The 56,520-nt window shown below is 33.2% G+C and overlaps 2 protein-coding genes and 2 long non-coding RNA genes across 4 annotated transcripts; all 4 read left to right on the top strand.

The window, feature by feature from the left end:
- Window positions 1-3,455: 3,455 nt before the first annotated feature.
- LOC136976020 (uncharacterized) lies at window positions 3,456-3,812 on the top strand. The gene is made up of 3 exons (XR_010880862.1): window positions 3,456-3,485; window positions 3,555-3,613; window positions 3,697-3,812. It is a non-coding gene; the product is annotated as an uncharacterized lncRNA (long non-coding RNA).
- Window positions 3,813-5,509: 1,697 nt separating this feature from the next.
- On the top strand, window positions 5,510-10,281 carry LOC136976019 (nicotinamide N-methyltransferase-like). The gene is made up of 4 exons (XM_067271217.1): window positions 5,510-5,565; window positions 7,874-8,051; window positions 8,782-8,989; window positions 9,760-10,281. Exons 2-4 carry the CDS (start codon window positions 7,904-7,906, stop codon window positions 10,190-10,192), a joined length of 789 nt encoding a protein of 262 aa, XP_067127318.1. The 5' UTR covers window positions 5,510-5,565; window positions 7,874-7,903; the 3' UTR covers window positions 10,193-10,281.
- A 15,915-nt stretch (window positions 10,282-26,196) lies between these two features.
- Window positions 26,197-41,251, top strand: LOC136976018 (nicotinamide N-methyltransferase-like). Its single transcript, XM_067271216.1, has 4 exons — window positions 26,197-26,279; window positions 38,740-38,917; window positions 39,652-39,859; window positions 40,630-41,251. The coding sequence occupies exons 2-4, from the start codon at window positions 38,770-38,772 to the stop codon at window positions 41,060-41,062; spliced, it is 789 nt and encodes a 262-aa protein (XP_067127317.1). The 5' UTR covers window positions 26,197-26,279; window positions 38,740-38,769; the 3' UTR covers window positions 41,063-41,251.
- A 5,828-nt stretch (window positions 41,252-47,079) lies between these two features.
- On the top strand, window positions 47,080-47,534 carry LOC136976017 (uncharacterized). The gene is made up of 2 exons (XR_010880861.1): window positions 47,080-47,231; window positions 47,317-47,534. It is a non-coding gene; the product is annotated as an uncharacterized lncRNA (long non-coding RNA).
- Window positions 47,535-56,520: the final 8,986 nt, after the last annotated feature.

Here is a 56,520-nt window from a genome sequence, read left to right as displayed (position 1 = left end):
GGTAACATTAACCAGAAAATGTTAAAAATTTTGAAAGATTCATAGAGCATTTTTACTTCTAATATTGTTACGAGGCTTTTATTACAATCTTCAAAAATTTTCCATAAAGCATCTTTCATGGCGAAAAAGGCTATGAAAGATGCTTTATGTAAAATTTTTCATCTTAACGGCAAAAATTGCATGTGCTTTGGAGGACCATCTTGCAGCACAATTTGTTTTTTGATGTTACATTTTCTTTTGTAGTTGCTTTCGTTAAAATGCTCCACCTCTTTATGAAAAAAATGAAAATACTTTTTAAATAAAATTAAAAGAAAGTTGAGTGTTTTTGGACAAGCTCCGCAGCTGAATTTCCTACTAAATTTAGACTATGAGCCCTACAAAGAATATAAAGTTTAGATTTATTATGGCTATTAATCTTCTCTTGTAAACCGCTGTAGATCCCGGACATACTGACTGCATTGTCCGCGACAGTTTTGAATATCTAGATCATATTTCGTTAAAATCGAAGTGATATTTTCTAAGTGACTAACATCGTGTACAGAACTTACTACAGTAATGAGTATAAAAGATTGGTTTTGGACTGTTGTTAGTGGGGGCCCCAATCGATTTCTCTTTTTGTCCATACGATAAAGAGCCACTGTACCAACGAAAATTTATACATACTTACTTATCTCGTATGTTGCAGAAGATCATGCTAAAGCAACGTTGAAAATGGCCTCTTATAGAACCCACAAAGTTTTGGAGGAATGTTTGGATTTCCTAGAGAGCAAATCACCCTATATAATTTTTTTATTTTTATGAATAAAGAGATATTAATTCGTGCAACAAATACTTTCTTATCGACGAGTATAAATCATAAATTATTTATTAACTAGCTTTTTACACCCGGCGTTGTCCGGGTTTATAAAGCTACCTGTCGCAGTAATTGTTTCACCTGGCGTTATTAATTGTAAATTTAAAAAATATGGTATAACTCATTAATTGTAAATTTGAAAAATGTGGCACTCTGATAATGTTCTTAAAATGAGTTATGTAGTATAACTCATTTTAAGAACGTTATCAGAATGCCTATAAACTACGTGGGGAAATATGTCCTCGTAAATAGTGAATTTTATGGAAAAAATATTACAATAAAGAAAGTGCTATTCAGAAATGAAAAACTCAGTTGTTAGATGTGGAAAACCAAATACTTACACAGTTTTTACAGTGTAAGTCTTTTGACTGGATGTTTGTGATTGCTACCTGTGGCAGTAACGATACAGTGCGTCTATATTTGTTTTTATTAATTATATCCTTCTTTGTATAAATTATACTGTTTCTTATTTTTATAAAAAATCTTTGCCACAGATGGCTGTACATGTACAGCCAACAAATCTAATGTAAACAAAAAGTAATTAATGTATAGAAATCCAATTAATATTTTGAAGTGGTATGTACGACATTATCTAAGTTAGGAGTATGTTAACGTAACTGTCAAGTTTCGTAGCAATTGGTCGAACGGCTTAAGTGTGCATAGCGAACAAACAAAGAAAGAAACATTCTCATTTATATATACAATGGTGCCTCGTACTCCAAACTTAATAAATTAATTATATGGAATAAACTCACTAACAGTTTATTTTATTTTGCTTAATGTCTTATTTTCGTTTGAACTTTATTTTTTATGCATTTAGTTACATTATGCGAGAGGAAGTCATTTCAAGCAATCCGGCAACAATTAAAATGTAATATCGTATAAATGATCTTTGACTATAATAATTACAATGGAACTCGTTGAATAGTTCCCGTTATCTCTGTTTTTCTGTACATACTGTATATTGTCTAACTTATTTCATCTTGGAACTAATGACATATAACTAACACTATTTTTTTTCGCTTCCGTTAGTCCTCAAGCTATCGCTTTATCGTGTCGATCATCAAAAAATCACGGTCCTAATCAACATTTTCTCACATTGGTAGTGGGTTTTTTACGTTGAAACGGTGATAAACTCCGCGGAACTAATGGCTGATAATTTTGAATAAAGTGAAGACATCGAAGCTGCTTGCATTTACCTTCCTCTCGTAGTCCCTCCTAGATTGCGTGTTTCCTCTTGAAGAATTCAGCTGTCCTATACTGTAATTATCATAGTGAAAAGATTGGCCGTAAGTCGAAGTTTCGAAACGCCATGGAGTCACGATTTAACCACTGTTTGAACCGCTACAATAAGGAATTTATTCATCGCTACTTTTTATAATTGGCTGTTGATGAAACATATTTCTGCAAAACTATCAAAATTCGAGTGAATGTCATAGGTGTTGATCATTTCGATCGACGTTTGTTTCTTTTATAACATTGTGCGCCCCAAATTGTTGTAATTAATATTAATAAACCAAACGATCGCCGTAATTAATCGGCTAGTTTTTGCTACTATTAATAAATAATTACATACTAAGTAATTTGGTATTAGAGGTAGACGTTAGGCGCCATTTCTTATCTACATTAATAATTGTAATAAATTAATATTTATTAAATTGTTATAATGTGATAGCGCCTAACCAACGAGTTAAAATATACTACATAGAGTGGCTGTGACCTTAGATACAACACTCTTGGTGGCAATGACAGGCACTACTGTTTTTAAGTCAAAACATTGAAGTCTTTACCACGTGTTGGGCAGGATTGTCACTTTAGAATCTATTTTTCTCATCTAAATCTAGATTGTTTCGTCTGGAATTTAGCTATTTTCTAGATTTTATTTAACTATTATAAGAAGGTCAGATCAGAGTTTAAACCGGTAAGTGTAGTGTAGTACGTAACTCTGAACATACCGATATTTTTATAATCTAAGTACGAGCTAGGTCTTGAAGGGTTTTACTCTAATCCTTATAATTGTCTATTTATAGTGTATTCAGGTCAGTCTAATCCGTATCATACTCTGTACGTTGTTGATTTTTTCGGACAGCGTTTTTCTTCTGCAGAATATAAGTAGTGTTCTTATGTTTTTATTATAATTATAAATCCTTCTAAAAGGTAATATGAAGTTAATAATTGTGGGAAATGGAAGAAGTGTTGCTTTAAAAATAGACAAAGAAAACATGCCAGTAAGTGAAAGAGACCGATATGTACAAACTGCACCATTAGGATATGTACAAATTGTGCACTATATCCATTATTCTGAATAACAAAAGTATATTAAAATCGACCTACAAGCACGTATTTTTGGCATTTATTTTAATATATAACATATGCTATTGTTATAAGAGACTCTGTACTGTTATACTAAGTACAGTTCAACAAATATGCGCTACAGTTATTGGAGTTTCATTAATTTCACTAATCTTAGATAATTAACTCAAATTATTGTTGTTATCTTTTAAAAATTAACTACACATGTGCTATTTTATGTAAGTTTAAAAAATTCTTAATAAATTCTGTACGTGTTAAAATTAATTCATAAAACACATCCGTATCCCTCACCCTCATTTCTTCATCGCTCTTCTCGTAGGTAAGTAAAATTCTTACATATTTTATTTAATTTTTAATATTTTATAAAGTTTTTCTTCGATATTTTCAGCGAATTTAAGCTTAATTCGGATATACGAAGCAAAAGAAGAGTTAATCAATTAACAAAAAGTAAATTCAAATTTCATACAATTTTCATCAAATTTTAAGAATATAAATTATAGAATTTTAAATATTTATTTTTGTGATAACAGAGAGATGTTGGAGTTAAAATAGAGCACGAAAGACGAGACGGACGGAATCGTCGAACTGGAATCAGAGTTGATGCTGGGAAAACTTGGAAAACTAAAGACGGAAGAGGAACATTGCAAGCAGGGGTGGCCATTCTCGTGACTTTGGAAGAGAGGGAGGTAGAAGATTTCGTAGACCAGATTATGGAATGGGGGGTTAAATTCAATTGGAAATTTTTACAATAATTCTCTACATTCCTAATTTACTGCTAAATAACGTTTACGATACAGAAACGTCCTTATTATATCCAAATATTATAATGCACTTAATTTAAAATAAATGCATTTTCTGTTAATTTATATTCCTAAATAAAGTATAATTTTTAATTTTATTGAATTAATAAATATTTAAGAGCAAATTAGAAATTCGTGTAATAATTTTATTAAAATTAATTATCCTTTTTTTTATATTCTAACTGAACTGATGCGAGAGGGTCTATGCTGTGTTGATAAAATTTGAAACAGTATCCATGTTCCTGATTCTAACGATTTATTTTAAAAATATCATATTATATAGTAAATAAAACTGAATATTATATCTTTTTTTATTAATTGACTGATGTAATATTGAAAGCGTAATATACGAATTTCTTTTAACCCGAAATGATCTATTCCGCTTTTTATAAATTTCCCAATTTTAGTTCTCATGGTGAATGCTTATCTTTTTAAACGATCGACTTTCCTAATTCTATTTACCACCACGAAATTAATTTTTTTTTAAATTTAGTTTGATATTCACGAACTGTGTTATTACAGTCACAGCATGAACTTTATGCACTTTTACATTCGATGATGTTATGTGTACATAACAAAAAAACTATTGGAATCGTGTCAAATTTGAGCCTCTGAGTTTTATGCAAATTTCCACGTTTTGAGACCTCCTTAACCCAAAAATTAAAAAAACATTTCGTGGATGTTGGCATCTAATCATTAAATTCTGATGCAAAAAGGTAGGGAAATTGAAAGTCATGTGTCATATCTCGAGTGGGTGAGACTTAATGAAAATGTTATACATTAGTAACGTTTACAATTTATTGTTTTATGAAACCGATCTTTATCCTTAAAATTAAGCTTTTGCCATTCGGTAATAATTAAAATTATAAAACTTTTTATAGCGAAATTTCGTAACAGATGGAGCCACACACGATTTTATTTATTAACTTTACTGAAAATTCGCGTATTCGCTTTCTAGCTGTGTTAAAAGGACTTTGACTAATCAAGTTGATTCCTTTTCGAATTTGAATGACGAATTATGGATGTGACTACTTACTTTTGAACAGGTCGTTTTAGATCACATAGGCATTGTTCTTCAAATTTTACTTGCCATAAACCGACATAATGGATATTATGGTGTTGTTCTAAGTATTTGCGTAGTTTCACACGCAACTGTTGGTAAATTTGCATCCGCAGGTAACTCAAAAAACCACGTTTAGTGTTACCAGTTGCCATTATTTTCACCCAACTACTTACTTTTGATTACAGCTGTATAACTGTACACATTTTATCATAATGCACTAAATATGAATAAATCAGCAAATTTTAACATCTTCAATATTAATATTAGCATAATATATAATTTTTCGTGGCCAGATTTTTAAAATTGTTATTCGTCTATTATAAATCTCAGTACTTAGCACTCAGAACATTTTTTATCTGTCTGTCCTCCCTCGCTACGCCTCTTTAAATTTGATAAGATGAAGATAAGTAGATAATTCTTAAACTTTCATTTTAAAATCGAAAACTGATAATATAATAATATTTCTACATTGCTTGCGAAATCTGTTGACTTGAAATTCAATCTAGAAACGTTTGTTAACACTTCTCGAGTCTGTGGTAAGTTGAAAACTTTCAATAATGTAAAATTAGAAATAGTTTTCTGATATAAATCTATTAAATATCAATTCAAAATATGTCAGTATGCGCCTTTGTTTTATATATTGATAATTTAAAATTAATTTATATTTCGAGGTAGCTGGTAACTTTTTGAACCTTACATAAAGACATAATTCTTATTTGTACTTCTTTTGGGCATATACTTTATTTGATCTTTGTGTACAACTAAAGTCATAAATTACGTAATTTCTACATCGTTGCTGATACACGAAAACCGCGTACGCGCCACTTTTATATCACAGTTTTATATCATAGTTGTACTGATCCTTGGAGTATTTATGTTCTGCAAAAATCTCGGGAAGATTTCACCAATAGAACTGAATGTTACTTATAATAAGCTCAAAAATAATTGAAAAGTTCGCATTTCCGAGAAAACGATTAACTATATACTTTATTTAATAACCTTCAAAACTTCGCGACACACCTACGATTTTTTGCGGCACTTCGGTTGAAAATCACCTCTCTAATATGAACGAGCAATTATTTATTGTGACATTGTCACCATATCGGGCTGCAATTTTAGTCATATTTTCAATTTATTTAATTTAAAATATATACTCTCCACTCCAAATTAGTAGTGTCTTCCCCTGTAGACCCTTGGTAGGATTAGAATCGTAACGCTCATCTGTGTAATTTCTGTTTGGACAAGTTCATTTACAGTTAATCAGAACCGCCTGCCGCTGCACCACATAAAGGACGGAACATAGTATATTACTTACAATAAAACTCCAACGACCTATATATATTATTGTACAATACAATACTCCAATGCAACAATTAACTTGACATCATACCTCAGACCTAGTTAATTACCGCTTTCTCTGTTGTTTAAATAATTATACCAATATTTCAATTCTACCAGTCTTACTACCATCTATATATATAATCGAGACGAGTTAATAATAATAATAATAATCATCATCATCATCATAAGCGCAGAGCCCAAACGGTTAGGAGTTGAAAGTTGAAATTTGGTACACAGTTAGGGTACGTCACGAAAACGCACACTAAGAAGGGATTTTTCGAAATTCTTCTCCACGGGGGAGGGGGACAGGATTAAGTCTTAACACTTCCATCAACAATGGAAGTGTTAAGTAACAATGGAGAACAAGAAAAAGCGACGTGCAAGATTCACGGGCGCTGGAGGAAAAAAAAAAAAAAGACTAATATGTTAGAACATATTTGATTTTCAAATTTAAACAGATTGATTCGGTTTTTCCCGACCCTTCTTCTTTAGAACATTCGATGAAAATCGAACGATATTACAATATTCGATTTTCAAATTCGACCTTTCATTAGAAATATTTAGTTTGTTGATGAAATTACTCTTTTTCTTCTGTGACTATTACGTAATAATCTTAATCTTCGCTATCATTACATTTGCCCGAGCAACGCCGGGCCAATCTGCTAGTTTATTAATATTCCCATCTTTTTATTTATTTTAATTAATTTCTATATGTTCCTATATCTGTCTTTCGAACGAGTCGCTCGCTATATTTATTATTCTAACAACAGGAATACTAATTTCATCTTCCTCGTTATTACAAGGTTTCGCAATCGCGGCATCTTTTTAACTCGCGACAGGTTGCTTCCACATATACATTTGGATTAAAATTCAGTTTTAAAACGTAAATCTAGTGGAAAACCTCACGTCTTTTTTCTTCCAAATGTCCATATTAAATCAGAGATCAAGACTAAAACACAGCAATTTTTATTCATTTTTTAAAAATATCTGTTGCATTAAAAATCTCTTTTTAAATTAGATTTTTATCAATCTTTCGAAAGATTTTTTTTAAAATAAACAATATACATTTGTATTTATAGAACTGCAATTGCACTTAAAATTAAATCTATATACCACATTTTTCTTTTCTAAATTTATTGCCATATGTTTGAATTTATATTTTTATTTATTGTATTTTATTCTGGCACCGGATTATGTTAGAATTTCATACATTTTAAAAATATTTTCAAATAAATTTTAAATATAAATTAATTTTTATATGTTAAATTTCGTACGTTCAAAATAGATTTGAATTTGATTTGAACTTACGAAAAGACAAATTCCTTCGCTACACAATCGACTTAAATCATTAAAGTAGATACTATCATAATTGCATAAATCAATTTAATATTTTTTTTTATAGTTATCCCGTTTGTTATTATATTTATATATAGGTCAATATTACTTTTTACTCGTTATTGTTATAATGATATTCATTTAATGATGCGTTACTCCGTAATTTAGACTCGCTTGTGTACATTATCAACAGCAGTAATGGAAATTGGCTCTGAAGACAAATATGCTTTTTCCAAATTGTACAAAGATCGAAATTTCACCGACAATTATCGAAGTAATGTTATCAATAAAATGGTAGAGATAGAAGAATTTGTTTCATTTTGTCTGCATCAAATATTTCGCGACGGTAAGTTTTAATTCTAATAGCAATTTATATTGGAAAATATTTAGTTTATTCTTTAATAAAGTTACTTAATTTTATTAGACAAAGAAAAAAATCACAAAATTACGAAATTTCTATTATTAAACAAATAAATTGACATAACATAGCTACAGAGCTAAAAACGAATAATAACATGTATTTATGTTTAATTGATTATTTTGTATAGAAAATAAATTATGTTTTAATTACACATTACACAGGCTTGCTTATTGCTCTACTAATTATCTTACAGAAAATATTATTAAAATGTTTCTTGTGGAATAACTCTATTCTGTAATTCTGTAATAATTGCGTATAAATACAAAATAATAATGAAAATTTTATTGTAAATAAAATACTAATCACAGGTTTAGACAAATTGCGCTCTGATGAACTGTTTACTTGCCCAGCATTTTAATTTTATTGTTCAAATATAATAATAAAAATTACATTAAATTTCTAATTACATTACGTTAAATAAATAATATACATTTTAATGATATATTTATATGAAAATTCACGCAGGAAAATTTAAAGAAATTTGTATTGAAACGTGTAAAACCAATTATTGCACTTTGAGGATATTTTTTGTGTTTTTATTTTAAAGATAATCTTGAGTTGAAGTTTGCTATTCTAAAGAAACAATACAAAAAATTCATTTAGTGTTTTGACTCATTTCGAGAACTAAAGTAAATATTCCTTTTCACTCTAACAGAAGCCTTTCGAGGCGAGAGAATTCTGGACGTAGGATGTGGCCCGACTGTTCACAGAATGGCAGCACCGAGCGAATACTTCTCGGAAATTGTTTTGTCCGATTATACCGAGCACAACCGCCAAGCTGTTCGAGAATGGTTAAAAAACGAATCGTCGGCGAAGGATTGGGACAGTTTGATGCAAATGGAAGCGTTACTTGAGGGATATGGGTATATTTTATGAAATTATATTAATTACGTATAGAATTTATTAAGTACAGTAAAACTTCCCTAAGTCGAAGGGCCAAGGGCGGGAAAAATTTTATAGTTACAGATGAGTCAACTTAGAGAATAACAGAATAAAAAGAAGTTGATTCTGAATAGATTTGTATTTTTACCTTTCTTGCATTATATAAAATATCTTTGCTAAATCTTTGCTAGTATTTTTCTTTTTATACAGTCCGCGTAACGTCTTTCAGCAAAATGTTCAATATAACTGATGGAATCGAACAGTTTTACAGGTAGATCTTGTCGAGATAAAGCGAGAGGACCTCTCGCGTTGGACTAGAACGTTGTCTGCAAATTGTATTGAAGAGTAAACAACTAAATGTTTGTACATTTCATGGAAATCCGAAAATTAGGATCACTGTGGATAGAATAAATATTAAAATTCGAGTCGAGAATGTTAAAATTAACATAAATCGGTGTCGGGTAGCCACGAAAACCTTCGAGTTGGAAAATATTCGAGTTAAATCCCTTTGCAATATCATTGAGACCCACCGAGTGCTTCTGTTTCTTCGAGTTAAAGAAATATTTGAGTTAGAGAAGTTTTACTACATATAAAATATCAATTACATCATAATAGTGTTGATGTTTTACTTTTTTGTGATAATAAAGTAATTTACATTATAACGTTTGCATACTTAATTTAATAAGTTATATGTTTATTCACAATATTTATTATAATTCGCTTATTTAATTTTTAATTATTTATTTAACAGAAACCTTGAAGAAGGAATAAATGAAATTAAACTTCGATTGAGACAAAAAATAAAAGAAGTAATTCCTTGCGACGTCTTGAAACAAGACATCATTTCCTCGGACGTCGGAAAGTTTGACGTGTTGTTTACCTCTTTATGCTTAGAAGGGGCATGCTCGACATTAGAAGATTATAAAACCGCCGTTAAAAACTTCAGAAATTACATTTTGCCAAATGGAGGATTTGTAATGGTTTCTGCATTGGAATGTCATAATTATTACGTTGGAGATAATGAAAAACTTCCATGTCTTTTTGTAACTCAAGAGTTTGTAAATGAAACATTGAAGGAAGCGGGATTCGTTAAAAAACATTGCTTTTTTGTAGAAAACAATGAACAACTTCCAGTTGCTAAATTTAGTGGCTACTTAGTATCATCGGCTATTAAATCAGTTTGAAGAATTTTATATGTTGTTTTACATTAAATTACTTTATTATAATTACAGTCGAATTCAACTTTGAACTGTCGGATACATTACATGAATGTACCGTACATGCATCGGTTTCGATATGAATAATATAATGTATTTGATTCTACATTATGTTTAAAGATAAAACTCGAGAAGCATAAAATAAAATATTTGTATTAAGAGCGATATTAATTAATATTATATCACAAAGTTTTGTATAATATACTTTACAAATCACGACATATAAGACAAGTATGAAATTAATAAGCCTATTCCGTTAATAATTGTATTGTCTTTAAAGAATATGAGATGAATATCTTATAAAATTGGAGATTAAAATAAAGTAAAGCGTATTTTAAAAATTAGAATTAAGTTACTATTATTCTACTTAAGAACTTCTACTATTTCGTTCCTGGTAATTCTAGTTATGTTTTTAGAATAATATTTTGTATTTTTCCTAATGGTTTTGAACCGCTTTCGAAATTGTCCCAATTATCGAATCTAGAATATTAATTTTGCCCTCCGAAATGGGGGTTGAGCGTCGGGTTTACACTCCTACCTTGTAAAAACATCTTGTAACGACACAAATAGGAAATTCACCGGAGGGCTCTAAAATGGATGACTTAAGGAACGGAAAGAATAGTGAGATAGAACGGCGAAAACGATTTTTATGGATAGAAGAAACAGAGGTAAAAGGGAAAATAGGAGGGAAAGGACAATGAAAAATGTCTTAACAATAGGTACTTGGAATGTTAGAACTTTATTTAAGACTGGCCAATTTCAAGGTCTTCAGAGAGAACTAGAAAGGTATAATATAGTAATTGCTGCTATTCAAGAAATACGTTGGAAAGAGGGAGTATATTAGAGGGAGATAAATACTTAATAATTCATAGTGGCTGTGTAAATGGCCAATTGGGAACTGGATTTATGATTAAAAAAGAGCTGCATTATTCTATTCTAAATTATCAATGCATGAATGAAAGGATAACCACCATATGTGTAAAGGGAAAATTTTTTAACATCACAATGATTAGTGTGCATGCACCGACAGAGGAGAAGAGGGAAGAGATAAAAAATGAATTTTACAGTCAGTTAGAGGATGTCCTAGAGAGAGTACCAAAACAAGATGTTACACTAATACTGGGGGATTGGAATGCTAAGGTAGGAAGAGAAGAAGTGTATCAAGGAGTCGTCGGAAGAAATAGCATTCGTAAAAATAGTAATAACAATGGTAAACGAGTAGTGGACCTAGCTTCAGGACATAATATGGTGGTTGCAACAACAGTGTTTCCTCATAAAAGAATACATTTAGGTACATGGATTTCACCGGATGGTAATACTGTAAACCAAATAGACCATATACTTATCGATAGAAGGCATGCTACTGATATTACAGATGCAAGATCTTACAGATTGTAGTACAGATCACTACTTGGTGAGGGCAAACTATAGACAAAAAATATCAATCAAGCCAGTCCGTTGATCATGCCCGAACCCACCACCGACTACCGATGCTCGGTGGTTTTATTCACTCGTTTACCGGAGGGTATTATAGAGCTGCAATTTGAAAAATTGTACTTTCAAATTCCCACTGTCGTCCGTTTGCCTCTGTCCTTCCAAAATCTCGAGAACGGAGTTAGATAGATGAAAGCCGAGAAGAAACGAGGAAATTGTAATAGAAAGACTAGATTAACTATGTACGATTTATACTTCAAGTTACGTTATTTCGATTCAAAAAGCTTTCCCCGAACAGAGATAGATACATAACCGGCGCGATTCTATTGTAACAGGAAAAGTATAAGATATGGAGGCAAAACACTACTACACACCACACAGGCGCGTGCTATGTGCTACCTGTCGCAGTAAAAGCATAATGGCGCATCTATTCCGCGTTATATTATAATTCGCGTAGTAATTCAGTGAATATAATATATTTTTTAAAATTATATCCTTATTTTGTAAGAATTATATTTAGTTAATTATTTTGTTATATTTTTGCCAATAGATAGCGCTACGTGTAATTCAAAAAATCCAATGTAAATAAAAATTAATTGATTCATAGAAAGTAATCGATATTTTGAGGTGGGATGTAGAACATGATCTAAGTTAGAAGAATTTGAACGTAACTGCCGAGTTTCGTAGCAATTGGTGGAACGGCCGAGTACAAATAAAAAATCAAAGATTCTTATTTATGAATAGAGTTTATGTAATACGATCCGCTATGCAGTCAGTCAGTCAAATAATCTTTATTCTCTGGCACCGCTGAGCACAGCCAGGCAGAAATACAAAAGGTACATAGTATATACATGCCGTTAGTCATACAAGGGATACAATAAAATGGCAGAGAAAAGGAAAATAAAATAAAATAAAATAAAATAAATAAAATAAATAACATAAATGAATTAAAAAAAAAAGAATAAAAATTTTAGTTATAGTGCACTTTTAAAAATAAAAGTGCACTATAACTAAAATTAAAAAAAAAATAAAAGTGCACTATAACTAAAATAAAATTACTGTACATCAAAGTCTAAATGCTGTAATAGCAGAGCAAGGCATGTAAAAACATTGCCTTGCTCTGCTATACAGGATTAAGCGACACAAAAGCGACTTTTGCGATGCACACGTCTTTTTCAGTAGGAATATCCACCACGAAGAGTTTCTTTTCTCATGCCAAAAATTTCTAATCGTGTGGCCAATTCTTCATGCGTTATTTGTTCTTATTCAGTTAGTGTAACCGCTTCACAATATAAAATACTTAGCTCTAAGTCGTCACAAACACACAGAAAAAACAAGCCATATATTTTCGTTATAATAGACTATATTGGAATAAGGGATCGAAGCCCGTGATGCGAGGGAACGAATGGTTCTAGTTGAATATAGTAAAACCTGCTAATCTGACCACCTGTGTAATGTGACCACTTTGAGCAGGCTTCTAAAATGGTCAGATTAGCAGTTTTACTGTTTATAAAAAATTTAACAGAAATATTCGAATGGCAATGTACTGTTATAATCAGATGACAAAAATATTAATAACAAGTTAACACAGACGTATACAATTTATTAGAACTATAAGAATAATACACCTTTCATTTTACTATCGTTTTTTTGAAACCTATTAATAATATTAAATTTTGACCTATATTACCTAAATAAAGAGTAATAGAAGCCGAATAGTAATAAATGTTCGAATTTAAAATCCTACTCACCAGTTGGTGTCACAAACTGTGATTATTGGTTTCGGAAGATCTTTCACATGCACAAATTCGACCGAAGCTTCTAAATTGGTCGGATATGTGAAATATAATAACAGGAATTGAGTTAATTGGAAGAAAAATCCAAATAAAGCTCCGAAGAAAATAAACAACTTAAATATTTTCCTTTTGATATTTGGTTCTGTGACAATTTGAGGGATTCCCGTCATGAGGACATTCTCTAACATTCTTCTAAGATATCGACGCATATCTTTACTGCTTGGATTTTTTATATATTCTATCATATTTGTCTCTCAACTGACGAAAAAACATTACTTTCAATTTGAATACCAAAAAGTGCTAAAAATACGAAAACAAAACTCATTTTTAACCTTTCCTAGGTTAAAAATGAATAATTTCCAGCAGAGTTGTTATACAATTCGAGTCTATAAATATTACTTTTTCGTTGTTCCTACGATGTCTGCTAGAGGGTAATGAAAACACTAATTTTTAATCGGATTGAAAAGAGAATAAGCTGAATTAGTAATGAAATGTAGGCGGTAAATAGTGCAGCTACTTTCAATATCTAAAACTTCATCGGTTAATTTAATAACATTGTGCAGAGTTCGGTTGTGTATTAAAAATATTTAAATCGATTATCTATAAAATTGTGTCTAAGTGAAAATAAATTAAATTGCGGAATACTAACATTAACCATTAATGTTAACTGTTTATATTAAAACTAGGAGCCCGGGACGCCCCCTAGTGGGCGTTCATTACAAATTTTATGATTAATAACACTAAATAATGATTTTTAATTAACATTCTGTAAATACTTTAAAATAGTTTAATTTGTTTATTTACCTTCGCTGGTAACATTCGCTAGGGCGCCCTTTTTTTTTTTTTTTTTTTTTTTTTTTTTTTTTAACTCTTTCCGCCCTGTGGGCACTAAGAGGGCCTCTTTAGAAAGCCCATTATGGGTTCGGCCAGGCCCACAATGGGGCGACCGGGTGGTGAGGGACGGGGCCCTAGTGGGTGTTAATTTAAATAATAATTTATATTGTTAATTTAAATGTTTTAAATATAATACACGATAGGGGCGCCTCTAGTGCCCGTTTTTGGCATACCGTTACACGGACGGACGGTCGGACAGGCACGCGTTCAATGCGTTATATATATAGATATTAGCTTAACTATTTCACTTATCGTTTTATCGTAGCGGTTCAAATCTATCCGGTTTTTTCGTTATTCGCCCCCTAGTGAACATTACAGGCATTCCGTGACAGTAATAAATTCCTATTACAAATATACTGAATTATTTATATTGTTATATTGACCAAATAATAATGTATTGGCCAAATGAATAATAATAATTTATATTGTTAATTTAAATAATAATTAAAATTGTTAATTTAATTTGAATGTTTGAAATATGACACACGATAGGGGCGCCTCTAGTGTCGGTTATCAAACGGTTACGGGAGGGACGGACGGACGGAAGGAAGGACGGACACCTGTTGAATGGGTTATATATATAGATGTGGAACTTTCAATTTTAATATTGGCCTATTCTACTGCATTTAATATTTAGTAGCTTTAAATAATTATACTTCTGTAAGTTTTAATATATCACTGTCTTTTTACCAGTGGTTTAGTTCATAAACTCAACCGACGACAGACTTTTCACATACTAGCCAATGTTTATTTAAGAATTAAAATTCCAGTACAGTATGCATTTTGACAACTCAGTTCGGTTTTAATTTACAACTTTTCTAAATCGACACATAACACATCGAGACTTAATAATCAGTACTGCTTACAATATGTTATAAAACATAATCTGCAGCCACAAACTTAATAATATAACTACACTTTATATACAATTTTTAAACAGTTATGTTTATATTTTATCATTATTATCAATGCCGTTATCAACCAATCTGTATAAAACAATTTTCATCGGTTATCCTTTTCAGCAACTGTCCTCCTCCCGTAAACATACAAATTGTAACAACACACCAAAGCTGTTGTCCACTCTTTACTCTTTCTGTAATATTTTAGTTTGTAAACATCAAGCCACCTTATTTAACCAGCACTATTTTTAATAAAACCTATTTAGTGCCTACATTCCTCTATTTCCAACCTTTATCACATCTCTTTATCACATTTTTTCCTATTCTATTCTCACACACTTTAAGCACTAGTCTTCTTTGGTTTCGTTCCCTGATATGGCGATTTCAGCCCATCTTCTCTTCTTTTGAACAGTTTATATGAAGGTGTTAGACTATTGGGCTTGTTTCTCTCACGGAGAGTATAATATACTAATGGGCCTATCGACTATCTATATTAATTTAAGCAATAGCGCCCTTTTCCTATTTCCACTACATATATTTTTAAAATAATCATGCCAATTTATATTCCTTAAATTATTATTTATTTTTGAGTCCTTACACATAATTATTTCCAAATGTTCCATCAATTCCCATTTATACATATTTTGTTCCGTTTTTGCCAAGACTATGTCTTGTTTATAAAATCGTACTCCCTGCTGTCTTATCAGCTTAGAGGTATGAAGGAGTATATATCAGGAGTTGAAATTCGGCAGAGAGTATTAGATGCCCAAATCACGCGCGCATAAAAAAATACCAGACTCGTAGGTAGTCAGGGAACCGAGAACCGAAACACAATAAAATACAAAATGGCGACACTCTCTAGAAACAGGCAGTAATGCGAGATTTGCGCACTCCGGTTGGTTGGTTAGTCGGAAATACGAATATTGGGAAATTAAATTTCGACAAACGAATCTTTGAAAAAAACCATTTACTTGTCCCGTGTTATTCCCCACATGTTTCTGGTCGCCACGTGCTAACCTCCGCCGATCCACCGGAAATATCTCGTTTTGTCATCGGAACTTTTTGAAACTAGATGGTGCATCGTTATGATTTTATAATTTTATATTAAATCTACCGAAATATGATTATTTTTACATTTTACATTTATTAATATACATACATTTCGTTTGTGCAAAATAAAAAAAAAACAATAATTGCGAACGATACAATAGCTACCATTATTTTTTTCAAAAAAAATGGGAATTTTCGCATTGACAAAAATTCAACCCGGGGCGTCACGCAACGGGGAGAAATTTCAATATTGGATAGGTTAATTTCAATGAAAATGCGTGGTGGAAGACCTCATGGTGGTGGCCGTGGCCGGCGAAGTTTGAATGATCGCGCTCAAAACCAGCGATACCAAAGATGATTGGAGAATGTGAACGAGACCCGCCGTAAGCGTCGAAGTGATCCCGCTTAGTAGTGAGTCTCCGAGACATAGTCTTGTCCCAAATACGGCCTTGGCGATTTACTTGTTTAAAATTTTAACGCTATTTAAACGAGAGGTGTAGTCGTAAATTAAAAAATGCCAAAGCGCTAACGGCACTGTACAAAGGCTTGGCAAATGCATACTGGAGTTTTAATTTTTAAATAAGCATTAGCTACTATGTGAAAAGTCTGTCGTCGGTTGAGTTTATGAACTAAACCACTGGTAAAAAGACAGTGATATATTAAAACTTACAGAAATATAATTATTTAAAGCTACTAAATATTAAATACAGTAGAATAGGCCAATATTAAAATTGAAATTTCCATATTTTAATATAAACAGTTAACCTCTTAACAGTGGAACAGTCAGCCGTAGCACTTCCACTTAGTTGTGGAGCTAAAGCGTGGGAAATTTTTTAAGAATTTTCCCACGCGTTTTTCTCGTTTCCGTTTAGGAAAAAAAATTTTAAACAGTTACGTCTAGTAAAGAAAAAATCGTTCTTTATTGTCATATAATATTTTTATATATGAATTTTTTTCGCGGTAATTTTTTGCAAAATTTTTTAAAAAAAATTTATAATAAATTCTTTTTTGATTTTCCATCCGTTACGATTTTTCCAAAAGTTTTGAATTTATTTTCAATTTTATATAATTTTTTAAAGTTTTAGGCATTTAAGTAATGACGATTTTTTCCAACTTGCGAATCAAATTCAAGAAAATGTAATTGACAGTTAACGAATTTCATCCACAACAATAGATGACGTAAAGGTTGTTACGTTTACAACTACGACGACTGGCGGCCTTTCCCCCCAGACTGAAATGTGGGTGAAGGTCGTCTCGTGTTCTACATTCTGTAGAAGTGACGTAATCATTGTAAATAAAAGAAAATTTCAGTATATCTTTTATTTAAAATTTTAAAATTCGTTGTTCAAATTTACACCGAAATATTAAAGCGGATTAAAATATTAGCATTTTGTAAATAAACTTACTTGACATATAATAAATTTGAATAAATTAATTTTTAAGAAACAACAAAAAATGTAGAAATATTTTTATATTCATCTTCACATTTATAACATATGTTATCGTCATTGACCGATATTTAATTTTAAAAACAATTTTCATCATTGGCATGCATCAGAAATAAAAGCATAACTTCCCTAAAACACACTTCACTGAGAGGGTCCGCTTCACTCTGAAAAAGCAGACAGTTTTATGTCAGAAATCCAATGTGTGACCTACTTTCTCTAACATAGTAAAACAAACTAAGTTACAGTACAACAATACACATAAACACAAATAAATTAGTAGCCCAATAATACATACCTTCATTTATATCCATATGTAATATCCAAAGGTCAGTTCTCGCAAATTGTCGAAAAAATAAATTATTTTCAACTTTCTTTCTGAATTTAGAACTAATTCACAGTAAACTTTACGCCTTTAAATATCCATTGCAATCAACGCAAAATGTATGAATCCACGTAATAAAAAATTATCGCAGTGAACTTCGAAAAAACGAGAAACACAGAAGCATTAAACCGCACTTCACGAACTGATCATATACAATAGACAAAACGAAAATGCTCTTGTCCAATGTCATCAGGTGACAAAAAGTTTCTAAATAAACGCTAAAAGTTTTAAAGAATTCTTCCACAAAAACCGATGAATTTAATTAATACACAATAACTAAATCTGTTTAATAAAGATTAATAATTTTCCATTATAATTATGCAAATTAGATATAAAAAAGATCATTGCGCAAATTCTCCCGCGAACCATGGATGACTCTTACGTCATCCTGGATTGAAGTTTTCCTGAAAAATACTAAAAATTTTATATAATTATTTTACTAATCCAGTCAAATTTAAATAATATAAAATGTCTAGATCTGTTTAATAAAGATTAGTAATGTACTATCACTAATATGCAAATTAGATATGACAAAGATCAATGTGGGAAAACTCCCGCCAAAATAAAAATAGCTTTCGGTCACGTGATCACCAAGAAATACGAAGAAATATGTCAAAAAGTTTAATGTTTGTGTACAAATTAATAAATTTTAACTAATGTCCTCGTTTAAAATTTAATGTTTCTGTAAAAATTAGTAAACTGTAACAAATTTCATCAAAGACAACAGAATAATTTTCAGCTTATAAAAACTTTACAATAAATGATTATTTCTTCGAAAGAAGTCGATATGCACGAATAAATAATAAATATGTAATAATGCTTTTATCCATTTTAAGTGGATATTGTAAAAATTAAGCTATTTAATTTGTTTGGCTTTTATAATTTAGTTTCCGAATATTTTACTGTGAAATTCCATTCAGTAAACAGAAACAAAGACAAGCTATTAATTATAAACAGGACAATAGAATAATTTTTACGTGAATTGAGTGTAAATACAGAAAAAAACGAATTATATCAAAGATGGGACGAATAAGCTGACATCCCTCGAACAGAGCTCATATACTCATTGTCATTTTCAGCCTGGTTCCCACTTCGACTGTTTTATCTTGGGAAAAAGTTAATTTTTCAAAATAAAAGTACTTTGTTCTTAGTGAAGAAAAATAAAAGTATCGAAATATAATATTCAGAATTAAAAATATTGATGTATGTCCATATTAGAAATGTATATTTTATTCCGATATTAGAAATAATATCACGAGAAAAACATTAGATATATGAAATACGGCCATAAACAATTTCTTTCTGTCAAATAAATTAAGGATTAAACAGGTTTATTTAGAAAAATTCAATCGCGAATAACTGACTTTAAATATACAGAGGATACAGTATGCTTGTTATGTGATAGTATCTGCGTTTACAAATTAACAGAATTTTCCTTTTTTTTACACATTATTATGCTATAATCTAGGAAACTATGTTTAATAATAAGACATACTACAGAAAGGGTAAGAAAGGAACGTCAGTCATTGTAACTAATGTATTATTGAAAGTTTCATTCATATAGATAATTAATTTTATCAAGATACATTTCTCCAAAAGAAAATTATCGATATTTATCGTAAATATAAGTAAATTTTATTATAATTTAGATAAAAACTCATTTTTTCCCCACGCATGGCTTCTTTCCCCTCCCTCTTACTCCTATACTTGGAACATTCCATTTCATAATTTGATGTAATAATAACGTTTAAAATGATTCTAAATAAAATATTGACACTTAAAGTAGGTTAATATAGGCCTATATTGTCACGAGTCTCAGGTGTATTCATAAAAATGTAATAATCTATACAATAATACTTTCTCACATGCTCCATGTGTTAAAGTTTGCAGCTGTAATTGAAGGTAATATATAAAGAAACAAAATGTTTATATTATCAATAGTTATAAAAGATATCTTATTTTCACGTAGAAAAACAAAATAAGACAGAAGAAACAGACAATCACACGATATCTCTATCCAGGACATTCTATAATTGATTTCAAATTTCTAATGTCGACATACATGAATATTTTTGTGTGTGTGAATATTATATTTCGATACTTTTATGTTTCTTCACTAAGAACATCTTAAAACATTAACTTTTTACCAACAAAAAACAGTCGAAGTAGAAACAGGCTGAAAATAACAACGAATTATAAGCTCTGTTCTGGGGATGTAAGCTTGTTTCTCCCATCTTTGATATAATTCGATTTTTTTCTGTATTTACACTCAACTTACGTATAAATTATTGTATTGTGCTGTTTATACTTAATAACCTAACTTTGTTTCTGTTTACTAAATTGAATTTCACAGTAAAATACTCGGAAACTCTAAATTATAAAAGCCACACAGATTAAATGGCTTAATTTTTACAATATCAACTTAAAATGGATAAAAGCATTATTAAATAATTATTATTTATTCGTGTATATCGACTTCTTTCGAAGAAATACTCATTTATTGTACGGTTTATGTAAGCTGAAAAATTAAATTTTAAACATATTTCTTGGTGAACACGTGACCGAAAGCTATTTTTATCTTGGCGGAAGATTTCCTAGTGACCTATCTCATATCTAATTTGCATATTTGTAATAATATTTGTGATAATCTTTATTAAACAGATCTAGACATTTTATATTATTTAAATTTGACTGGATTAATTAAATAATTATATAAAATTGTCAGTGTTTAGTGGGAAAGCTTCAATCGCATTGACATCGTAAGTTTTTCCATGACGTATAGTTGGCGGGAGAATTTGCGCAGCGATCTTTTTTATATCTAATTTGCATAATTATAGTGGTAAATTATTAACCTTTATTAAACAGATTTAGTTATTGTGTATTAATTAAATTCATCGAATTTCATGAAATAATTTTTTAAAACTTTTAGCATTTATTCTAAAACTTTTCGTCATGTGATAAAATTTTTACAGGAGCATCACTATATTAATCAATTGGCGGGAAAATTTAATAGCGTGCGGTTTGGTGTTTCTGTGTTTCTCGTTTTTTCGAAGTTCACTGCGATAAATTTTTATTACGTGGATTCATAGATTTTGCGTTGTTTTTAACGGATAAAAGGTGGAAATTTTACTCTGAATATAGAACTTGTTTTTCAGAATATGCTACTTTACAGAAAGAAAAGTTGAAAATAATTTATTTTTTGACAATTTGCGAGAACTGATCTTTGTTTGGATGTAAATGAAGGCATGTATTATAGGTTTACTAATTTATTTGTGCATATAATTATGTAGTTCTAGTTTGAAACATTTATGGTTTTTAGTGTTTATAAGCGTGTTATTTAGACATGTCTACCAATTTAGTGCTAAAACGTAGAACTACGTCAAAGAAGAATACAAACTTTAATTAGCAAGTAGTCCCTTTATTAGCAAACTAATTTGTTGGTAGATTTTTTTACATTTAAAGTGTAATTACATGAAACTAAATGGATGTGAACATAGAAAGTAGAATATGGCAAGACTAATAGATAAAACTATTATTACATATTACTCGATCAGAAAAATTTATACTTGAAGAATTTTGTTTTGATAATTATTGCCTAGGGTTTATGTCGAAAATATTTTTCAGTTATATTTGTAATTACAGTTAATTCGAATAGTAATGGCGCTTAAATATTTATAGGATTAATTGAAGTTTTCGAATTTTGTTTGAGGAAACTGAGGAAGGCAAGAGTATCTACAGTTGTATAATGAACTGAATTTAAGTAAATTAGGTGACTTTGTATGTTTCGATGTAGTTTTTTATAATATTACGATATACGAACTTTCGATTTTGTAAATTGTATTATACTAAAAAATAAAGTTTTTCGTTATTCTCCTACTTAATGATGTATTTATAATGTTTCTGAACTAAATAATACTTATTAAATTGAAATCCGAGCTTTACAAAGTACTATGAATATTAGAGAAGACCGTTTTACTATAAACTACTACGTTTTACTACAGCTTACTCCAATGTTGATTCTACGAAAAGTAGGTCAGACAAGGACCGTTAGACTAATGACGTAGGCTGTTTACTTTTTCCGGTCGCATCGGTGCACTCCCGATAGCGTCATTTACAGAAGTCACACCTACTTTTTTCTGACGCGAGCCAATTAGGAATATTAATTTTTTTAACCAATCAGATGACGGCGGGAGATTTAAATTCGATTTATGTCGATAGATGGCCGTCTAAAATTTCATATTTATTTTAATTTTCTTTCTTTTATTGTAATTTCTCGAGAACTAAAGGATATTCCAAAACAAAGTTGGAGAACCCAACTACTCGTGAAAATTCTACGACTTCACGAAATGGTCCAGGTATTTTATAAGAATTTTTTAACGACTATAGTCGTCCTTCACCACTGCCACTCGATCGCCTTGGACGACTATTCTCGTTCTTCACTGTTAAGAGGTTATTTTCTTCGATGCTTTATTTGGATTTTTCTTCCAATTAACTCAATTCCTATTATCATATTTTACATATCCGACGAATTTAGAAGCTTCGGTCGAATTTGTGCATGTGCAGTGGTGATATTCAGCGGGTTCGCACAGGTTCGCCCGAACTCGTTGTTAAAATTTTCAGTTTCCCGAACCTTGTTAAACACATGGAACATTTCTCAGTTGGTTTGTTTTTTTTTTTTTAAATATATTAAAATATACGTATTATACTCTGTAATACTACTAAACTAGGGCCTTATACCCCGTTTGCACCGAGCATTTCAATCTAGATTGCGAGCAAGGTCGGGGACTATGTCTTGGCGCGATCTCTCTCAACCGTTTCAATCTCGACCGAAACGAGGTTTAATCGCGATCGATTTAAGAGAGTTCTTGAAAGTAGATCCAGTCATGAGAGAGATCCCAGAATGCCACGCGCGTGAGATAATACAAGATGGCTGTGCAACACGTGTCGGGCTATGGACAGCGAAAGAAAAAGGATAATGTATCTCGAGAGATGATAACATCTGTCTATAACGAGGAATGCCATTCCGCGGCAAAGAATTTCTCTGTCTAAAAGCAAAAAAAAAGGTCGACGGCATTAAAATACCATTGTCACCTGGTCTTCACCCAGGGCTCGTTACGTTCCAAATACGCCACTGATTGTTAGATATATCGCAAGAAAAGGTATTGTATTGGGTGTACTATAGATTACCACCTATGGAATTTCGAGACTTTGATTACATATTTGAACTCGGGGGACAGAGAAGAGTTCAACGGTACCCTATTTTTGGACCGGAGACGAAAAATAAAAAAGTTATCATACTTTTTAAGTTACCATACTTTTTTAATGCTTTCACGAAGACGGCACCATAGTTGCTAGTACTGCCATCTTGCGGTAAAGTCTGCAAACCGTGACGCCCGACTACGGTCATCTCCAGGAGGGTTAAACACGCGATACGAGAGCGGAGCGACGCGACTTCCGATCATCGCACGATCGCCATTTCGGTTAATGTTACTTATGGCAGCGAACATGGCGGCCGTTCCCACTGTTCGTGCTCTTGACTGACCTCCCGAAGGGGAGCCGCCGGCAAGCCGCCATGTGCTAAACGTCACTAGTTATTGATTCACGGTAGTTCATGAACAAAGTAAAAAAAGGGGGGAAAACGTCTACTAAAGGCAATTTTAACGGCAAGCGACGCGACTCCCGATTGCGATAGCGAAGCCGACTTAGCGGAGAGAGCGACGCGACTCCCTATCATCGCGCGATCGCTGGAAAAAAGTATGATAACTTTATTATTTTTCGTCTCCGATCCAAAAGTAGGGTATCGTTGAACTCGTCTCGGTCTCTTAAGTTCAGATATATACTCAAAGACCCGAAATTCCATAGGTGGTAATCTTTAGTATCCCCATTGTATTTATTTCTAGCTAAAACTTCCATTTCGTTTGTCGGTGATTGTCAGGGAAAAATTTTCTGCTAGCGAACCCCTTGTTAAATATTTCGAATATCACCACTGAATGTGGCCATACTCCATCATAAGAAGTATACAATTCCAATTAACTCAATTCCTGTTATTATATTTCACATATCCGACCAATTTAGAAGCTTCGGTCGAATTTGTGCATGTGAAAGATCTTCCGAAACCAATAATCACAGTTTGTGACACCAACTGGTGAGTAGGATTTTAAATTCGAACATTTATTACTATTCGGCTTCTATTACTCTTTATTTAGGTAATATAGGTCAAAATTTAATATTATTAATAGGTTTCAAAAAAACGATAGTAAAATGAAAGGTGTATTATTCTTATAGTTCTAATAAATAGAGCTAAGTATTTTATATTGTGAAGCGGTTACACTAACTGAATAAGAACAAATAACGCATGAAGAATTGGCCATACGATTAAAAATTTTTGGCATGAGAAAAGAAACTTTTCGTGGTGGATATTCCTACTGAAAAAGACGTGTGCATCGCAAAAGTCGCTTTTGTGTCGTCTTATTCTTGTATCGCGGATCAATCGTCTCTAACGGTTTTTTCAATGGATTTTAATGTTTTTCGTAATGGAATTTTGCACCTGTGTTTTGTTTCCCGCAACTGCTTTCACTTTTCATTGTTGGGTGGTTGATTGTAATAACTGTCACTCGTGGATGATTGTTGTAGCGGTCTTTTTGATCTTTTAGAATATTTAACATTATTTACTACGTTTTTAAAATTGTTTTAGTCTGATTTTTGGGTTTTGGTTGAAGTACAATTAATTGGTTATTACTTGTATCCTTTACATTTATTTAGTTTATTTAGTTTTTCGTTTGCACTTGCCTTTTGAGTCCCTTTGTTTTCACATTGGCTCGGCATGCTGGACTGTGGCCCCCTAGGGTTTGCCAGCAAGCTGTTAGGGTGCTGAATGACCTCAAAGATCGCATTGCTTTCAACACTAATGGAAGACTAAGTAATGATATAAATGCAAGGTGTATTATTGAGCAGTTCCATTGTGTTATTGATGTAGCCTGTTCTTGTGAGACCTTCGACTTGTCAGGCGTGTTTGATGGTAAGATTGGGTTCTTAGTCACCAAAGAGGATTTAGTGGCGGCGCTGGCTTCTTAGTCGACCAGATCAGAGGTCTCTTTTAAGGGGCTTGCAGAGGAGGTTTGCGAGTTTTAGGTGCGTTTTTCCTGCGGATGGGCAAGTGTGTGGTTCCAGACAGCCCTTTAGTTACGGTGATGCTGTCAGGCATTCGGGTGGGCAGCCAAAGTCCATCATGCCTCCTAGTAGGCCCTGCCACATGGTCCTTGTTTACTGGGAGTCAGATTCATGTGACTCCAAGGCTATGGCAGGCTGCTCACTAGCAGCATTAGCCCACATCAGCTCAAGATCGATGTGCAACGTATCCACAGGCTTTAAAAAGGTGGTATCGACCTTAGTTGTAAAGGGTCGTAGAAATCTTCTCATTAAAGAAGAACGAATCAACTTACAATGGACACGATGTAGCATTGCAGATTTTGTGCCACCAAACCAATGCTTTAAATGTCTCAAATTTGGACATTTTGCAAACGATTGCAAGTCCGAATCTAAAGTAGCGCAGCCAGTATGGCGATAATAATTCGTATAAAGATTGCAAAAAGAAGTCCGAGATACCAACTTGCGCTAACTGTGTCAGAGAGAAGCAGCGTAATGATAGGCACAATGCTTTAGGTTAAGTAGTGTCCCATTCAAATAAGCATGAAAGCTCAAGCTACCTCAAAGCTTGATTATGAATTATAACAGATGTTCAGATATCGGTTGCCAGGCTCAAAAATGCACTTTATGCAGGCCAACTTACAAAGGACCATTGCTGCCAATTTACAACTCTATCAAGAACTGGAGAATTACGATATAGGTTTGGTTCAAAAGCCTTACAGCTTATTAATATTAGCATAATATATAATTTTTCGTGGCCAGATTTTTAAAATTGTTATTCATCTATTATAAATCTCAGTACTTAGCACTCAGAACATTTTTTATCTGTCTGTCCTCCCTCGCTACGCCTCTTTAAATTTGATAAGATGAAGATAAGTAGATAATTCTTAAACTTTCATTTTAAAATCGAAAACTGATAATATAATAATATTTCTACATTGCTTGCGTAATCTGTTGACTTGAAATTCAATCTAGAAACGTTTGTTAACACTTCTCGAGTCTGTGGTAAGTTGAAAACTTTCAATAATGTAAAATTAGAAATAGTTTTCTGATATAAATCTATTAAATATCAATTCGAAATATGTCAGTATGCGCCTTTGTTTTATATATTGATAATTTAAAATTAATTTATATTTCGAGGTAGCTGGTAACTTTTTGAACCTTATATAAAGACATAATTCTTATTTGTACTTATTTTGGGCATATACTTTATTTGATCTTTGTATACAACTAAAGTCATAAATTACGTAATTTATACATCGTTGTTGATACACGTAACCGCGTAAGTGCCGCGCCACTTTTAGTTAAATAAGTTTTATATCATAGTCGTAGTGATCCTTGGAGTATTTATGTTCTGCAAAAATCTCGGGAAGAATTCACCAGTAGAACTGAATGTTACTTATAAGCTCAAAAATAATTGAAAAGTTCGCATTCCCGAGAAAAGCCCGTAAACGATTAAATATTATTTTGTTATTAAGTTTAGTCAGTACTAAATATAGTAATTACACGAGTACAACTTATATTAAACCTTCACACAGAAAAATCTTATACGTTGTTATATGTAATATTATCATCCTTTTGTTGCTACTATAGAGTTTGATTTTTATGCCTACGGGCCGTCCATAAATTACGTAAGGGCGATTTCGGCCATTCTAGACCCCCACCCACTCTTGTGTAAGAAACCGTATTATTTTCTTTGATCCCCCCTTTCTTTTCCTATCTTACGTAATATTTAGGCATGATTTAAAAAAAGAAGATTTTAATAAAAATTTTTTTACGAAACCCTAAAATTCTTAGGTTCAAAATATATAATTATTAATTAGTTAATGAATTTGTACTATTATTTATAAAGACTTTATGTGAACAAATTTAAAAATATAAAAATTTAATAAATTCGAATGAACAATTTATTTTAAGAACTTTATTTTTTAATTATCAACAATCTTTTTGTTACTATTATCATTAATCAACGTCATAATATTCATTTTTATATTAATTTTAATTTTCACAAAAGGACGCAAAATACTTTGACAGATCGATTAGCTACTGCACGAGTAAACAGAAACGTCATACAAAATAAAACAAGAGAGAGAAACCAGCACACTGCCTTTCTCCCACGATAAAAAATGTGTAGAGCGTGAGTCTGCTAGCGTTATTATTCTATCACGTCACACGAGATGGCATTGGTACAACGAGCGTTCTTAATAGAAACTGCCAAATTGAAGCCAAATTCAAAACTCCACCACTAAACGAGATCAAAAAATAAAAATAAGAATATTACGTAAGACGAGATCTATTACCCCCTACCCCGAGTAAGAAATCGTAAGAAATCCTTGACCCCCACCCACCCCAAAATACCTTACGTAATTTATGAACGGCTCCTTACGAGGTTTTCATGTATGAAATTTCAATCTTAACATTGTTTACAAATATACAAATGACGAGAAACCTAACGGTTACAGACATAATTATTATTCATTGACAAACAACTCGATTTTCTGTGAGCGGAACTCTGGTTTACATTACAACATTTTACATTCTGTTGGTTTACACAATACGTGACAAAACTATAATTATGCAAATTTTTTAAAAAGAAACCTTTATAATATATTGTCACTAACGTATTTATCTTTAACTTTTCCTTCCATCTCGCAATGAAACACTTTCATTGATCACACGAGAGCGTGAGCCGTAACATTCGTCCAAGATTACAATGTATCATTTTGTATTTGTTTTATGCGCATTCACGTTCTTACGATACAAAATTATAAATTTTTTACATTACTTAACCACTATTATTTTTATTAATACCATCGAACATAATTATTTATTCAGTATTAACCAAATTTGATTTAAATTATCGTATGTCCAAAATTAAATTTCTTTAATTATCGTGTCGTTCCATTTTTTTTGTGAATATATGCCCTGTGAGTACTAAGAGGTTGCTTCTAATTAGTTTATTATATATTCGGCCAGGTGCAAATTTTCGACCCGTCCAGATTAGATCCCGAGTCACCCAGACTGTCGTCCAATCACTTAATACCACTTGTCCAATCTACCTCTTGTTTCATTAGTATATTTTCTAGGAGTTTTCGTTTTAATGAATGTTTCGCATTCCAATATTGCAATCGTGGTGCTATCTATATTATACGGTGGCTATAGTAGGTTCTTTTAGACCGTTAGTGGGACTCCATATACTTCAGGCGTATAGAATCGCGTATATAAGAGTATATTCAATCGGGTATTCAGGGTTCGCAGCGCCAATGGGACAGCGTGGTCCTAATTAAGTGCTTGATTTCAGATACGAGAAGACAAAAAATGGAACAAAATGTTACGTAGAAAAAATTTAATTGCAAACTCCAACTGTGAAAGTTTAAGACTGGCGTTATATATTTATACGAATTGATAGTATTGTACGATCAAGAGTGTGTAGTTGGAGAATTCCTTGCCGACGAGGAATAAAGTTGGACGGACTTGTATACAACAACGTGCAAGAAGTTCGTATCACTCAAACTCAATTGAAAGGAGTTTTAAATCTTATCAAAAATTTAATTGAATCAAAAAACTCAATTCAAAGGAAATATAATGTAATATTCTTGCGAGCATGTTGATCATTACGTAGTATGAAATATTTACATCGTAACGTAAAACTAAAATTAAAAGTTGAAACCACAGGCTATTAGAAAAGGAGTCACTATTTATTCACTTTTACTATTCCGAAGTACAATTGCTGACGTCAACATTTCTTCGTAGGCTACTTGGCCGTCAAAGTTAAAAACATTTTCTTAAGAACAATGGAAAAATATTCAACTAAAAACAACTTGATGTTTTTAATTTGTCTATAACGTTACTGGTAGCACCATAGATGCCTTCTTTCGCTTTTTATCCATAACACGTGGGGATTATAGAACTTTATATTTAGTATAAGCAAGCGCTAGTAAATATCGCTTTTCAGCTGGCTTCTGGTGACGAATCTTTGTAGAATATCGCCAAATTGTAATTTTTAACTTTCACTTAATTACAACGGGCATATTCTACTTTTGTGTTAGTACATAATCTTAAACAGGCAACTGAGAGTACGTTCGTACAGAGTCAAACGAATGTTTGTGTCCGTGTGGAAAAGAAAACTAATACTGTAGTGTTATTTACTATACAACAGTGATAACTATATATAAAATATATAATCGCTTTAATAGGAGGATGTGTCTCTTATATTTCTGATTGGTGATATGTGCTCCACATGACAAAGTTTTGTTATTGCAACTATATTACCTGTAGAATTATTAATGTGCTGAAAAACAGAATATTGTGGGCAATCTAGACGAATTGTTCTAAAAGAAACACGTTTATGTTCTTTAAAATGTGTTATCAGTTTTCTATCCGTCTCGATTTCTAAATTTAATGCTAAAAATTATTCCAGACCTGTTTATTAAAGCTCACTTATTTTTTTTTATTATTGACAGAATTAGTGTAACTATAATTTTTACCTATAAAAAAATTTAATTTTCTTAGTAATTTTTCGTGTAATTAATATATAAAGAAAAAATAGGCTATTTCTCTTATCTTTCAAAATAAGTCTTTAATACAATGTTTTTCGACCTTTTTTATCTCACGGACACTTTTTTTTATCTCGAACCCATAATAAAATTTATACAGAAAAAATAACGTGATTTAAAGTTCTGTTTGTAAACATTCTATGGCCATAATACTTGCCACTCAACCTAATTTTTTATCTATATTTTTTAAATTGAATAAAACAGTATCGTCGTTCATTAACATAGCAGCAAGTCAGAACAATAATTATTTAAATTAATAATGGAAATTTACATAAGAAAAGAAATTAACGTTAAGTTTTAATTTGCATTTAAAAGTGGCATGATAATTGCCTTTAGAAACCTACCCAAAGTCTTGCTATTGCTAAGTTAAAATAATTTGAACTAAATATGATCAATTATAGATACATTTTTGATTTACAGAAAATTTCATTTTAAATGAAATAACCCGGTGTTATGGACATATAATTTTGCTTAGGAATATGTTTTTTTTTTTTTTCTACATTATGTATACCAGTGGCGTACTGTCATTGGAAGCTGTGGAAGCGGCGCTTCCACCTTTCAATGACCTTCCCATGTAGTTTCTAAAATATAAATTTTCACGTACTTTGAATTAATTAAAATTAATATTTTATTATAACCGCATTATGTATCTTATTACAAATTTCTATACTACATGTGAAAAAAAACGATAAGATTGCTATTGTATATTCGAATGTCAGTGGCGGAATGGAAGCGCTTCCGAGACAGCTTCCGCGGCGAGAATAACCGAATGGTGTAAAGCAGCCAGAGGGCATTGGCGCATGCGCTTTACAGAGCACCAACCTCACCCGGTTTAGCTGGTAGAAGCTACACACGTGTAACGCTTCCAACGATTCTATCCCTTAGCCACTGGTAGGGAGCTGTCTGACTAAGTGAATTGTTTAAGATTTAAAAAGTAAAGAGTATTCAATGTTATTTTTATGTACGTTTTTTAGCAAAGTTATATTTAATTATAATTTTCTTTTAATTATACTGTAATTATGTTGACAGATTTTCAGACATAAAATCTTTAGAATTTTTATCACTTTTAGATGTTAATAATTTTAATATTACGAAAAACAATTTTTCCAAGCGTGTTTTAATTCTTTAAATTAAGTAAATTTTATGGAAATTTTTTGATTTATGTAAATTACGTAGTGAATCGCAATATTTATATTCGTGTCCGACTATATTGACAAGACTATATTGACAAGTAACTCTTAGACATAAAACATATTATAATTAATGTCGATCCGAACAAAGACGTACTAAAAAAATTATATGATTTAATATCATTAGTTTTTACGGTACCATCTACCGGTGGGTCTGCTTAGCGCAGTTTTTCGACCACGAAGCGAATTCGTACATCGATCAGGAACACTCGGTCGGAGGAAAAATCGTGGTCGCTAGCGTCGCTTTCGATAGAAAAAGAGCTTTTAAATACGTTGACGGAGTCGACGACCGGCGACTTTTCGATAAAGTAATTAACGACTTGGCGGAAAAAAATCGCCGAATAGAGTTAGTTTATAAAAAATAAAAAAACAAGTTTTTCTATTATTGTTTGTATCATGTCAATTTGTATTATGTATGTATTATTTGTATTTTAGAACTAAAATACATAAATTGTTTATTTTTGTCATTTCCGGTATTTGTTTAAAACTTTTATGGAAATGTCATGTACCAGACGGGTCTGACCCGTCACGAAAGAGGCGAAAAAACGCTAAATTTAGAGAAAAATTTATTAGTTTAAAAAAACATAGGTAAAAGTCGTTCGTAGTCGGACACCCATTGTTTATATCAAACTGCCAGGCAGAAACCATAAATCGCGGAAGAAAGTCGTCTTATGATCGGTGGAAGATCGAATTCGTCTTCGATTTTGACTTTTCTCGCGCTCCAGGTAAGAGTCTCGTTACGTTTAGTAACCGGGGACCGACCACTCGGGAAGCGTGATTAAGGGAGAACGACTAATCAAAATGGACGAAAGAAAGAACGGAGATTGATATAATCCCCGACAATCGAGGACACCTTGCACTCGGTTAACGTTCCGAATAACCAAAACGTCCGTATGTCAACGCGCGCAAAAAAAAAAAAAAAAAAAAAAAAATACAGTTTCTCGTCTATTGTGCCAACCCGCGCCACTTTGGACCTAGACCATGACCCGACGCCAACAGAGGAAGTCTCCCCGTGCCCTACAGACTCGTCAACGCTACTGTCCTGGGGCCACCTTCGATCGACCATCGAAAAACCACATCGACGCCCAGGATGTCCGAACGGCCGATTGTCGTTAAGCAAACTATTTTGTACATAGTATATGTTTATTTTATGTTTCTTCTTTGTCGGTTTTTGTCAGATACGTCTCTTCCGCCGCCACGCACGTACGAATGGACCCTAGACATCACTGACTCGCAATTAATTAACTGATTGCTCCTGGAAGTCGGCTTCTTACAGAAACACAGCTTCCCTATCATCAAATGTCACGGCACGCCACTGATGTATACGTTTTATATATTATAACAATTATAACAACGAAGAATTCGTGTAATTAATTTAAAATGGTTTTGATCTTGACATATACACTTATTTCGGCTACTTTCAAAAATACTTTATTTAATAACCTTTAAAACTTCGCGACACACCTACGATTTTTTTGCAGCACTTCGGTTGAAAATCACCTCTCTAATATGAACGAACAATTATTTATTGTGACATTGTCACCATGTCGGGCTGCAATCTTAGTGATATTTTTAATTTATTTAATTTAAAATATATACTCTCCACTTCAAATTAGTAGTATCTTCCCCTGTACATCCCTGGTAGGATTAGAATCGTAACGATCACCTGTGTAATTTCTGTTTGGACAAGTTCATTTATAGTTAAGCAGAACCGCCTGCCGCTGCACCACATAAAGGACGGAACATAGTATATTACTTACAATAAAACTCCAACGACCTATATATATTATTGTACAATACAATACTCTAATGCAACAATTAACTTGACATCATACCTCAGACCTAGTTAATTACCGCTTTCTCTGTTGTTTAAATAATTATACCAATATTTCAATTCTACCAGTCTTACTACCATCTATATATATAATCGAGACGAGTTAATAATAATAATAATAATAATCATCATCATCATCAGCGCAGAGCCCAAACGGTTAGGAGTTGAAAGTTGAAATTTGGTACGGAGTTACGGTATGTTAAGAGAACGCACACTAAGAAGGTATTTTTCGAAATTCCTCCCCACGGGGGAGGGGGACAGGATTAAGTCTTAACACTTCCATCAACAATGGAAGTGTTAAGTAACAATGGAGAACAAGAAAAAGCGACGTGCAAGATTCACGGGCGCTGGAGGAAAAAAAAAAAAAAGACTAATATGTTAGAACATATTTGATTTTCAAATTTAAACAGATTGATTCGGTTTTTCCCGACCCTTCTTCTTTAGAACATTCGATGAAAATCGAACGATATTACAATATTCGATTTTCAAATTCGACCTTTCATTAGAAATATTTAGTTTGTTGATGAAATTACTCTTTTTCTTCTGTGACTATTAACGTAATAATCTTAATCTTCGCTATCATTACTTTTGCCCGAGCAACGCCGGGCCTATCTGCTAGTTTATTAATATTCCCATCTTTTTATTTATTTTAATTAATTTCTATATGTTCCTATATCTGTCTTTCGAACGAGTCGCTCGCTATATTTATTATTCTAACAATAGGAATACTAATTTCATTTTTCCTCGTTATTACAAGGTTTCGCAATCGCGGCATCTTTTTAACTCGCGACAGATTGCTTCCACATATACATTTGGATTAAAATTCAGTTATAAAACGTAAAACTAGTGAAAAACCTCACGTCTTTTTTCTTCCAAATGTCCATATTAAATCAGAGACCACGACTTTAAAACACAGCAATTTTTATTCTTTCTTTTTTTAATATCTGTTGCATTAAAAATCTCTTTGATAAAAATCTAATTTAAAATCTTTCGAGAGACTTTTTTAAAATAAACAATATACATTTGTATTTATAGAACTGCAATTGCACTTAAAATTAAATCTATATACCACATTCTTCTTTTCTAAATTTATTGCCATATGTTTGAATTTATATTTTTATTTATTGTATTTTATTCTGGCACCGGATTATGTTAGAATTTCATACATTTTAAAAATATTTTCAAATAAATTTTAAATATAAATTAATTTTTATATGTTAAATTTCGTATGTTCAAATCAGATTTGAATTTGAATTGAACTTACGAAAAGACAAATTCCTTCGCTACACAATCGACTTAAACCATTAAAGTAGATACTACCATAATTGCATAAATCAATTTAATATTTTTTTCTATAGTTATCCTGTTTGTTATTATATTTATATACTAGCAGATAGACCCGGCGTTGCTCGGGCAAAAGTAACGATAGCGAAGATTAAGATTATTACGTTGTAGTCAACCTTACCCGTTTTCACAGAATGAAAGAATTGGTCCCTTTGTTTCCAGACTAATTAGAGAATTTTTAGATGGGTCTAAAAATATTTCGATTTCCCGCAGAATCGAAAAAAACTGCATCTGCGTCTTGCACGTCGCTTTCTCTTAACACTTCCATTGTTACTTAACACTTCCATTGTTGATGGAAGTGTTAACACTTAATCCTGTCCCTCTCCCCCGTGGGGAGGAATTTCGAAAAATCCCTTCTTAGTGTGCGTCTTCGTGACGTACACTAACAGTGTACCAAATTTTAACTTTCAACTCCTAACCGTTTGGGCTCTGCGCTAATTATTATTATGTTGGGTTAAGTGAGATATACTCGGTTAACACCGGTGGCTGTGTACTATGCCGGACCAAAGTCAAGGCATAGTAACCAAAACAGAAATTAAAGAAGTGTATCAGTGTGTGTGCCTGTATTCAGGAATTTTCTCACAATATGACATGTATTCAATATAGTGGCCTTCTGTAGTGTGATGTATGTGTTTCTATTCAATTGTAATGTGCCCAGGCTTTTGTGTAGTGTGTGTGGTATGACACCTGTAGAGGAGAGAACAACAGGTACAATAAGCACCCTATCCATCCTCCACAGATGCCTTATTTCCTGGGCGAGTTCTGTGTACTTGCTAATTTTTTCAGTGCATGCGTTTTGTATATTGTGAGTGTTTGGAATGGATATGTCTATAATGTATGTGATTTTATTGTGTTTGTCAATGAGTGTGATGTCTGGTCTGTTGTGGTAAATTGTTTTATCTGTGATTATGGCTCTGTCGTAGTACATTTTGTGCGTGTTGTTTTCCAATACTGTCTGTGGAATGTATTTGTAATATGGTTCGTGGATGTCTACTAATTTGTGTTTCCTTGCAAGCTCTTGGTGTATTATATTTGCTACTTGATTATGTCTGTGTAAATAATCTGTTTGTGCCAAGAGCTTGCAACCAGAGGTGATGTGTTGTATAGTTTCTGGCATGATGTGACATTTTCTGCATGTGTCATTTGTGAGTGTTGCATCTTTGAGTATGTGTTTTCTGTAGTTTTTAGTATTTATGACCTGATCCTGTATGGCAATCATGAATCCTTCCGTCTCCCCAAAGAGGCATCCCCGAGCTAACCAGCTGTTTGACGCAGTTTTGTCAACAAAATCATGGGCCAGATCGTAAGGATGCCTGCCATGGAGTGCCTTTCGAGCCCACGATTGCTTAATGGTGTCTATGCTTTTTATATGTTGTGTTGTGTCCATATGATGTGAGTGTAAGTTTAATGGTGTGTTATTCGAGTCTGCTAGAGTTACTGCTTTATGTAATTGTGATGTTTCTTGTTTTTTGTAGAAAAACTCTCGCAGTGACTGTATTTGTTTGTAGTGAAGGTTAACTATGTCAATCAGGCCACGTCCGCCATCTTTACGTGGAAGGGTTAATCTTTCTGTGGCGGATTTAGGATGATGTTGTTTATGCTTAGTAAGTGTAGTTCTTGTTTTCCTTTGGAGTTGCTCAAGATCTGTGTGAGTCCAATGTATAACTCCAAAAGAATATGTGAGTACTGGGATGACATATGTGTTTATTGCTTTAACTGTGTGTTTTGCATTTAATGTGTTCTGAGAATAGCATTTAACCTACTTTGGTATTCTTTAATTAATCTTTGCTTTATTTGTGCATGTTCTGTTAGTTTGGCCTGTTGGAATCCTAAATACTTGTAGAACTCGCCCTCTTCCATGGATTCAATAACGTCTCCATTTCCAAGTGCAAAATCTTCTTTCTTCAGGATTCCTTTTTCTATGTGAAGTGTTTTGCATTTATCTAGGCCAAATTCCATTTGTATGTCCTTGGTGTATGAATGTGTGATTTGTAGGAGTTGATGAAGTTGTTTTTGTGTGGATGCATAAAGTTTTATGTCATCCATGTACATGAGATGTGACAGTGTAAACTGTGTTGTTTTTTCATGTCTGATATTGTAACCATATTGTGTGTTGTTTAACATGTTGGATAATGGATTCAAGGCTAGGCAGAACCAGAGAGGACTCAAGGAATCTCCTTGAAAAATTCCTCGCCTAATAAAGATTTGGTTTGTTTGTATGGAAGTGTTATGAACCCTGAGATGTAGTGTTGTTCTCCAGTGCTGCATAGCGTTTTGAAAGAATGTAATGAGTGATGGATGTATTTTGTACATGTGTAGAATATGTAGCAGCCAACTGTGTGGAACACTGTCGAATGCTTTTCTGTAGTCTATATATGCCATGTGTATGTTTCTGTGTTGTTTGTGTGCTTGCCGTAGAATGACTGAATCTATGAGTAACTGTTCTTTGCATCCCTTGTGATTTCTACGGCAACCTTTTTGTTGTTCTGTTAGAATGTCGTGTTCTTCAACATGTTTGTATATTTTGTTTGCAATACAGGATGTCAATAATTTGTAGAGTGTTGGAAGACATGTAATTGGTCTGTATTGTGTGGGGTCTGTGGTATTGTTGTTTTTAGGTTTCATGTAGGTGATGCCCTGAGTAAGAAAATTTGGCATGTCTTGTGGATTGATGATGATGATGTGTTAGGTGTTTAGCTAGTTCCTGGTGCAGGGATGTAAACTTTTTGTACCAGAAATTGTGAATGTTGTCTACACCAGGTGTCTTCCAGTTGTGTGTTCTGTTAACAGTGTATTGGAAATCATGTATGCTTATTTCAACACAGGGCATAGTTGGTATGTTGTGTAAGTTTCTGTTCTCCTCCTCGATCCAGCCTGCTTCAGCATTGTGCGTGACAGCACTGGACCAAAGAGAAGACCAATATGTTGTGAGTTCTTCTTCTGTTGGTGTGCCACTGTGCTGTGTATCAGTGTTTGCTTTGTTATTAATTTGTCTGTAAAAGAGTTTTTCATTGTTTGTAAATAATTTATTTTGTTGTTTTCGTAGTGTACATGTTTTGCATCGTTTGAGTCTACGTGCTTTGGCAGCAAGTTTTTGTTTTAGTGTATCAATGTATTCTGTAATGTGTGTGTTGTGACGTTCATGTTTTGTGTGTGTTTTTATTTTCTTGAAAATGTTTTTGAGCTGTTTCCTTAATTTAGGTGTTATGTTGTTTTTAGTGTATTGTGTCAGCCTGCCTAATTGCTGTCTAATGTCATTTATTTGTGTTTCTATTCTTCTCTGCCAGGCAGGTTTGTGATAGAATTGTGTTTTCTGTGTATTTGTCTGTGATTGTACTTTCAGTCCATGTTGTGTCACTACTGTGACTGCCCCAGCATAAACTAATGTATGAATGTCTGAGAGTGTAGAAATTGAATGAATGTAGTGTGGTAGTAAGTGAGTGTTTACATAATTTAGTGTTTTTCCTACTTCCTTCGACGTGTTGATTTTTGGTATTCGTGGTCTTTGTGTGGGATCTGTGCCTGTATATTTAGTGAGTGTTTCCTGAAATATAAGTGAGAGCGTATTAACTAAATCCATGTCTATGTTATCAGTGATGGATGAGGAAGTGTCTGTAGTATCATTAGTGGTAATTGTTGTATGTGTGTTATTATCAATGCTTGTTGCTGGATTATCCTGACAGGTTACATGATCTTCATTAATGTTAGATGTTTCTGTCTGTTGATGTATTTGATCAGCAACCTGTTGTTTGATAAGTTCAAGTGTTGTTTGTGGAATAAGGTTGTTGTGTATAATTGTTCTTTTTTGATCAACAACCCTTTGTTCGGTGACAGTGAGATGAGGATACTGTTGTGTGAATCTAAGGTGTAGTTGTTGTCTGTATGCTGTCATGTTTGTTTCGAGTTTTGTGATCGTGTAGTAAGTACGGATGATAAACTCGTTCATTTCTACCGTCCATTTCATCCGTTGGCGTGGTTTTCCAGCCTTTGTGGTCTGTGGATGCATTGCCACAGAAACACCAAGGCTGGGTTGGTTCCTCACATCTGTTGAGGGCATTGCAGTAGCCATGCTTGGGCCGGTGCTGCTTTCGCCACCGGTAACCAGGGGAGACTGTGGCCTATTTTTCGAACGTGAGCCTCTGCCTAACTCACGAACGCGGACCTTGTTAACCCGGGCGACGTTTGAGCCGGTATCACATTTAGATCTGGTTACTACCATGATACATATCTCCGCAGAATGTGGGTGTGTGGTCACTCTTAGCTTCATTTCTCCCCATAGACCTTACTGGCATGGGTGTCCCTACCAGGAGCTTGTGCTCTAGCCTGCATTGCCCTATGGATCAGTAAAATTACTGGGCTCTCCCACCACGACCAGGTGGTGACCACGGGAGAGTTATTATTATTATTATTATTATTATTATTATTATTATTATTATTATCAACTCGTCTCGATTATTATATTTATATATAGGTCAATATTACTTTTTACTCGTTATTGTTATAATGATATTTATTTAATGATGCGTTACTCCGTAATTTAGACTCGCTTGTGTACATTATCAACAGCAGTAATGGAAATTGGCTCTGAAGACAAATATGCTTTTTCCAAATTGTACAAAGATCGAAATTTCACCGACAATTATCGAAGTAATGTTATCAATAAAATGGTAGAGATAGAAGAATTTGTTTCATTTTGTCTGCATCAAATATTTCGCGACGGTAAGTTTTAATTCTAATAGCAATTTATATTGGAAAATATTTAGTTTATTCTTTAATAAAAGTACTTAAATCTATTAGGCAAAGAAAAAAATCACAAAATTACAAAATTCGAAAATTCTATTATTAAATAATAAATTGACATAATATAACCGAAAAAATAAAAACAAAAAATAACAAGTATTTATGTTTAATTGATTATCTTGTATAGAAAATAAATTATGTTTTAATTACACATTACATAGGCTAGCTTATCGCTCTACGAATTATCTTACAGAAAATATTATTAAAGTGTTTCCTGTGGAACAACTCTAGTCTGTAATTCATTAATAATTGCGTATAAATACAAAATAACAATGAAAATTTTATTGTAAAAAACACTAATTACAGGTTTAGACAAATTGCGCTCTGATGAACTGTTTACTTGCCCAGCATTTTAATTTTATTGTTCAAATATAATAATAAAAATTACATTAAATTTCTAATTACATTACGTTAAATAAATAATATACATTTTAATGATATATTTATATGAAAATTCACGCAGGAAAATTTAAAGAAATTTGTATTGAAACGTGTAAAACCAATTATTGCACTTTGAGGATATTTTTTGTGTTTTTATTTTAAAGATAATCTTGAGTTGAAGTTCGCTATTCTAAAGAAACAATACAAAAAATTCATTTAGTGTTTTGACTCATTTCGAGAACTAAAGTAAATATTCCTTTTCACTCTAACAGAAGCCTTTCGAGGCGAGAGAATTCTGGACGTAGGATGTGGCCCGACTGTTCACAGAATGGCAGCACCGAGCGAATACTTCTCGGAAATTGTTTTGTCCGATTATACCGAGCACAACCGCCAAGCTGTTCGAGAATGGTTAAAAAACGAATCGTCGGCGAAGGATTGGGACAGTTTGATGCAAATGGAAGCGTTACTTGAGGGATATGGGTATATTTTTTGAAATTAATTTAATTACGTATAGAATTTATTAAGTACAGTAAAACTTTTCTAAATCGAAGGGCCAAGGGCGGGAAAAATTTTATGCTTACAGATGATTTAACTTAGAGAATAACAGAATAAAAAGAAGTTGATTCTGAATAGATTTGTATTTTTACCTTTCTTGCATTATATAAAATATCTTTGCTAAATCTTTGCTAGTATTTTTCTTTTTATACAGTCCGCGTAACGTCTTTCAGCAAAATGTTCAATATAACTGATGGAATCGAACAGTTTTACAGGTAGATCTTGTCGAGATAAAGCGAGAGGACCTCTCGCTTTGGACTAGAACGTTGTCTGCAAATTGTATTGAAGAGTAAACAACTAAATGTTTGTACATTTCATGGAAATCCGAAAATTAGGATCACTGTGGATAGAATAAATATTAAAATTCGAGTCGAGAATGTTAAAATTAACATAAATCGGTGTCGGGTAGCCACGAAAACCTTCGAGTTGGAAAATATTCGAGTTAAATCCCTTTGCAATATCATTGAGACCCACCGAGTGCTTCTGTTTCTTCGAGTTAAAGAAATATTTGAGTTAGAGAAGTTTTACTACATATAAAATATCAATTACATCATAATAGTGTTGATGTTTTACTTTTTTGTGATAATAAAGTAATTTACATTATAACGTTTGCATACTTAATTTAATAAGTTATATGTTTATTCACAATATTTATTATAATTCGCTTATTTAATTTTTAATCATTTATTTAACAGAAACGTCGAAGAAGGAATAAATGAAATTAAACTTCGATTGAGACAAAAAATAAAAGAAGTAATACCTTGCGACGTCTTGAAACAAGACATCATTTCCTCGGACGTCGGAAAGTTTGACGTGTTGTTTACCTCTTTATGCTTAGAAGGGGCATGCTCGACATTAGAAGATTATAAAACTGCCGTTAAAAACTTCAGAAATTACATTTTGCCAAATGGAGGATTTGTAATGTTTTCCATATTGGAATGTCCTTATTATTACATTGGAGATAATGAAAAACTTCCATCTCTTTTTGTAACTCAAGAGTTTGTAAATGAAACGTTGAAGGAAGCGGGATTCGTTAAAAAACATTGCTTTTTTATGGAAAACAATGAACAACATCCAGTTGTTAAATTCAGCGGATGCTTAGTATCATCGGCCATTAAATCAGTTTAAAAAATTTTATATGTTGTTTTGCATTAAATTACTTTATTATAATTACAGTCGAATTCAACTTTGAACTGTCGGATACATTACATGAATGTACCGTACATGCATCGGTTTCGATATGAATAATATAATGTATTTGATTCTACATTATGTCTAAAGATAAAACTCGAGAAGCATAAAATAAAATATTTGTATTAAGAGCGATATTAATTAATATTATATCACAAAGTTTTGTATAATATACTTTACAAATCACGACATATAAGACAAGTATGAAATTAATAAGCCTATTCCGTTAATAATTGTATTGTCTTTAAAGAATATGAGATGAATATCTTATAAAATTGGAGATTAAAATAAAGTAAAGCGTATTTTAAAAATTAGAATTAAGTTACTATTATTCTACTTAAGAACTTCTACTATTTCGTTCCTGGTAATTCTAGTTATGTTTTTAGAATAATATTTTGTATTTTTCCCTAAGCATTTTCAACTCTCCCTTTAATGATTATTGACTATATGAAAATTTATTTTGCCAAAAATTAAGTTTCGACAATCGTCTTGACATTTGTTACTAAAATTCGGATATCAGTGAAAAATATTGCCAAAGTATATTACGATTTGTGAAAGGATCTGAGTTAACAAACAGGCGTGAGCACACAAAATATGCAAAATATGCTTAAAAATTAAAAAGAAACACCATAATCTAACAAGCAAAAATAAACTTTGTATATTATAATTAACTGTTTGTAAACCTCGAATTTTTAGTAAATTAAAGTCTTGAAAAATACATGTAAGGAATATATTTTTGAATTGATTGTTCTTACAAACGAGTGTTTGAAATAGATGGGTAATTCCCGCTATTGATGGGGGTCATCGGGAAGACAGGAATTTTGCAGAAGAGTCGAGTGATCTAATTTATTTTTTAAAATTACAATTAAAGCTTAATGCGCGAATAGACTTACAGCATATTGACACTTCTGTACCTACACCACTGACGTTCCCAGACATTTTTGTTCATCTTGTTCTTCTATATAGAATATTTGTTATTAGCATACACGTTGCCAGAATTCGGTAGATAAAATCGAGACTTTTCGATTTATTGCAATTTTATTTGAATATCTTTTAAAGATGTCTTAATTATTTAACACGTGGGCCAGAACGACATTAACATTTTGAAAAATCCAGCGACGAGAGCTTAACTTTCCCGGCAACAATTTGGTGGCGCCATCCCTCAACATATTTTATCAAAAACATTATATATTTTTTAACTATTATAAAATGGCAAAAGGCTTAACAATCGGGTTTATGAAGAAACACTTCATACTCGCATACTTCGTACTCGTTTGTATCCTTGCCCAATTTGCACAACTTGGCGTTACGCAGTCATTGAAGCTACTGGGCATGGTTAAAAATTAAGACAGTATAAGCACAATTATACCAGATATTACAAGTTCTGACAAGTAAAGAATTTTCAGAGTCCTGCCACAAATAAGACACGTATTGATTATTGACCATTTGTGACATGCCACGACGAGCAAAAATTAAAAAAAAAACTAATAAGTAGGTTTAAAATTAATAAGTACAAATGTATTCTGAGAGTTTATGAATTAAATATACTTTCTATTTGCAAAATTTCCTCAACCTTAACACAAAATAAGAAAAAAGTGAACTTTTAAGAAATTTGCGGGATTTCCCGGGATGAGAAGAATTTTCCGGGTTAAAAATCAATCGGGATCCCGGAATCTCGTTTGAGAAACCGTACACTCGACCCTTTTATCTCCACATTCCATCGAACTTCAATCATCAAAATTTAACAGTATCAGTCTATCTAATAAGAAAACCCCCATGCAAAATTTCAGAAATTTTCGACAAAAAGCATAGATGTTAAGCTTTCAACGAGGGTGAACAAAATTGTGCCCCCACACTAACATCCGTACATACAGAAATTACCTCCCGAATTTTTTCGCATTTGTTGACCTTTCGAGGTCTTCCGAATCCAAAAATGTAGAAATCTTAGGGAATTATTTTTTTCCAGATCGCCATACCGTCTCGGCTGTTACATATAACAGCCAGGAAAGTAAAAATAGAAGAAATTATACTTTCTTCTATATTTTAAATACTTTTATTATGCAATATTTATCTACAAAATACTCAAAATATCGTTACGCGATTTATCAGCGTAAGCATAATCAGCCTAACTCAGCATGTAGGTAAATACAATTGGAAATTGTGTGTTTCTCTTCCCTTAATATAACAAGTCCAAGTTGACAAGAACGTCAAAAGTTGACAAAAATATAAGTTTGTGAGATCCCGGACAACCGATTGTTTTAAAGAAAACTATTTTGTTCTTAGTGTAAGTTAAACTTATGTTAAAATAAATGGATTCTGTTAGACACTTGTCATCTTTGATTCCATCGCCACTACCCACATACGAAAGGACCCTAGACCATCACTGACGCGAAATGAACTGATTTCCTCTAAAAGTCGGCTTACTTACAAATTATAAAGAATAGCTTAAGATCAACCCTTACTCAAAGCCGAGTAAAAGCTTGCAGTCGTATTTACAATCAAGGATCAAGAGTTAGAAATGAACCAACACGTGTTCATGAACTAAATTAAACTGAATGGAAATCGATTAACTTCAGAGATGAACTAAATACTATCGAAGCTCTCATATTCAATGAACTTTTCTCTGATTGAATCTCAATTATTATAGTACATAAACAGTGAACTGAAACAAAAAAAATTGAAATAGTTAATAGCCAGAAAGTTGAAGAATTACCTATCGATCCAAAAGATGTCATCTATGTTGAAGTCAAAAAAAGAGTAAATAAACAGTTTAAAATGAATAAAATGAAAAAAGAAGAAATACAAATGCGAACGGAAGAACACCAAAACTGATCATACAATTGAAGACATACAAACCAGGAGAGCAAGTAAGACCTATCGTTGATTTCAAATACTCTGTCTTATATAATTTAGAAAAATTCCTAAAACAAAAATTGCTAAAGTATGAAATTTCCAAGTATATAACTAAAAATGCAGACGAACTTATAAATGAAATAAAGAATATAAAAATAAATAAAAATTACAAAATAGCAAATCCAGATATTATAAACATGTACAGTACCTCTCAATAACTTAAGAACTAATAGAATATACACTAAGAAAGATTGAAGTTCAGGAAGAAGAAATAGACCTAATAGAATTTGCTTACAGAAGTAATTATCTCATCACAAAAGGAAAATTTTATACACAAAAAACAGGAATTAGCATGGGATCTGTTATAGGTCCGAAATTGGCAGAGCTTGTCATGATATACATAGACAAAAAAATCAATGATATCACAGGTATAAAGTTTTATAAAAGATACGTAGACGACATAACTATTTTATATAATCAAACAATAATAAGAATAGAAGAAGTAGAAGACAAGATAAATAAACTAAATAATGAAATCAAATTTAAGATAGAAAACGAAACCAATATTCGAAATAAACTATCTCGATATAGCGATAAAACGAAAAAAAGAAAAGCTAGAATTTAAACCAAATAAAAAACCAAGCGAAATCCAGAAAGTTATAAATTACAATTCAAATACTCCACTGTATATAAAAGAAAACATATTTAGTATGGAATATAAAAAATTTATAAACAGAACAATTACAATGCAGAATAAAAATAAGTATATCAAAGATTTAAAAGCTAAATTTCAATTAAATGGCTACCCGAAGAGAATAATAATAAATGGGAAAGTAAAATCAACAATAAAAATCAGCAAAACAAACAAAAAAAAAAAAAAAAAAACAAAAGTACCGACGTAAAATATATCCGAGGCTTCTTCGAAGAAATAAATAAAGACCTGAATAAAGTAAATGTAAAACTCGCTGCGACTTATGACCCTCCGTCCTTTCATCGATCCGTGCTCTTTATTTTCTCTTACGTTCCGTGTAAATAATGACAATTAAGATAAATACTGCGGATCCATGCTGAACAAGATATCACGACATTACAACCCCGCATTGGTATCATTTTACTGATACTGTACATTACAGGTGTTCTGATTATGACAGAACAAGAGTCTCGACGACGCGTTCAAAAACACCATAAACTGTATAGAATTAAATAAATATATTACGAACAGATTCTTGAAAAATGACCCGAATTAACGGGAAATTTACGGTCGCGGAAAAATTTGAAAAAATCAGGCCTCTAAAAAGAATTCATAAAGGAATTAACGAAAATTAAAAACTTAACTAGGACATTTAACAAAATAAGACACTTCCTATCTTAGAAAACGAACGTACGGAAAATCTATATACGCGAAAAAAATCAAAGAACTCTTAAGTACGTTATTGCCTGAGTGTAGTGTTTCAGCATACAGGAATAGATTTGTTTTTCATGAATCGACATATTATGTTCATCGTTATGCATTTCGTGGAAATATTTTTTTGAATTTACTTAATAACCTTGTTGAATATTTTAAAGTTTACAATTATAAAAAATTTCAGCAACCGGTTGCTTAACTTTCCCGGTAACAACATATAAAACTTCGGGTGGTGTCATTTGTTATGATATTTTATTTTAAAAGCTTTTAATATTTTTAACTATTATAAAATAACAAAAAGCTTAATTTTGAGGATAGGGATGAGTTTTATAAAAATTTGTAAATGCTAATAACTAGTAAAATCGTCATTAAGTATGACCCTACTAGAGATTCGACACGACTCCCTTTATCTCCCCATCCGCTCAATCTTTAACCAGCAAAATATAACAGCATCAATTCCCCTAAAACTTCAAAACTTCCCTGCAAAATTTCAGAAATTTTCTACAAAAAGCGCAGGAGTTATTAATTAACTATTTAAGAAAAATATCTAATCTATACATGTAATCGAGATGGGTTGATAATAATAATGATAATAATAAGCGCAGAGCCCAAACGGTTAGGAGTTGAAAGTTGAAATTTGGTACACGGTTAAAGTAATGTACTGTACATCATGAGAATGTACAGTACACTAAGAAGGGATTTTTGGAAATTTCCTTCGCGGGGAAGAGGAGAGGATTAAAGATTACCCTGAAGAACACGGCTTCTACTGTACTAGTTTAGATGCGATTTTTTCATTTTTGCGGGAAATCCAACATTTTAATATTTTTAGACCCATCTAAAAATCCTCTAATTAGTCTAGGAAGTGGGGAGACCTAATTGTTGCACGGGTAAAATCGGCTATAATCTAATTATCTTTGCTATCGTTGCTAGAACTATCTCATAGTTTGAATAATATTTTACTTTTCCGGCTGTTATGTATACATAACAAGAGAAAGTAATGGAATAGTGCCAATTTGACCCTTCGATTTTTTTGCAAATCCACGTTTTGAGACACCCTGAACTCAAAAAAGTAAAAAAAAACGGAAAAAATTTCTGTGGATACGTATGTCTGTGTGTTTTGGCGTCTATTTTGTTTAGTATATCAGGACAGGATAAAGATAAAAAAAATACGAAATTTGGCACGGTAGATTGTATATAAGGGGCATTGATATGAAAGTTCGGGATGAAGAGATAGAGGTGGCAGGTGATATATCTCTTGAGGAGTCAGATTTAATGAAGATTTTACTTGTTGTTAGCATTCATAGTGTTTTATAAAACTCATCTCTATCCTTAAAATTAAATCTTTTGCTATTTTATCATAATTAAAAATATATAACATTTTAATAACAAAATAACAGATAGCGCCACATACAATTTTAGTCATCTATTTTGATTAATAATACAAATGTTACTTTTAAAATAAAATCTCATAAAAGCCGAAAAAGTTACGCAACTCGTTGCTAGATTTTTTCTTATTTTAGAATTAATGTATTTTTTCATTCAGACTGGAGTTTACGATAAAATTGATCTAAGAATTGCTCCAGCTCTTGAAACTCTAAGCAAGTAGTTTTTTTCTTATAATTTTATTCTTTAATTTAGTAATTTACTATGTATTAAATTAACAATAAAATTCTAAAGATTATTTTCATATTTAATAAAATAATTATTTTAATAGATCAATTAAGCGCCAATGGAGAAGCCGGAACTTTCGATTTTGCTTTCATTGATACAGATAAAGGAAGCTATTTGAACTATTATGAAAGATGCCTCGTTTTGTTGAAACCGAGAGGAATCATAGCAGTAGATAATGTAATAAATTAACACAAGCAATTACTTTACAATTATACAACAATTATTTTCACAATTTGTATATAATATTTCTCTTTTGCTTTAGGTTTTAGCGAGAGGAAAAGTCGCAGAAAAAGATTGCAATGATGACAGAACCACGTCTTTAAAAAAAATTAATACAGCTTTGAAGGACGATCCTAGAATTAAAATATCTATGTTGTATATGGGAGATGTCTAACTTTAGCCATGAAATTGTAGATTTGCACTACAGCGAATACCCGAAGGCTTTAAAATGAATTTCTAAATAAATTGACTTGGATTTTTAATGAAGGTTTTCATTCTTTACAAGTTCTTTACGAAGGGAAGTAGGTTTTAGGAGCATTTAAATACTATATTTTACTAGTCTGACGGCTAGTCGGGATATCGTGCTGTTTATCTTGAGGTACTACATATACAGGGGTCACGCTGCCTAGAGCAAAAATTGCTACTTGCCGATATTTTTATTAAAGTGGCGATAAAATCCGTAGTCCGTTTGTTTCGACATTCAGCGTGAAATTAAATCACAAATTACATTTCAGGAAAAACAGCGAAAAGTCTAGCTCCCATAGGATGGGAGTCCCGCGCACCACATACCTTTCGTGGCGTCATGTGACAAGTTCGAGCAGAAAAGTAGGAAGTGACGTTGAGAACCGAAGTTGTGTAAAGCCGTCCGGTGTTCTCTCTCTCTCTCTCTCTCTCTCTCTCTATTCGCATGGTTATATGGAGGATCAGCCTGTTTGGCTTTATTTCTCCGATAAAGCGATGATGTTAGTATCCGATGAGCCGGCCGAAGCTTATTGCTTGGCCATACGCAGGAAACGGGAGATAATGCCTTCCGGTAAATCTTTTAAGGGTAACTCGCCCCCTATTCAGGCGTTATCAGGCGTGGAGAAAACTCCAGAAAATTACACGTCCTGTTATTTGTTTTGAAAAATAAGTTTTACATTTTAAGACCAGCTATTAAGGTTATTTGTATCACTATGTAAAATGTACAATTCGAAGAAGTCTCAACATCGATGTTGAGACTTCTTCGACAAAGGATTTCAATCTTCGGGGCCAAGTCGATTTGATTGATTTTTAATCTATTCCCTGTAGAGACTACAAATGGATAAAGAACAAAATTTTGAGTTCTTTACCCTTTGAAAACAAAATATGAAGCGGACGTTGCACTGGAACTGTTAAAAATATTTTTAGACTTTGGTGCGCCTTATATTTTACAGAGTGACAACGGAAGAGAGTTCACAGCTAATGTCATTGAGCAATTTTCAGTTATATGGCCTGAACGTACAATAGTGCACGGAAGATCCCGATATCCACAATCCCAGGAGAGCGTAGAGTGATGCAATTAGGATGTTAAAAATATGTTACGTGCGTAGATGGATGATACTAGGAAGTTCAGACTGGGTAATGGGCTGCCATTTCATCCAGTGACAAAAGAACTCTTCTGAGCATCGAGTTATAGGCAGAAGACCGAATACAGCACTCTTTGAATTGGAATCAAAATTCGGATTAGGGTCATCGAATATTTCACCAGAAATTTTACAAACTCTTCATAGGGAAAATTTAGTGCAACTTAAGAAAAGCAGCTTAGAACGAGAAGCCGTTAAGGTTGATAAAGTAAATGAAAATCAAGAGGAAAATTTTGAGAAAGAGACATCTGTTTGTGTACGCGATCTGATTGAATCACATGTAATATTATTTTCGTCTGGTGCAATGAGAGTTCGTAAGAATTGTGCTCACGACATTGGAGGGACATTACTGACTTTAATGATTGCAACACTTGCAAAAGAAGAAAAAATTGCGCAGGAACGTCAGAGGCCAGAAAACAGCAGAAGAAAAAATTATTGAAATTACTACAAAAAAAACTAAAACTTGTTGAAGTTGGGGACTTTATTTTATTGAACGTTCCAAGGGCCATTAGACTGCCAAAATGTAGTAGGAAAAATTCTGAATGCAAAAAATAATGTTTATCAAATTAGAACAATGGGTGGCATAATTAAGACTTGGTTCGGTAGAAGTGATTTCCAGATTTTTGGGATGCAAATTCTTGAAGACATCCCCAAAAAATATGTATCTCTACGTGAAACTGTGGCGAAAACATTTAAGTTTGTGGGATAAAGATGATGGGAGGTTTTTTATACTATACACTTACAACTGGCAAATCGCCAGTTGTAAGTGTATAGTATCAAAAAACGATATGAAAAAATGCGCGTGTAAGAAGATAAACTAATTACGCACATCAAAATGTCACAGCAGTTCATCGTGTGCAAATAAATAAATGGAACATTTGTGCCCCAAGTGAAAACCGTAAATCAATATTTTTTCTCTAATTATTATACCATGTTTTTAACAATCGTTTACGTAAAAACAAATTGCGACGTGAAAAAAAAAAATAAAAAAAAGGTCACCGACCTAGATGGGAAATTTTTTTCGTCAACAGATGGCACCACGTAAAACAAAGTTATATAAAAAAAATATTAGTTCTGTTAATGATATTAAAAAAACAAGTCGCAACATGAAAAAAAATATATAAAAGTTTATTGGTCTAATCGATTGCGTCATAAAAAAGCTTATTGGTCTAAAACAAAACTAATCGATTGAGTCATACAAATCGGTTCTGTCATATAAAGCACTACAAACTGAAGTTAGGTTAATATTATATTAATATCGGAAGAAGGCAAGTCGCTCCTTTCATAAAAAATGGAGGCAAAAAACATAGCCCTGCTCTCTCACGAATTAAATTCAAATGTTGATTGGAAAGATTTCTCTAAATTAAATTTAGCAGAAGATGCAATAATAAGACGACTTCAAGATAGAGTTGTTGGGATGTTATTTCTGAAAAAATCTTAGTAATGATTTTATTCACGAGTTCCAGGATAAATTAAACTGGAATAAAATGTGGAAAAGCAGACATTACTCTCCTGATTTTTTAAACAAGTATGCTCATCGAATTAATTGGGATGATGTTTGTCGTTATCAGCAGCTAACAGAAAACTTTTTGAATGAACATTATGATCATCTAAACCGGGATCTCGTGTCTCAATATCAAAAACTGACTCCACATTTCATTATAACTTTTAAACATTTACTCAATATGGCACTTGTTTGTAAACATCAACGATTGGACGAAGCCACTATTAAAGAACTTGAAAATCATGCGGATTGGGAGATTATTTCAGAATATCAAGATTTATCCGAAAAATTTATGGAAGATTTCAAGCATAAATTGGATTGGTGTAGTCTCATTAGTAATCAGAAACAATTACAACCAAATTTATAACGGATAATTATCAATTTGTTTTAGTTCGTGTTTTAGCAAAAATATGTGAAAAACTTTAATTTTTTTTAAAATATAATTAATACATTTGTACACTTATGCTTATTCTCGAATTGATGTAAGTGTTCTTTTTATTTCAATAAACAAAGATAGAGTATCATAGCTGTCAATTATTTTTTTTAAAAAATACATATATATAGCGTAAAAGAATAATTTTGAAATAGTGAATAGTGTGTTCCGATTCGCGACGGTACGCATTATTCGTTATTTCTTTTGATATCTAAATCGTCGATGGAAAAAATTATAAAATATTAAAAAATACAAAAAAATGATGTTTAATATTTTGCCAAGAAATGGCGCCAGCCTCTTAACTTATCTATATATATAATCGAGACGAGTTGATAATAATAATAATAAAAGTCAGTGCAGAGCCCAAACGGTTAGGAGTTGAAAGTTGAAATTTGGTACACAGGGTACGAAATTTAAGTACCAAAGTGTTAAGTAACAATGGAGAACAAGAGAAAGCGACGTGCAAGATTTACGGGTTCTGAAAACAAAAAGAAAAAAGAAAAAGGGTAATATGTTAGAACATATTCGATTTTCAAATTTAAACAGATTAATTCGGCTTTTCTCGACTTTTCTTCTTTAGAACATTCGATGAAAATCGAACGATATAATCAGAACACGTCGGGAAAATCGAACAATATTAGAACATTCGATTTTCAAATTCGACCTTTCTTTAGAAATACTTAGTTCGTTGATGAAATTACTCTTTTTCTTCTGTGACTATAACGCAATAATCTTAATTTTTGCTATCGTTACTTTTGCCCGAGCAACGCCGGGCCTATCTGCTAGTATATACATAAATCTCTTACATATTAATTCTCTTCGGATATATAAAAACTTATATATTTAAGAGTGTAAAAGTTATATATAAAACTTTAAAAATATCGATACTCTTATATTAAAAATAAAAAAAAAATATATAGAAAACTTTCGAATATCGATGCGCGTATTAATTTTCTTATATCTATATAAATCGACGATTTATTGCAGAAACGCTCGTTCAAATCGCGCTGGAAAGTATATCCGAAGGGGCACCTAAAATGGGAGTGGTTTTGATGTCTACGAGAGCTTTTGGGATACTAAATATCTCAAAAACGCTCGAGCGATTTACCAATTATTGCGAAATTCGCCATTTTTAGCCCCTGCTCGATGTCTTTCCTGCGAAATCGTGAGCGGTACTACTATAAAAGTTATAAAATGTTAAAAGTTTAACAAATTATCTTAGAGTCTCTCGACTCTATACTACTTATGTTTTATGTCTAAGAGTTGGGGAGACTATCCGATTTTCTTTTGAACAAGTGGTTTGAATTGTTGTTTTTTTTCTTTTTCTAGGTAAGTCTAGTTTATAATTATGTCCCAGGCTCGGAAGAAAAAGACCTTTTCTCCGACCGTTCCTGAAAGATCAACAGCTAGGTTTAGGGGTGAGACTTCTTCTGGTGAAGAGGATATTGCGAACTTATTACAGGACTCAAATTTTGATATGGCAGAGGGAGTTAGGCTTTTATTGCGATTGCATGTTTCGCTGAACGGTAAGGTTGATGAATTTATCAGAAGACTGGATCATCTGACAGAGTGGCTTCAGAATGTAGATGAGGCGTTGATTGACTTCGAGGTGAGGTTGGAGGAAATTGAGTCAAAGGTTGGAGGGGAGGTAACTGGTGTCGGGCATTCGTTGGATATGGATAAAATTTTCACGAAAATTTCTTTTTTTTGAGAGAGAACTGGATAATCAGACAAGGATGAACAATGTTGTTATCCACGGATTGGAAGAGAGGAAAGAGGAGACGTCTTTGGAAATATTTGACACTGTTAATTCTTTTGCGGTTAATACATTGAATTTATCCTAGTTGCATATTGTAAACGCGTATCGGGTTGGGAAGAGAGTTGGAGATAAACCCAGACCAGTGATCTGCCAATTTGGGTCTTTTAGTGATAAATTGAGGTTTAAAAAGACTGTATTTGAGAATCGGAATCTTAATGTTTCTGTGTATAATGATTTTTCTAAACGTTTACGAGGTATTAGATACAACCTAAGGGTATTTGGAAAGAAAAAAAGGGAAGAAGGAGCAAGAAGTGTTCAGTTAAGTTATGATAAGTTACTGGTAGATGGAGTTCGGTATAAAGTCGATGAAGTATCAGCCAAGGTGGTGCCGATCTCATAGCAACCAGTAATGTCTTCTGTGTTTTCTATTATGGCGTGGAATTGTGCTGGAATTGGTAATAAACCGTGGTCTTTTTGGAGTTATTTATTGAAGTATGATGTGGTTTTTTTATCGGAAACTTAGTTTATTAAGGGTGGGAGCAGATGCTATTGGGAGGAATTAAGAGAATATCATTGTATTGTTGGTGATGCTTTGAGGGCTCACAGTAGGGTAGACCTATGGCTGGTTGGTTGCTTTGCATTAAATCTTCTTTGAAATTTAATATTATTTATAGAGATAGTTATATTGTATTGATTAATATTCTGTTACCATTAGGAGAGTTTAATATTGGTTTTGTTTATATGCAGGAACAAAGGTGGCAAGAAATTTTTGATGTACTGTCCAGGTTTGAGGTCGACGAATCGAATTGGATTTGGTTGGGTGATTTTAATGCACGGACCGGTAACCATAATGTGATTTCGACAAATACAGGGTGACAATAATTAATCCGTACAAGTTTTTTGTATCGTAAATTTATTAAAGAAATGAAAATTAGCAAAACAACAGCATATAACAGTGACAATACTTTACGTATTAATCAGATATTCAGCCAGTTTCAAAGTGGCCTCCTGTTGCTTTGATGCAGAGCCCCAAACGCGTTTTGAAATTCTCAGCGATGGGCCGCACTCTTCTGGAGACAGTTTGTCTCACTCCCAGCGCAAGGATTGCTTCAGCGACTCCAAACTTTCATGGCACTTAGAACAGGCCCTGGCCTCCAAAATGGCCACACACTGTAGTCCATTGGGTTCAGATTCGGCGAATACGGTGGCCATTCCGCAGACGAGATGAAATCGGGAAAATGAGCCTTGCACACTCCCGAGTCTTCTTCGCCCTGTGTGTCAGCGCCGAGTCCTGCTGAAACGTCCATTTCGCACTGCCAAAATGCTGCTGAGCCCACAGAAGTACCACAGCCTCGAGAATGTCAAGGTGGTACACATCTTGATTGATTTTGGCCCCTTGATCGACGAAAACAAGGGGTGTCTTGCCGCTCGCACAAATTCCGCCCCAAACCATGACTGACATTGGATTTTGTGATGTTCGATGACGGCTGAGCGTCCAGGAGCCCCCGCGGACCAGTTCCTGTCGTTTTGATGGTTGTACGGAGAAAAGCTTCTCGTCTGTGAAGAGAATGCACTCCCATTGTCGACCTGCGGCCCGACGCTTGAGTTAACGGGATCTTTGGAGTCTCACGCACTTGTTTTCATCGGTGAGGAGCTGAACCTTTTGGAACTTGTAGGGCTTGAGTACGAGTTCCTTTTTCGCCATTAACCGCACCGATTCGCAATTGATTCTGATCTCACAAGCAATTTTTCTCATGGAGACCTTCGCATGTCAGTCAACTCGCTTTGTGATGATCTTGTGGTTCCTAGACGTGTTGACAGTGCGCTTTCTTCCACGTCCGGGACGGTCACGCAGATCTGGTGGCGCCAGCTCCTTGTGAAATTCGGGTCCATTGTGAACGTTGGTCATGTCTGGTATGACTAAGTTGCATATGTTTTGGAGGGAAACAATCCGATGAGCGAGATGAATCGAGCGATATATTTTCGGAGTCATTGGATGCTTTCACGCTGCACGCAGAAAATAGGTCAGCTCCAAAAATTGCGTGAGAGTCGACTGGTTAGTGTATCGATCACCATAAAGGAAAGATTAAATAGATAACTAACACCTTAGTTCATTCGAAAATATACAGTCTAGACGATTCGAGAATCAGTCATATGATGTAAGAGTGATTGAACAGACTCAGATAGGTCTTGATGGTAGAAATTAAGGGATTTTTGAGAGAGGCGTCAATGCAGCGAGTTCAGGGATTGACAGGGAGGCATTGTGAACATAACTTATGTACAGAGTTAATTGATTGGTGGAACTCGCTTAGATAGCATGTTAGTGATAGTAGTGGTGGTCTGATGGATTTAACTTGTGAGCGAGCGCTAATTTAGTTAGAGGAGGAGAGCGTCCGCCGAAATGATGGTAGATTACGAATTGTTGGATAGGAGGCAATAGTAGACTGGAGAATAGTCTGTTCAGATGAGATGTTACGAGTCGTTAATAAATATGTAGCAAAGCGTAAGTGTGAGCGTGCATCGGTAAGAGGCTGGGTGATGAAAGCCGGTAGTAAGGTTGAGCTGGTTAACATGTAGAGTTTGTTATGATGCTATTGACTGGCCTAACAAAGCAGCTAGGAGAGATAGAGTAGAAGGAAAGAAGAAATATGATTGCTGCATCTAGAGGAACAGGAAGAGTAGCACATGCTTCTCCCCGTTCCATCACTAGAGATGCGCGCGGACTATCTTGATAATTAAGTGATGTAGATGTTTAGTATGCGAGTTAACTCCAATACACTGTCAAGGCGGATCTTTGTCTATTGCTCACGCTCTACTCACGACAGTCTACATTGTACATGTCTTTGGAGCTCTATCACTCGTTATTATCTCTTGTATAACATAAGTGCCACACTATTCAATACATAATAGCTAGGGGTACAATATGATATTTAGAGCGCACCGTACAAAGAGGTTATGTAGCAACTGCATGCCATCCGGTGATCTTTTGTGATTAGACACGTGCCTATCGAGGCAAGTTTACATGTATCGCTCGCGTAATGTAGTGTTGAGTATGGGAGTTTAAATTGTACATACATGAAATTTTCGACGTGCCCGATTAGAATATGTACGCTTCAGGATAGATGATAGATGATAGGAGGTATATCTATATATTGTGTTTAACGTGGTGAATGTAACTAGAATGGTGTGCAATGTTTGGCTATCTGGCATGAAACATAATTGTGAAATTGGTTCGTGGGTACTGGAGCTATCGGTATAAAGGTCTTTAAATAATGAAACAGAGAGTTCGTAGCAGATTACTGTGAGTCAGTTCGGAGCGAATTTCATAAGGAGCTTAGCACTGACGAAGTGTGGTGTGTAATCAGTTCACCAGGAACGGAGTGGATGGGAAAGCGTCAGCTGTCAGATCACGTTAGGAACCACAGATCATCACAAAAGCGAGTTGACTGCCCATGACGCAGTATAGGTCTCCATGAGAAAAATGCATGTGAGAATCAGAATCAATTGCGAATCGTGCGTATATGCGAAAAAATGGAACTGTAGCTCGCACCCTGACAAGTGCCAAAAAGGTTGCAAGCTTACCTTCACCGGATAAAAAAAAGTGCGTGAGACCTCCAAAGATCCGTTAATCTCAAGCCGTGTCTCGGGCCGCAGGTCGACAATAGGGAGTGACAATTCTCTCACAGACGAGAGAGCTTTTCATCCGTGACAACCATCAAACGACAGAAACTGTCCGCGGGGGCTCCTGGACGCTCAGTCGTCATCGAACATCACAATAATCCCAATGTCAGGTCATGTTTGGGCGATTTGTGCGAAGCGGCCCAAAGACACCTCCTTGTTTTCGTCGATCGAAGGGGCCAAAAGTCAATCCAAGATGTGTAGCCACCGTGACGATTCTCGAGGCTGTGGTACTTCTGTGGGCTCAGCAGCATTTTGGCAAGTGCGAAATGGACGTTTCAGCCAGGACTCGCGCTGCGACACACAGGCGATAGAAGACTCAGGAAGTGTGTTAACAGGCTCATTTTCCCGATTTCATCTCGTCTGCGGAAATGGCCCACCCGTACCCGCCGAAATCTGAACGCAGTGGACTACAGTGTGTGGACCATTTTGGAGGCCAGGGCCTGTTCTAAGTGCCATGAAAGTTTTGGAGCGCTGAAGCAATCCTT

This window comes from Centruroides vittatus, unplaced genomic scaffold (genome assembly GCF_030686945.1).
Source record: "Centruroides vittatus isolate TY-2023 unplaced genomic scaffold, ASM3068694v2 contig_392, whole genome shotgun sequence".
In the NCBI taxonomy this organism is placed as follows: Eukaryota; Metazoa; Arthropoda; class Arachnida; order Scorpiones; family Buthidae; genus Centruroides; species Centruroides vittatus.
Note: the sequence above shows the minus strand (reverse complement) of the source record. Positions and strands in the feature narration are given on the sequence as shown.

Coding starts and splice junctions, on each gene's coding strand:
- LOC136976019 (XM_067271217.1), top strand. CDS start 7,904: ATGGAAATTGGCTCTGAAGACAAATATGCTTTTTCCAAATTGTACAAA. Junction 8,052..8,781: donor GCATCAAATATTTCGCGACG/GTAAGTTTTAAT, acceptor TCACTCTAACAG/AAGCCTTTCGAGGCGAGAGA. Junction 8,990..9,759: donor GCGTTACTTGAGGGATATGG/GTATATTTTATG, acceptor TTTATTTAACAG/AAACCTTGAAGAAGGAATAA.
- LOC136976018 (XM_067271216.1), top strand. CDS start 38,770: ATGGAAATTGGCTCTGAAGACAAATATGCTTTTTCCAAATTGTACAAA. Junction 38,918..39,651: donor GCATCAAATATTTCGCGACG/GTAAGTTTTAAT, acceptor TCACTCTAACAG/AAGCCTTTCGAGGCGAGAGA. Junction 39,860..40,629: donor GCGTTACTTGAGGGATATGG/GTATATTTTTTG, acceptor TTTATTTAACAG/AAACGTCGAAGAAGGAATAA.